Raw genomic sequence first — 72,089 nt, 5'->3', positions numbered from 1 at the left:
CCCTTTTGTTCAATAGATCTTGTTGATCTCTAATTTTGTCTGTCAGCCTTTTAAATTCTGCCTCTATTTGATATCTTTCTTGTTCACCCATAAGAGCAAATTCAGTAGTTTCGCTATCACCTTCATCTCTTCCAAAAGGAAAGATAGCTGGAACATCAGAGGATAATATATTCATACCTGATAATGATTCTGAATCTGAAGAGCTTCTTATACCTAATCCCCAATCGATTCTCCCACTGTCATAGTTCTTCTGAGATGACTTCTTTTTCTTAGATGCTTTCTTCTTAAGCTTCTTTCCCATTGTTCCACAGATCTCCTTCAAGCAATCAAGCTTCTACCAAAGGACCTGCTCTGATACCAATTGTTGGAAATAATACTAAGAGGGGGGGGGGGTGAATCAGTATTATCACATTAATAAAACTTTTTCATTTCCATAATCATATTCATATATGCTACTTCCACAACTTCTTATGATTAAGTTAATTGATCTTCAATGAGTGCATTAGAACATTATCAACCATATTATCAGATAACAGATGCAGTAATAGAGAATAGATCATCAAACATAAGGCACACACATGAACACCATGATATAAGGTGGAAACCCAATGCGGGAGAAAAACCACCTGCTGCAAGTCATCTCAATCTTCTTCTTAATAAGAAAATCCTTTTACAATATTTGTACTGGTGCAGTCTTATACCAGTACAGGAGCTACAACCCCCTTTGCTCTTGTACTAGCCGATCCATTTACTAGTACACAGGCTACTACCTGCTACAATGCTCCAAAGATCTCCCTTAGCTTTTGTACTAGCTTAGATACTAGTACATAGGTGCTGGCCTACAATCTTCTCTCCTCCAGGTACCATGTTTCATCAATTTTCAGATTGGATACACTGAAGCACAACACATAATCTGAAAGGCCACTTTTCATCCAATTTTCATACTGGACCCAACAACAACATTGAAGCTCATAATCAAACAACCTTCTGAATCACCCAATCACCAAATCCATACATATACAATGATATTATGAGAGTTATCAACCAGATCTAGTACATAAAGATAAGTCATTAATCATGTTGTTATCTGAACTCAATATTAGTAACCAAACATCAGTTATGCACCCAAAACCCTGCAGAATAGTCAAAGGCAGTTAAAACAAAATTTAAGTAGTGATCGCAACTTCACTGGTATAGATCTGCGGATATCTGTACTACCTCCGCACCTGCGCCTTCTGTGGCGCCACGACCACCGCACCTGCGCCTTCTGTGGCACCTCCGCACTGCGCCTTCTGTGGCGCCTCTGTGGCGTCTCCGCACTGCGCCTTCTGTGGCGCCTCTGTGGCGTCTCCGCACTACGCCTTCTGTGGCGCCTTTGTGGCGTCTCCGCACTGCGCCTTCTGTGGCGCCTCTGTGGCGTCTCCGCACTGCGCCTTCTGTGGCGCCTCCGCACTGCGCCTTTTGTGGCACCTCTGCACTGCGCCTTCTGTGGCGCCTCTGCACTGCGCCTTCTGTGGCGCCTCCGCACTGCGCCTTCTATGGCGCCTCTGCACTTCACCTTCTGTGGCGCCTCCGCACTGCGCCTTCTGTGGCGCCTCTGCACTGCGCCTTCTGTGGCGCCTCTGCACTGCGCCTTCTGTGGCGCCTCCGCACTGCGCCTTCTGTGGCGCCTCTGCACTTCGCCTTCTATGGCGCCTCCGCACTGCGCCTTCTGTGGCGCCTCCACACTGCGCCTTCTGTGACGCCTCTGTGGCGTCTCCGCACTGCGCCTTCTGTGGCGCCTCTGTGGCGTCTCCGCACTGCGCCTTCTGTGGCACCTCCGCACTGCGCCTTCTGTGGCGCCTCTGTGGCGTCTCCGCACTGCGCCTTCTGTGGCGCCTCCACACTGTGCCTTCTGTGGCGTCTCCGCACTGCGCCTTCTGTGGCGCCTCCGAACTGTGCCTTTTGTGGCGCCTCCGCACTGCGCCTTCTGTGGCGTCTCCGCACTGCGCCTTCTGTGGCGCCTCAGCACTGCGCCTTCTGTGGCGCCTCCGCACTGCGCCTTCTGTGGCGCCTCCACACTTCCGCAGCTGCAGCGCTCGAGAGATCACCCTTCACAGATTCGCTTTCAACTTCCCTTTCATAGATCAAAATTTTAAAACAATAACCCAATATTTCAGATCTTAAGATATTCCATTTGCAAGAATGAATTAGCCAAGTGATCTCCTTTGCTTATATAAGCTTAGGCATTTCACAATACCACGGGCCAAAACCATAGGATCAAAAAAACTGTTGGACTAATACCATGAACCAACCATGAAAGTACCTGAGATCAACACTTTTGACGAAGTACCATGGTCCAAAACCATAGGTTCAAATACCAAGGACTAACTACCATGGACCAAAGGTAAGTTCTCCAACATATACGCGCTTTTCCTCATAGGTTCAAATACCAAGGACTAACTACCATGGACCAAAGGTAAGTTCTCCAACATATACGCGCTTTTCCTCATAGGTTCAAATACCAAGGACTAACTACCATGGACCAAAGGTAAGTTCTCTACACGAAATAAACTTTTCTCTGCATAAAAGTGCGTGAACTTTTCTCTACATGAAATAAACTTTTCTCTGCATAAAATTGCGTGAACTTTTCTCTACATGAAATAAACTTTTCTCTGCATATAAGTGCGTGAAATTTTCTCTACACTATAATTTATTATCTGAGATGAGTGGGTTGCCATCAAGTACAACATATGTATCATAATGCCAACACCACTACCAACACTATTTTACTCAGATTCTCAATGAATTTTTGCTTGGAGAGGGACTTCCTATAGATTTTCAACCTATGCCCATTGACAAGCATGGGGATGGCTTCTTCATCGATGCTCCTGATCAGAACTAAACCATTGTCATTGCACCTTTCTACTTTGTACGGTCCCAGCCATCTTGTCCTCAGTTTTCCCTTGAAATATTTATGCCTTGAATCATACAGCAGCAGCCAATCTCCTTCATGGAATTGTTTCTATTTGAGGTGTCTGTCATGCCATGTTTTTCTTTGAAACTAGACTACCTCTGAGTGGAGAAGGGCCTGCAATCTTTTTTCATCCAATCCATTTAGCTAAAGTAATCTTTCCTTTTGTGCATGGCTGAGATCTAGGTCCAGTTGAGCTGCCATCCTTAGTGTGTTATATTCAAATTCTATTGACAACAAATCCTTCTTCCCCTAGACCAGCTCATAGGGTGTGAACCCTGTGGTGGTCATCTAGGTGGTGTTATAGGCCCAGGTGGCCTCAACCAATCAATCTGCCCAATCTTTTCTGCTGCTGCTCACTACCTTGGTCAAAATCCCTTCCAAAGCTCTGTTAGTGACTTCCACCTATCCATTTGCTTGCAGATGATAAGGGGTGGAAGTTATGTGCTTAATTTTGTAATGTGTGAGCAGGTCTTCAATCAAATTAGAGGTAAACTAACTCCCTTGATCTGTGACTAATTCTCCTTGACATCCAAACTTGTAGAATATATTCTCTCTCAAAAACTCAGCTACTTTTTCTTCTGTTGCTGCCTTGATCACCTTTGTTTCTGCCCATTTTGTCAGATAATCAGTGCACATGATGATGTAAGATTTCTGCTTTGAAGGAGGGTAGACAGGACCCACAAATCACATGCCCCACTTCTCAAATGGCTTGAAAGTCACTTGAGGTTGCAGGGGCATCTCATCCCTTGGAGTAGGATTCCCCGTCCTTTGACGTCAGTCACATTGGCTGATATATCTCCTTACATCTTGATGAAGAGTGGGCCAATAGTAACCTGCTTGCAGGATTTTGAAGGCAATCCGATTTGCTGCAAAATGGTCCCCACAGGGCCCATCATGACAGGTTAGGAGAATGTCAAAAACTTCCTCCTCCTTGACACATCTCCTCAAAACTTGATCTGGGACAAGTTTGAAGAGATTGCCCCCAATCCAGGTGAATGGGGCACTTTTCCTCACGATCTTGCTCTTTTCTTTTGAGGATAGGTGTGGCGAGAACTGTGCAGAAGCTAAGTAATTTGCTATATCACCAAACCATGGAGAGAGTACTGAGATAGAAAATAGGTGTTCATCTAGCATTTGATCATCCACCATTCCTTCATCACCTGCAAGCAGATCTATTCCAGACAAAAAAATCAGCAACAACATTTTCCTTACCTGGCTTATCAACAATGGTTAAATCAAATTGTTGCAATAAAAGAAACCATCTAATAATGCGAGAATTTACATCTGGTTTGTTCATTAAATACCTAATTGCAGCATGATTATTGTGTACAAATGTTTGATAGCCAGTGATCTAGTGTCTGAACCTATTTAGGGAATGGACTACAGCTAGGAGCTCCTTTTCGGTTACAGTGTAGTTTAATTCTGCCTTTGACAAGTTTTTACTTACAAAATATATGGCATAAGGCAACTTCTCATCAACTTGCCCCAGGGATGCTCCTATCGCTTTGCTCGAGGCATCTGTATGGATGTGGAAAGGTAGGGCCCAGTTTGGACCTCTCAAAATTGGGGCAGTCACCAGTTTAGTTTTCAAGGTATCCAGAGCCTCTTGACAGTTGTCATTCCATATGAACTCATCATCTTTTCCCAAAAGACCAAACAATGGAGAGGCTAGCTTACTGAAATCCTTAATGAGTCTTTTATAATACACTTCTAAAGCTAGTAAAATTCGAACATCTCTTACTTTTTGAGGAGGTGGGACCCTTTGGATGATGGAAATACTATTGGGTTCCACTTGTAATCCTTGCTGAGAGATTGCATGACCTAGCAGGGTCCCTTCAGTCATCAAGAATCACATTTTTCAAGACAGAGGGATAGGTTCATTTCAATACACTTGTCCAACACTTTTCCTAGGTTAGACAAAGCTTCCTGGAAGTTGGAACCATAAGGGGTAAAGTCATCCATATAGATTTCGACTGCATCATGAACCAGTTCGGCAAATATACGCAATACTGCTCTCTGGAAAGTGGTGGGAGCATTGCACAATCCAAAAGGAAGGACCTGATATGCAAAGTTACCCCAAGGACAAGTGAAAGTGGTCTTATCTTGGTATTTCGGGCTGATTTGGATGCTGCTTGTACCGGCTAAACCCATCTAGGAAGGAGAAAAACTTCTTCCTTGCCAGGCCATCTAACACTTGATCTATGAAAGGCAAAGGAAAATGGTCCTTCTTGGTGGCCTTGTTTAGTTCTCGATAATCAACACATATTCTCCACTTCCCATTTTTCTTTGGCACTAGCACCAAAGGAGAGACCCATTCACTATCATAGATAGGGTAGATGAATCCTACATCCAGTAACTTTTGCAGTTCTTCTTTGACAATGTCCTTAAGGGCTGGATTCATCCTCCTTTAAGGCTGCCTGACTGGTTTGCAATCTTCCTTAATGTAAATGTGATGAGTACAGACTAAAGGGTGCACTCCCTTCATCTCCTTATAGCTCCAAGCAAAAGCATCCAAGTGGTTTCTTAGTAAGCTACACAGTTCTTTATCCTGAGAGGTGGATAAGGATGAGTTGATCTTCAACGTTCGCCCTGGGTCAAATTCCATATTCTTAACTCAGAGAGAGGTCAGGTCAGCCACACAGAGATCAACTAAAGGATTGGCTTGGGTTTCTTCTAGCAGTGCTTCTAATGGCAACACATTGGGGGGTGGATTCTGAATCAAGTTTTCAACAAGATCATCCTCGGTTTGTGCCCCCCCCCCCCATGGTATCTTCCACTACACATAGTGGTGCGGAATAGACTTCATCCTCATCTTCCTCCTCCAACCAGAGAGGTAAATCATGTTCTAAAAAAGGTTGGGAAAGAGGATATAGGACTAGCTGCTTGGACATATGCCCATTCTTGATTGTCATGTTCCCAGCTCGACAACTAATATAGGCATCTGTAACCAGTGTCTTCCCAGGATGAGAGGATACCCAGTGAGCTTTGCCTTTAGTTGGAGAACCAGGAAATTAGCAGGGTACTCCCAAGAACCTATGGAGACCATTACATCTTCCACAATCCCTTCAGGGGTCACACTGGAGCGGTCTACTAATTGTAGTACTGTTGTGGTCTTTCTCAAGGAGCCCTGAAGGTTGAGCTTGAGCATAGTGTCCTTGGTCATCACATTAATGGCAGCCCCTAGACCAATCAAGGTATGGAGGATTATGGTGCCATTGATGTGGACATTGACTACAAGGCTTCCAAGGTCTAGATATTTCAGACAGATTACCTACCCCAACATTAGGTCAGACAATTGTCCTATGACATTGATAGTTGGAGCATCTCTCTTGAACCTGCCTGGGTGCCTGAAACACTTCTTCTTGATCATCTCGTTATATATAGGCACATCCTTTATGGCTTGGAGAAGTGGTATCTTTGCACATAATTGTTTCAATTCTCCCAGAAGCTCAGTTTCTTCTAGGGTAGGTTATGTTGTTCCAAATAATCTCTCAGGAAAGGGTGGAGTGGCTTTTGGTTCACTTTCCTCTTTTTCTTCCTCATCCTCCTTAGGGGTAGGCTGGTTATCTAGGAGAACCTTCCCAGATCGTATGTTAATCTCCTGAATCTCCACAGCATAGGTCGGGCATGATGTTTCCCCACTATATACCTGCTGGGCCTATCTGTTATTCGGGTTTGGGTTCGATTGAGCAGGTATTTGGGGTTGCCTTGGTGGAGCAGGAGGCAATGGTTGTGGTTGAGCAGGTGATGGAGGCAAAAGAGCAGGAGGAGAGTTGTATTAGGGCCTCCACCCCTGATGAGGTTCATTCCACTGAGGCTGTGGCTAAGCATAAGAGTGAAATGAATGAGCACCTGGTTGAGCATGGTATTGAGATTGATATGACCAAGGAGGGGGGGTGGACCAGGAAGGATGAGCGGGGGGACCCTAAGAAGGCATGGAAGTGGCTTTATTGGGGTTGTAATATGTCTAGGATGTTGCTTGCATTCCCTACTGGTAAGGTCTGGACCCGTGTGGCCTCCTTTGGTTCATGAAATACAGTGGTTCAGTGGCTTCTTCCGGCCCCTGGTATGCAGTTTTAAGTCCGGGCAAGGAAGGGCACTAATTCATAGAATGGCCTTCTTCATAGATTGAACACACTTCTATAGAGTTCAATGGACATTCATTCTTAGGATGCCTTCTGGTGCATCTAGGGCAAAAAATGGTCAAAGCCCTCTCTACTTCCTCTTGTTTTCTTTTGATATGCAAGGTATCCATTTACATGGCAAGAGTCTGCATCATCTTGCTCTTGAAATCTTTCAGCAAATTTCCAAATTCACCTCTAAGGGATGAACTGGATGACGATGTACTGGCTAAGGGTTGACTTCCCCTACCTCTCTTTCTGGCTACCCTAGAATGGTTTCTAAACACAGTCTTTATGTCTTCATAAGGTAGTTGGTAGATGTCCCCTCCAACCAGCAAATGGAGGGTATCTAGAAGGTCTTCCGGGACTCCTCTGAGTAGGACCAACTTCAGAGATTCGGGGTCAAGTGTGCACCTAGCCTTTTATAACTGAGCTGAAACCTCTCTTCATAATCTTCCAAGGATTCATCGCTTCCCATGGTCATTCAGAATATTTCTTCCTTGGTATCCTTTGACCTACAATAGTCCTGGTATTTGTTATTAAAGGCTTGCTGCATATGAGCCCAAGTTATGATGTTGTTGCCAGGTAACCCCATGAACCAGCACAATGCTACATACTTCAGGGTAGAAGGAAACAGTTTCAACTTCTGCTCATCTTCGCTATAGTCATAGGTTCGACAGATAACATAAAATTCAAACAAAAAGGTATCAGGATATTCAGTAGTCAACCCATGGAAGTGAGGTAAGGCTGAAGGACTTATTTTCTTCATTTTAGTGTCCCCATTGGTCTCTCAGATAGGAAAGGTACCCTCTACTCTTTCCCCATTCCCTCTAACGTTTCTGTTTTCAGCCATGGTCTCTAGAGGGATGGTTTCTTGCCCTTCTTCTGCTATAGGATCTTTGTACATATCTGGTGGTTCACCTATAGGTTCTTCTGGATCACTGCCACTGAAGAAGAGAGAAGGGTGACTTTGTGATGTGGTGGGGGTGTTGGGTAGGAATTTCCCTGAATTATCTCTGTTCCTATGAGGCATGAAAGGAAATCTTTTTTTGGGTGATTTTGTTTGTTTGTTTTTTTTTACTTGTACCTACAAAACTGAAATGGATTGAACAACAAATTGCAACTAACTAAAATGAACTTGCTGAAATGAAATGGCAGAATTGAAATGAAAGTAGGAAATGACTAATCTATTTTTGCTGAAATGGAAATTACAGAATTGAAATGAAAGCAGGAAATGCATAATCTAATTTGCTAAAATGGAAATTGCAGAATTGAAATGAAATCAGAAAATGCCTAATCTACTTTTCTGAAATGGAAATGGTAGAATTGAAATGAAACAACTACTCTACTCTTGCTGAAATAAACTACTTAACAGAATGTTGCAGTAGAAAATAGAAGAAAGCAGTAATCACAAAATACTCTGATGCTTCCATGGCAACAACACCAAAAAGTGGTGAGCACCAATATTGCAGCAATAATGCTACAACTCTTGGGGCTTCCTACTTTACTTTTATCAACTTGGTAGTTCGTAACAAACTTGGAAGCGACGGTGTTGTATGCACAAGTACTAGCTCTTATTGCAGGCTGTCACTTGGTCAGTTGGTACAAGATCACTAGGAACTTAATCCAACTTCGATGAGTTTCCAGAAGAAGCTTTTAACTATGATGAAAGAAAGCTAGCTCGACAGAGGCTATTCTATTTGCAGAGAGAAGGAAAACTTAAATGCAACGCAAACACTAGTAAACCCTAGCAAACCCTAATTTACCTATTAACCTTACTCTTGCAGGAAAAGCGATGAAAACTGATGAAATGAGTGCCATTGACTACTGGAAAGGTAAATTGCATTTATTCAAGCTACTTCTGAAAAGAAATGGGAAGAAAACATATTTTTGTGCTTTTAAGTGTTTTTATGTGAAATTATTATGCTTGTGATTTATCTGGTTATGATTGTGCAGAGGTTTGGTGGCGAAGGAAGATGAAGTTGGCTTTTGTAGAGGTGGAGGAACGTGTGGAGAGGTCCTAAGAAGCCCCTAGTACCCTTCTGAAGACTTCCATTGCAATCGGATTTCGAAAAACCACTTACAGGGAATTCTACAGGAGGTTGCAGAGGATCTACAGGAGGAGGCCAAGAGCTATTTTTGGAGTTTTGAAGGTGGAAAATGATGGGATAGGATAACTGAAGGCTAGATGAAGGATGAGGTGTCTGGAGCTTGTCCAGGAAGATCAAAAAAGAACATGATGGTTGGATTTGTTCAAATGACAAGAGGGAAGATTATGGAGAAAAATGCAGAAATTAGGGCAGATTGGTGAAATGTTGCAAATGAATTGGTAAATCTGTGAGAAGTGAGCTGATGCTAGCTGCTTTATGGATGTATGGTGAGCTGAGGTGCCCTGTAAGAGATCTGCACATCTACTTAGGAAAACTGATCAAAGAGAGGACTAATTATACCATGAAAACAAAAATTTCTCTAGCTTGACCTAATTTCTGACCTATGAACAAAAAATGCTGAATAGTAACCTTTGAATAGAAAATCATGCAAATATATCTATTGCAAAAGAACAGGAACTGATCTAGGTAACTGAATCTGAATCAATATATCAATCTTTCCAAACCAAGTCATCACACTAGAAGTTGCATGGAAGAGCAAAACTGTGTTTTTGGTGGCAGCAGTAGTGCCTTGACCTCAAATCATAGTCCCAGAAAGGGAGAAAGGAGATCAGGGTCTGTTGTTGGAATTTTTGAATCTTATTCTATCACTGCATTAACCTATTTGAGCAACTAAAATGAAAATAGCTATGCAAACCATCAAAAGAAACCTAATCTAACAAAGTAAAATGAATCTATGTAACAGAAATTAACTCATGAACTGAAGCAAAAACATATAAGTACAAAGCAAGAGGTGCTAGGCAGCTTGGGTTGGGCCCTAACCCAAGATCTTCAGCCCTCTGAAAGAGATCAGTGTTGGCTCAAAAACTGTTTCATCTCCATTATCAAAAATAACAGTCACATTACATAAATTGTTCTCAAAAAGGAACTCGAAAATGAGCTGAAAAAGTGTTGCACAAAAGTGCGAAAATTCTACTAATGACTGGCTAACCTACTGAGGCTTTAAGCCCCATTATTTATACAAATGGAGTCCTCCAACAGTCCTCCTAAAATCAAGGAGCTCGGCTTCCTAGAACTAGAGATAAACAACAGTCCTTCTTTACTTGCTTGGTTGTCCCTTGGATGCATCAATGTGGACCTTTGTGCTCCGAGTTGCTGATGGAGGATTCGAGGAAAGGGGTCATAAATGAAGGAGACACCCCCCTACAAATCCTCTTCCCTGTTTTCCTCGAGTATTTGCTGCCATTTGCTCATAAATCCCTTGAATTTGTCCAAAATTGACCAAAAAATCTGCATAAAGCACACATTAGACTACATGGCAAAATGACTAACCCAATTCACTCTATTAGCATAAATATATTCAAAAACATGCAATAAACTAATGAGAATGGTGGATTAAGTTGAATTAAGAGGCAAAATGAGCCCATATAATTACCCATTTCTGGGGCTCATCAGGAGGACCATACTTCTATGCTGTTGCAGGTCTATACATGCGACCTTGGGTGATGAACTTTGTTCCCGAGCGAGAAATGTTCACATCAGTCTCGGTATGGATAATATTATACTCCTTACCTTTAGACTACTAGCTAAAGGACTTATTAAAAGCTATAGGTAACAAATTAGTGCATTTCATCAAGATATCAGAGGCGACTCTGCGAGAAAATATACTTCCTTTGCCTGTATATGTGTAGAAATGGACTTATCGGGGGCACTCCCAGATGAAATCATTCTGGAAGTTTATGATGAGGAATGGGTCCAGGCAGTTGACTATGAACACATCCCTTTCAGATGCTGTAAATGTCATGAACATGGGCACCTCTTCAGAGAATGCCCACTCAACAAGAGGGAGGAACTCCCAAAACCCAACAAAGGAAAATACCTCGAGGGTTTTACCAAAGTGGGAGGTAGAGGAAAAGGGGGGGGAGAGTCCCAAAAGAAACCTAGCGAAAGCAAGATACCAAGTCATAACAGATTTAGGATTTTAGAAGAGGAAGGAGGAGAAAATGGGATGCACAAGAACACAAAGGTCTATCATACAAAAATGGAAAAAGAGGACAACATGGAAATCATACAGGAGCAAAATGGACAAAAGGAGGACACATTGAGCATCATGGAACCTGGAAGGGACCAAGAGATGACCCCAAGCAAAGGAGGAATGGAAGACCAAGACCTACAGGAGATCCTTGAGAGGGAGAACCTTGAACTAGAAAAGTTCCTAGAGCAAGGAAATAACATAGGAATAGACTCTCTACCACAAGAGGAGTATGACAGAGTACAACAGTTATTCCTCCGAAGGTCACACACAAAAGCTGCAGGAGTCAAAAGAAACCACGACAGCCAGGAGAACCGAGGAGTTAAATCAAAGGAGAAGATAACAGGACACTCCACCAAGAACCTAGGCAAGAAATGAGGAAGAAAAAGACAGAATGAACTACTAATAGAATGTGGAAAACTCATGATTAACTTAGGTAAGATGAAATATCTCACCAGCTACTCCTTTACTAACCCTTCATTATGAAGCTTACAACCTAGAACATTAGAGGACTAGGAATTAAAAAGAAACAAAGAAATCTCAGTAACAAAAACAAAGAAGAAAACCAGACATGGTGTTTATTTAGGAAACAAAATGTTCAATAGACAAAATTAGAGAAAATCACAGCAAATGGCTCAGTAAATATAAGTACCTAGAAGTCAAAGAAAATAATTCAGTTGGAGGTATTCTCACTCCATGGAACCCTCAGAAGTTTGAAATCTTGGATGCAGAGGCTTCAAGAAACCATCTCTCAATGGTTATCCAACCTTTGGGGAACAAATATTGTTACATGATTACAAATGTCTATGGTCCTTAACTTCTAGATGACAAACTCAGGCTTCTCACCTCACTAGAAGAACTGAGGGAGAGACATCTAGCAGTGCCCTGGATTCTAGGAGGGGACTTCAATATGATCAGATCTCTCACAGAGAAGAAAGGAGGAACCAGAGCACTTGGAATACACTCAATAGCCTTTCACAACTTCCTTAACAATATGAGACTGGTGGATATGGACACAATAAATGGCATCTTCACATGGAACAACAAGAGAGGAGGAACTGCCCAAGTTTCCTCGAGATTAGACAGATTCATAATCTCAGAGGAACTCCTTCTCATAGACAATGGAATTACTGCTTTTATCCTTCCTTTTGGAGGCTCGGACCACTAGCCCATCCAGCTGGAAGCCTCCTTTATTGGAACCCTGAGGAACAAGCCCTTCAAGTTCGAAAATATCTAGCTTACTCACCCAGATTTCATCACTAACATTGGAAATTGGTGGGCTGAAGAAATACCCTACCAAGGCACAAAAATGTTCCTCCTGCATCAGGGACTCAAACACATCAAGGGAATACTCAAAGAGTGGAATAAAAATGAGTTTGGAAACATATTCAAAGCCAAAGGAGTAGTGGAAAAAAAATTATAGGAAATTAATCAAATTCTCATCACATAAGGCTTCACAGAGGAAAGGAAATTGCAAGCAGACTCACTACAACAAGAATTGAACCACAGATGCCAACAAGAGGAAATATTCTGGAAACAGAAATCCAGAGTGCATTGGATAAAGGAAGGGGAAAGAAATACCAGGGTCTTTCACAAGTATACCATGGAACACAGGGCTCATAATAGGATCGCAAAACTCATAGATCCTAGAGGAATAGCACAAAATACCCACAAGGAAATGGAAGATGTTCTGGTTCAACATTTTCAAAGTATAGCAGAGGAGACCATGGAAGACAGGTCTCAATTTACTAAAAGTTTTACTTAGCACATTCCAAAATTAGTAACCAGAGAAGACAATCATAATCTCAACAGGCCAGTAACGGAGGAAGAGGTCAATGAAGTCGTAAAAGAGATGCACAACAGAAAATCTCTAGGCCCAGATGGTTTTAATGTTTACTTCTTCAAAACATGTTGGGAAACAGTCAAACATGACATTCTGGAGGTGGTGGAGGACTCGAGAAAATCAAAATACTTAATGAATCCTTCATCACCTTAATCCCCAAACAGGAAAAATCTTTGACTCCAGACAGATTTAGACCCATTGCTTTATGCAATGTGGTGTACAAAATCATTTCTAAAGTAATTGTTAACAGACTCAAACCCCTCTTACCAACACTGGTGTCAGAAGAGCAGACTGGATATGTGGAAGGTAAACAAATTCTTAATAATATCATCCAAGCACATGAAGTGGTGCATTCCCTCAAGACTAATAAGCAAGCAGGAATGATAATACAACTAGACATAGAGAAAGCTTATGATAAGTTCAGCTGGTCTTACATAGGGGACATTCTTAAAGCTTATGGCTTTGACCATAATTGGATAAGATGGGTTATGGCTCTCATCACCACTGGTAATTGCTCTATTCTTCTTAATGGCTCTCCTTTCAAAACCTTCAAGCCTTCGAGAGGTCTTAGACAAGGAGATCCCCTCTCTCCCTTCCTCTTCATTCTCATGATGGAAGGATTGGGCAGAGTAATCTCATCATCCAAATAGGAAGGTAGAATCCAGGGTCTTAGACTCACTCCGAATGGGGACTCATTGACCCATGCTGCAGGGCACTCCATCAGTCAAAGAAGCCAAAGCTTTCAAACAAATCCTGAAGGAGTTTGCATTGGTCACAAGTACTGAGGTAAGCCTCATAAAATCTAAAGTTTTCTTTTTTAATACTGATATTTCAATACAAAGAAATCTCTCCAAAATTCTAGGATTTCAAAGAGATCATCTTCCTTCGAAATATCTGGGAGTAGCCCTCACGGAAAAATCTCTAAGCAAAGAAGTCTGGGAGACAATTATAAATAAATTGAAGGACAAAGTCAGCAAATGGACAAACAGATCCTTGAATTTAGTGGGGAGGTTAGTTCTCAAAAAGGCAGTCCTACAAACCATTCCAATCTATATGTTATCAACACTTCTGGCACGAAAAGGAGTAACACAACAAATCAAGAATATTTAAAGGGATTTTCTTTGGGGTAAAGGGGAAGAGAAAAAAAATGGGCTCTGGTAGCTTGAGACAAGCTGTTGGGTAGCGGAAGCCCCACACCATGGTTAGAGGGCTCAGAGCCCGCAATTTTGGGTAAAATCAGGGTAAAGACTCCGCAAGATGCACAGAGCGTGACTTGTAATAAGTCAAAGTAAAAAGGGTAGTCCACCCAAAAATAATGTAAGATGAGTCAGCCCGCCCATGGATCGTGGTCCATGGAAAGGTATAAATAGAGCGAGGCTCTATGGATAGAGTAGCTAAGTTTTGTTGGATAATCTGGAGATTTGATATGTAATGGGTTGTTGAGAGAAGCAGTCTGAAAGCATCTGTAAGTCCAAGTCAATGGTTTAGGTAGAGGATAGAGGCTCTGTAGTTGTGTGCGCAGAGGCTTGGAAGAGTCCGCAGCTGTGTGCATGGACCCCTGTAGCTGAGTGCGCAAGCTGTATCTGGTTGTACTGGTGTGAAGTGGAAATAAAGATAAGTTCCTTCTAAAATATATTTTTGATCTCTGAATTATCGCGAATCTGGAAATTTGTATGGTGAATAAAGCTGTTTTGGTCTATGCACATTGATTATTGAATACTTGTGAATCTGGATTTAATCTTAATATGTGAACTGAATAAAAGTGATAAATGTTTGCTTAAAGACCATTTTAAAGTAGATATGAGTTGCAATACTTCATCCTCTAGAGTAAATCTGTAGAAACTGCGTGGACCCTCCAAACCGCATCTAAACATACCAAGGGTGCGAAAACCTTGTTCCAGCACCCTCCCCTGCTACCTCGGGTGAGGCCTCAGTCTGCGCTTCATGTGCTATTGCCGAAAGGGTCGGTAGCTGTGAGATTTGTTTGGCTAAATAATTCTTCTGAACTTGGGTCAGGCCCATATAAGCCAACAAATGGTTCCATTGTCGGGACCGGGATCTGCCTAAGGGGTGTCTGATGTGCGAACACTAGAACCCTACAAAGAATGATATTAAAGGGTGGTGGGATATGAAACTCCACAAGTTCGCAGTTCAGGAAAACAAAAACCTGCGAGTATCAGAAGAAGATTGGCTGGACCGGTATATATTCACAGATATTCAAGAGATCTTCTTTGCATCATTTCTGGTAGATTTGTACAAGTGGATCGCAAGGATGGCTGACAGTGTGGGAAGGTGTAGATTATACCAACCTATTAGGTGGACCCCGGAACTGGTGCGCAGGCTAGAAGCCACCGAGGATAAAATTGTGTGTGTAGTAGATCATTGGATGGATTGGGTAATAGGAAGATTTATCACTGAGTTCGCGATAGATACTACTGTGAGCTATAGTGAAGCAAAAAGGCGATTTCTTTAAGGACCTTGTGGTAGGCATATCAAATCATTGAATACTTGGATTAAGATGATGTTATGTGAAAAACAAATTATGCGCGTTTATTGACGTCTAGAGTAATGTGGAGAGGAAGAGGTTATCGCGGAACAGGAGGAGTAGAAAATAGTCCTTTAGCGTCCATTTCCCGGGAAAGCGAGGAGGAGCTCACAAGGTTCTTGCCAATAAGTGCGGTCCAATTGATCAGGGAGCGCTTCCCACTGATACCACCTCTGTCCACGCAACCACCTGCTTCACCTACTTCGAAGCTGTCCACACCAACTCCGATCCCACCTCCCCCACCACTTCTACCAAAAGTTGGGATGGCGAGTGCAATCAAACTACCAGTATTTAAGGGTGTGGGGAATGAAGAACCAGGACGATTCTAGTTTGTGATACGATCCGTATGGGATGCCCAAGGCATTACAGATGAGAACATCAAGAAGACCACATTAGTTCATGCATTACAGGACCGCGTGCTGACGTGGTACATAAAATACTCAACCGACCATCTGAATGAGGGAATAGTGGCAATCCAAGATGCGCTAAATAAAGAGTTTGGCCGACCAAAGTCTGAAACCCAGTCGGTTATTGGGTTCAAGGAGATCGCAATGTTGCTGGGTGAAACTATGTGGGACCTGGACCAAATGTTAAAAAGTACTATTCGCAAAGCTAACATGAACTTGACAAATGCAGCATTGCGTGTGGTTTGTGGCGTCATTGACACCACATCTGAGGACGGCTCTATCACAACAAAAGATCTCAACCCATGCCGAGGCACTAGAGACAGCAATGAGGTTACACGAGACCCCAATACCGAATCCAGGGTTGGGAGTTCAGCAAATCCACACACAACTTCAAAAATTGAGTTTAGAAATGCAAAAGCTTGCAGCAAGAAAGAGTATCCCGACCAAAGGTATGTACGGAGGTGGGTTGTATTAAATGTAAGAACCAATTGCACGATAAGGACCATTGCCCTGTCTTCGTGAACTATCTGGCGGGGGGAGGCCCGATGCCATTAAAAGTGGAGGTACAAGCAGGACCAAGTTTCACGCTTGCGCTCTGGTGCGCGATTTGTCAGGTGGGTGGGAAACATGCAACAGATAACTACCACCTATTGCAAAATTATACCCAGACCCCGTAGCAGTTATATTGCAACTTTTGTCGATCGGTGGGACATGATGAGCGAACGTGTAGAAGTTATGAATTAATGATGGAAAGAACCCCAGCTTACTGAAAGCAGACTAAAGTGCGGGGAGGATTTCAAGGACATAGCCAAGGAAGAGGAATGGGACCGGGCGGGGCCGCAAACAGCTAATCTATTATAATTGTGGCGGGCTGGGACACTACACTCGCGACTGCACTAACCCAACCAGGACTTCATGCCCGTACTTTGAGCAGTTTGATCATGAAATGGTAGACTGTCCAACCTTAATTGCCAAAATGCACGAAAAGGGAGTACCCCAATCTCCACCAACCCAAAATATCCAAATGATGTGAGCAGAACCTCGCGAAGAGGATCCTAGTATAAATATGGTACTAAGAAGCAGCGCAACTATAGGAGGTAATCCGCAAGAAGAACGTGCTGAAGGTGGAAAGAGGTGCGACACACCTACAAAGGAACATGACTTTGAGCCAGAACAGGGGAGGACGATGCCGAGGGAAGCTCAGCGGAGCTTCGCGGAAGCTTCTACCCTGGGTAGGAGGGATCAAACAGAGTCAGGATTGGACCCCTCCATGATTACTACCTTTCTTGAAACCTGCATGAAACTGTTGCACGATAGTAAGGCCATTCAAGGGTTGCAAGAGCTGATCACTAGGTGCGCCAGATCCAGCGAACCACAGGTAGTCTGGAAAATAGGAAGACATGTGCATAGGACATGAGATGGAACTGGCAGTGCAAATTGGTGAATATGAAATGGATCAGGTCATCCTGGACTTAGGCTCGAATGTGAATGTATTACCTAAACAAACATGGGAGCGCATGGGCAAGCCTGCACTGCAATGGTCCCCAATTCAGTTGCGAATGGCCAACCAACAAAAGATATTACCAATGGGTCGACTGCAAGGAGTGACTGTGGATATCGACAGTGTAAGTACACAGACCGATTTCAAAGTCATAGAAATTATTGATGATAGTAACCCTTACCCTGCATTGCTCAGAATTGATTAGGAAACAGATATGAAAGGGATCATTAACTTGAAAAGGTAGAAGATGACGTTCAAAAATAAGTCACTGAGAGTAGTAGTTCCGTTGGACCCAGCGGAAGGAGAACACTACACCGAACCTGTGCACGACGAGGATAGTGACGATGAACTGGATTACATCTATCAGATAACCACGTAGGACCAAGATCAGGTGCACCCCGCGGATGGTGGGAGAACCTCGTGGGAACGCGATAGCACCTAGACAGTGGATTCCGATGAGGAGACTGAACGATGGCAGAACCGGTTGCAGGAAGTTATGACACTTAACTGCAATATGATGAGTCGGTCATTGCGACATGTAACCACCGAGGAAAGACAACAACCAATAGAGAACGCCACAATAGATGAAGGGCAGCTTGGCCATCTAGGCACTTTCAGCACAGCATGAGAGCAACATAATGTGGTGGGAGACGTGTTACACACACCTGGGGGGGGCGCGAAAGCCAAATTATAGGAAGCGATTTCGAGGACGCATTGAAGGACGTACATGGCCGCCAAGATGGTATAAAATGGTCGTTCCTCAACGAAGATGGGTACAGGTGTACATTAGGTGGCCGTCAACCCAACCGGACCTGCAGAAAAAAGGCTCGATAGGAAAGTCTATCTATGACCGAAAAAACTAGCACAGAGACGGTTCACCCTAGTGAGAACATCCGCAAAAGAATTCAGTAGCTCCGAGTAGCCATTTGGCACAGTAAGGTGCAACTGGGTAAGTTAGAAGAAACAAGGGCCAGACTCTATGCACAGAGTGCGAAGCTAGATAAATCTATTAACAAGTTGCAGTTAGAAGCTGCCTACACGAATTGCACGAAGGAGCTAACGAAGGAAACAGACATGGCTGGCTCCCCTACCCTGCCACAAGCAGTGACCCCACTAGCATGGTTGCGCTTGCACCAGAAAGGACAAGACTGAACTCACCGCAACCCGTTAGCAGAATCAAGGGAATGCAGAAGGTGCTCGCAGCCTGGGCTAGTCGGAAATGGAAGACCCACACGAGGGGTTTGCCCACCTGACTATCCGTAGGAGGACTAGTCCCAGTGCCCCATGTAGTTGAAAGAGGGCGCAAGACTATAAACCAGGCTGTTGCGAAGTTGCACGATATCACCTCAACATATATGCAAAAACCGCACTTGCGATCTTGGGGTTTCGCTGCCGCGAAGGAAAGATGGAAAGCGACCGTTGCAGGTACTATTCATGATATGATGACCCATTTAAAGCACCATGGAGTAGGCAGTGGGCAATTAAGGTAGAAGAATAACCGCCAAAATCGCATTTATGAGCTGCCGCAAGGGCAAGTAACCAATCTTAAATTTCAAATCATATATAATCATAGTAAGGGTCACACCACCATGTCTTACCACCCTACAAGAAAGCTGCCCTGGGTTAGAAACAAGTGCAAGATGAGTGACAAGCAATTCGAAGAAAGTCTGTGGTTTAAGGCCTTGCTGAAGCACTACCAGGAAGAAATCCTCAAAGCACACAACCCTACCATCGCTAACTCGCACCAAGCTTCGCCACAAGCAGTTGAGCTCCCTAAATCACCCCGGACACCAAGGACTAGGAAGGACCCTCAGGTTCCAGAATCAGTAAGAAGGTCGCTGCGACACCTGCACTTTGGCAAATTCACAATGGAGGAAAAGGGTAAAACTGTTACAATTGACAATGACGAGGAAGCAGAAGAGTCTCCCACATATATCGAAGAAGTAAACCCTGAGGAGGATCCCATACAGCCAGTGCGACGACCCAAGTATGTGCCGCCAAGCAAGGGGAAGGCAAAGGTACCTGCAAACCTAGATGAAGTCAACAATGTAATCGTTACCCCGTCTCTACCAAAAGTTGTCCCAGTGGAAAACTTGGTGGTTGGCCGTGTTGTGACAATGAAGTTCGAAGATTGGGACCTCGCAGATATAGTAAAATTCCCCCACCTGGCAATGGATGCACTAATGGAGCGAAATGAAGAAGGGACAGTGACAACACTACAGCCAAAGGAGTGGCTGTGGGATGTGGTCAAAGACAGGTTGCTCTATCTATTGTTGATTCCTCACTTTCTAAGGCCTCCCATCACCATGTTGGTCATAAAGCAGTTGCTCTGTTTAGTTCATGAGGAAATATTATGGGTCGGCAAACCCGTCAGTATCACAACTGAACTTGTTCATCGGGTCTCGCACCTTCCCTACGACGGAAGAGACCCTCGGGAAATTACTGATAGAAGTAACGATGTCGTGATGATAGAGCGACTGAAAAAGAAGTATTAGCTCGCCAAGGGACAGCGAGGGTACATCATTGATAGTATCTCAGACAATGTAGTCCACGTTGCCACTCAGTTGTTAGCAGGAAAAGTAATGAGGAAATGTCGTGGCACTGAGGTTCCCGCCATAGTTATCTCACTTGCTGAGGAATGCACAACGAGAGTATGGTTCAATTGGTCACAGTTCCTTTGTGAAGAGTTTCTGACCAATTGCCGTGAAGTGCAGGAGGAGGGCAAGACTTTCCATTATGCGTGTCTGCTCCTATCCACCATGTTGGTCACCACTGGCATACCTGAAGAAAGCCAATTTTGGGGCTTGGAATCGAAATGGCTGGAAGCCACTCGATATGCTTCCCTCTGGATGACAAGGGACGTGGGACGAATTCGAAATATAAAAATCTTTTAGGTATTGATGGACGCGACTATGCGTTAGTGGATTAATGAGTTACCCCGCCTCTCTGACGGGATCTATGAAAGCGTGAAGCATATTGCGAATTTGAAGTAGACATGCATCATCTCTACATCAGGGTGCATAAGGACCTGGCCTAGGCATGGACCTCACTCTGATTTATTGCTATTGACAATGTTGTTGACGGGATTGTGGATACCTGGCCACCGGCGTGGCACAAACCAGCAGTGGTAGAACCCAACGAGGCCGCTATTTGGCAGAAAAAAGAGGAAGCTAAGCGCGCTGCATAGCAAAACTGCAATGAGTAGCTCGCTGTGGAAGTTCAAGAAGCACGGGAAGTGGCTCTAGTGGTTGCAGGAAAGACACCACTAGGAGGGGTGGCGTCAACAATGGATAAGGGCAGTCATAAGGCACCCCCTAAGACGGCCGCGGATGAACCATCAGTAACAAGCACGGATCCACCTTTGAAGCGGCCAACGACATCAGAGCGGTCGAAGCCATGAAAGAAGGCAAAGGCGTCTAAAACGGACAGTGGAGTGACCATGTTAACCGAAGGAGACCTAACTAACATCGAGAACACCATTTGAGACACCACTCAAGAGGCAGTCGATGAAGCCATGTCGGAGCAGCAGATTGTGTTGGGGGAACTCCGCATGCAGCTACATGAACTGGGAACAAGAATCATGCCATTAGGCACCAGCACTACTCCAGGGGTCTCCAGTATGACAGCTGCAGAACCATTGTTAAAAGCCCAAATGGCTCATTCTATCCCGATTCCAGCAGGAGCGTTGATCACCACATAGGCGGAGGACCGAGCTGTGCTAGAACGACTTACAGGGCTAGGACTAAACGTGGCTGCTCTACCACGCGAAAGTTTGCAACAACTCCACGAAAACACCACAATCGAACTCCGAGCAAGGGCCGACCACATTGATCAAGTACTCCAGGAGCAGACAATTAATATCGAACAGCTGCAGTTCCAACGCGACGAGGCAATCACACAAAAGCAGCAGATGGAGAAGCTAGTAGTGGAAGCCTGTTCGAGTGCCCAGGAGTTAGAAATTGCAGAGGATTTTCCCATTGAGACACAGATCCATAAACTGGCTACTAGGTTCCAAAAGACAAAGGAGGAGGCCGCGCGGATCCAGCTAGAGCTCAGTTCGCAGATCACGGACTTAAAACTGTAGGTTCCACCACCGATGCCACCAAAGATCCTAGAGAAATGCAGGAATATTATTACTATGGGGCGCATGATGCTCACACGTTTAATGGCGGAATGTACCGAGCTGCTAACTCAGTCAATTGTTACGCTCACTGCCCTTTAGGAGGATCCAACACTTCGCCGATTGGAAACCGAGGCCCAGGAGCTCCAGCAAGCTTATGATCAGCATAGAGGAAGCACGCAAACCGTTGATATTACCCAGCGCTTGGCCAAGATGCGGGAGCCGTGGGACTTGAAAACCTAAGACGATGCCGCCAGACAAAGGGAAGCAGTCGTTAAAACCAGTCTCCAGCCATGGCTGGATGAGGCATTTGCAGTTTCAACCACTATAAAGCGTAAGATATCCCACATGCAAGTTGAATATGATACTATGGAGACCGAAGAAACATGGACTGAGGTACAGGCGCCACACGTGGAATGGATGCAGCAAATGACAGAAGAATTTGCGATTAGCACAAGTGATGCACAGAAGATGCTAACCGATCTTCGCTCCAAGTTGGCCGAACCAGCTAAGTGACTCGGGGCGAGTCATGATGATTGTTTTGGGGGACTGTTGGGTAGCGGAAGCCTTGCGCAATGGTTAAAGGGCTCAGAGCCCGTAATTTTGGGTAAAAGCAGGGTAAAGACTCTGCGAGATGCATGGAGCGCGATTTGTAATAAGTCAAAGTCAAAAGGGTATTCCGCCCAAAAATAATGTAAAGAAATGTAAGATGAGTCAACTCGCCCATGGATCGTGGTCCATGGAAAGGTATAAATAGAGCGAGGCTCTTTGGGTAGAGTAGCTAAGTTTTGTTGGATAATCTGGAGATCTGATATGTAATGGGTTGTTGAGAGAAGTAGTCTGAAAGCGTCTGTAAGTCCGAGTCGAGGGTTTGGGTAGAGGATAGAGGCTCTGCAGCTGTGTGCGCAGAGGCCTAGAAGAGTCCACAGCTATGTGCACGGACCCCTACAGCTAAGTGCGCAGGGTGGATCTGGTTGTATTGGTGTGAAGTGGAAATAAAGATAAGTTCCTTCTAAACTATATTTGTGATCTCTGAATTATCGCGAATCTGGAAATTTGTGTGGTGAATAAAGTTGTTTTGGGATATGCGCATTAATTATTGAATACTTGTGAATATGGCTTTAATCTTAATACGTGAACTGAATAAAAGTGATAAATGTTTGCTTAAGGACCATTTTAAAGTAGATCTGAGTTGCAATACTTCATCCTCTAGAGTAAATCTGTAGAAATTGCGCAAGGTATTCAAAATCCACGTGAATACAGTAAAGCGTGAAGCTACAGAGCAGAGCGTGAACCCTCCAAACCACATCCAGACATTCCAAGGGTGCAGAAACCTGGTTCCAACACCCTCCCTTGCTACCTCGGGTGAGACCTCAGTCTGCGCTTCACGGGCTGTTGCCAAAAGGGCTGGTAGCTACAAGAGTTTTTTGGCTAAATAATTCTTCCGAACCTGGGTTAGCCCCATATAAGCCAACATAAGCTCTACAAACCCAAAACCCATGATGGTTTTGGTCTCCATGACCCGGACATTCTAAGAAAAGTCTTGGGGGCAAAGCTTTGGTGGAGATGGCTAATGGGAGTAAGGAACCCCTAGGATAAACTCTGGAAACAAAAATACGCAATGGATTGGTGAGAAACAGACCACATCAGAATGACAGGCCACATTAGAGGTTCCCATATTTGGAACAAGGTGTGGGAGAATAGAGACTTAGTTCAGAAACACAATTTCTGGGAGATCAAAAATGGGAAGACTACATGGTTTTGGAAGGACAACTGGCAACAAGAACAAAACCTCCGTAGAGAAGAACTGGACCTTATAAAAAATGACACCATTAATAAAGGACTGGAAAAAGTAAGCGATTACTGGGATCAGTTAAGGAACACAGGTAAATGGAGAATTTGGAAGATACAAGACTACAATGAAGAGACATCGTTGAAGAACCAAGAAAAATTTCTGGAAGCTATTCTGGAAAAGAGAGAAATTTTGACCTTTACCTCAAATGATCTATTAAGATGGGGGAAAAACAATGAGGGCATCTTCAACCTTAAAGAAGCCAAAAGAATAGCCACAGGACTTAACTACCCAAGTCTTGATAAGACATGGAAAGACCTATGGAACAACCCACACTAGATGAAGATCAAACTATTCAGGTGGTTGGCCCAGCACAGAAAGATTCTAACTTGGGAAAATCTCAGAAAGAGAGGTTTTGTTGGGCCATCAAGATGCCAACTATGCGGTCTGTAGGAAGAAATGATGGATCACCTTCTCAACCTCTGCCCTTTCACCTCCACCTTATGGAATTGGGTAGCATGTATCTTCAAGCAGACAGATAGGAACGAAAATGACATCAATGGTACTCTAAGGAATTGGAGGAATAACTTCTCAGACAATGAGACAGTAAACACAACATGGACTATGATTCCAGGATCCTTGATTTGGGATGTTTGGAAGGAACGAAACAACATGATCTTCAAAGATAAATCAAGCTCAGTTCAAAGTATCATAGACAAAATCTTAAACCAGTTCAAAGAAATAGTCACTGCCCTTCGAAAGCAATCTCCAGAGAAACCCACGGGTCAATGGGATGTTATAATTCTGGGACTATTGGGACTCCAGTCTCATGTCCCTCAAGGAACAATTAGGAAGAAAAATAAAATTTCAGTAGGAAAGGCTTTCTGGCAACCACTTCCCCAAGGCTTTTTAAAATTTAATATAGATGGAGCCTCAAAAGGTAACCCTGGAGATGCTGGTTATGGCGGAGTCATAAGAGATGAAGAGGGAAACATAAAAGTCATCTCGGAAGGGCCACTAACAATATGGTTGAGATAATGGCTATAGAACAATGCTTAGAGATTTTGATAGAGTTAAATTTACATAACACAATTATTGAAGTTGACTCAGAATTAATAGTTAAAGCAATGAAGTGGCTGAGCTCAGGCATTGCATCCGACAAAGTCTCGAAACACTGGAGACTTCTGCAGGTCTATCACCAAATCCAATTGCACCTAAGAATACTAAGAACTCTTAGTTTTGTGCATGTACGCAAATATGCCAACAAAGTAGCGGACTGGCTTGCCAATGAAGGGGTGAGATGCACAAAAGACAACAAGTGTTGTGTGTGGGAAAGGATACCCGTAGGGCAACTGCGGGAGAATTGCCACACTCTAGCCCTAATAGACAAGGAGAAATATCGACACATGATGGGGAATCTGCCAGCCGACCTTTAATACATGGATGTTAAGGATTCAAGTGACAAACAACATGAGCTTTGGCATAGTCGGGGCTCTGCAAGTGGGCAGGCAGGAAGAAATACGGTGATGATCCGCTATAAACTACGAGACATCGGTTCATTTGGGTGGTGCAGCAGAATGGATGGATGCAGTGCAGAGAAACAGAGGTTTCTGGATTATCAGGAGTCAAGTGGTTTCTGGATTATTGGGCGTCCTCAAAACCCGAAGAGGTTTCTAAGCAAAGTCTCCAATGCCACTCAACAAATAACATGTGGCGTATGAAGGAGAGAGAAAACCGCCTTCATTGGGTGGGTATTCCTTTGGCTCCTTCTCCGCCCAATATTACCCTCGACCATCAAATCCAGCAACAGTAAATCAAGGGCTCTGACTCATCAAGCAGGTCAGTGGGTTCGGATTCTCCAAAAGCAGACCCAAAATTCTTATTTTAAGGTCACTATTACCCACATCAGGTCTGCCAAAAGTTGTTTAGGGTTATCAAAATTCAAGCAGTTTCCGGGTTATCAGGCGTCCTTTAAACCTAATATGGTTTTTCAGATTTGTCTCCAATGACATTCAGGGAAAAACACGTGGCTTCCAGAGGAGAGAGAAAACTGCCCTCATCAGGCGGGTATTCCTCAAGCTTCTTCTCCACCTAATATCTCCCTTGGCCATTGGATATAGCGGTTGTAGATCAAGGGCTCTGCCTTGTCGAGCAAGTTTGTGGGTCCGGGAGCTCCATAGTAGACCTGAAGCCTTAATTATGTGGTCTATATTCACCTTTTTGGGTCCGCCCAATGTTTTATTTAAAGGGTTTTTGTGTTTTAGTTCTGTTTAAATATAGCCTCTACGGGCGGAAGTGGTTGTTTGTTTCGGTATCCCTAGGAAATAGGCCCATTTCCCGAGCAGTCAACTCTTCCCACAAGGTCGAAGTGATGGCTAAGTCTGTAGCCCTCTTCCTCTTTGGGAGCAATGTAATTTATGTATTATACTTCAAAGTGACAAGACAATAGAAGGATAGACTCTTTCTTTAGCAAAAAAAAAATATGCATATTATATATCAATTTTATATTAAAAAGTTAAAGACATTATTTATTTTTCAAATACTTTTGAAGTATTTTTAAAATTTCTTAAAAATAATATTTTCACATATAATCTTATATATTTTTGCACAATAAACAAAAAAAACAGGTAATGACGATATATAAAATGAAAAAAACAGTGACATTGTCACTGCGTAACTCTTGTATATATATATATATATATATATAACTTAAAAAAAATATTAAAAATAACCAATATCTGTAACATACCCCAATAGCCTCACATGAAAATGCAGGGAGTTAGAAATTTTTTACACAAATTACCCACTGGTAATTATCCAAACAACTATTCCACATTCCTCATTACATTAAATAGAATGTTCATCAATACATAAAGTAACTTTACTAGAGGAATAGTAAGTTTCATAACCATTAATTACCACTCTTGAAGTATATTAACATAAACTGTATGATGTAATATTGCATCTGTTTCATGATTCCCTTAACCACATTAATTAATCACATACTTGACATTATCAACATCACATTATACAAGGAATCACATCATCAAAGTGACATAATAATCAATCACATCATTGAACACCAATATACCCTGGAAACCACGTAGGGTGAAGACCAGCAAACATTTAATTTTATTATTAAACGCTCGTGAGGGTGTTCACCCCTCACTCAAGGCTTACAAGGGAGTCCATATCTTAACCATTGTCACCTAATATTACAATGAAATATCAATTAACATACAACATACCTAGCTAAAAGTTATTACAATGATCATGAAACCATTTACCCAGAAATGACCACTCTTTATATGCTTGTGGCATGATTGTTCCATCAGTGGACCATCGTGCAGCTTGTACTCATCAGCACGGACCATTAGTTCTTATCTGTCATAATGCTAAACTTAATTTGTCTTTTGCACAAATCACCATCCTATCCTGTCATTGATGTCGTCAACAATATTTGGTAACATGATTTAGATAAAGTATTAATCAATCAATAATCTGTCGTTAAAAGAGATCTTTTAACATCTATTCATGTGCACACATGAGATGTAAAAATAATATCACAAAAATCTTTCTTCTAACAATATTGTGCATGTATAAACAAATAATTATGAAGTATGTCAACATAATTACCATGTTACTATGACCATTCTCACACCAACACGTTCATATCGAAAGGATACCACTGCAACAATTCATTCCATTTAAAGGATACTAGCCACTTATTTTTCTCTTTCATGCATGTAATTAGATAAAAACTTATTCAAAGAGAGCTAACCCCTTAGCTTATTCTTTGTGCATGTAACTAAGTAATCTTTTCAATACAATAGATGTTCCCTTCTAAGAGGGAGCTAACATGATAAACATTATTATCATGCATGCAAATGTAAGTCCCTTTTTGAAAAGCATCTTTTCCAAGATAGAGCTATTTAGAAAATCTATTGTATGCACAAAGACATGCATTGTTCCAAACCAGGACTAATGCGTTAGTCATTCATTATTCCTTGCATGTAGATATATGTCTTTTACAAATGAAATCGAATACATTTACTCCAAGTAACTACTTGTTTTACTTTCCATAATACTTATTCTTTTCTGTACACAAATACATGTTTCTCTTTAAAAGACCTAACACAATAGTTCTATAATTCATGTTTCTCTTGCATTTGTTTCCAAGAAAGTATCATAACAAAGTTCTCATGGATTTGTTTCCAAGAAAGTATCATAATCAACCTTTATTTGGGGCATATGAACTAAGAAAATAATAATGTTACCTTTTATGCATTTAACCATGCAATTAAATCAAACTATCCAATATGCAACACACAAATCATTCACCTTTTTACTCGCCAAAACCGGTAACATTTGCAAACTCTTGCAAAATAATTAACACAATTAACTTATCAAACTATCCAATACGCAACACACAAATCATTTACCTTTTTACTCACCAAAAAGGGTAACGTTTAAAAACTCTTGCAAAGGAATTAACACAATTAACTTATCTTTCACACAGAAGAAAATCATATTCTTTCCAGAGAAGATTCCTATGACTTATAATATCTTTGTGCATTTCATCTATGCATAGATTATTATATTTTCTCACAAATATATATTATTTTTCAAAAGAACTCTCTTACCCATGAGAATATTTCACAAATTATCCTCTTTAATCTATATTCACTTCGAGGAAAATGACTACGAAATCCCTTTTTAAGAAAAGAGAATTCATCATATCTTTTCTTACATAAAAGACATATGCATGTTATATAAATACAAGAAAGGTTACTTATCTTTTAATGTTGCAAATATATATAATAACCATCTTTTTCTATATATAATAATAACAATCTTTATCTAATATATTTTCTTTACATAGAAAAATATATAATCACAATCTTTATCTACATGCAATAATATATTTTATTTACCAAGCAAAATATATTCACAATCTTGATCTATATATATAGAGATATATTTTCTTTACTAAGAAAAATATTGTGAGTTCTCCTTATACACATTCACATATCAGATCATGGTGCATGTATAATATTGAAATGTAAAGAAACATGCAAGTAAAAGTAAAAATCATACTAAAGGCGTACCTAGTTAATAATAGTCAAGAAAGACAAACAAATAACCATCTTACTGAGCTTTACCAAGAACTTGTCCGTGTGGCATAAATATATGTTTCTACCTTTGCAAATGAACCTTTCAACTAAGATCCCATCTTCGGTCACAATCATTTATTCATGGATGAAAGATTTGTCTTCATCTATCAAAACAGGAATGATAACCACTACGGCCTCGCACTGGGCTCTCTTAAGAAAGGAGAATAAGGAGGTATGCGTGAATGATATCTTCTGGAACTGATCTCTTCTTGAATCGATGCTTGAGTAAGGAGAGATTCAAGGAGAATACATGCGTGTCTTGATAAGGTGAAGTTGGATGCATTGATCAAATCTATTAAATTCATTGATGGTTCATTACGTTGAGACTAAAAAAATTGTTAAGATAGTTGAGGCAACAAATTTCTTGGGCAAGATGATAACTATAATATCATTTTTGTTATTTGTCCAACCCGTTCCCAACCAATCCCACCATATTAACCATCGAAAACTAAAGGAAAATATGACAAACTAAATTAGTAATAAACTAATCAAAACGGTTATTGATTTCAACTGATTCTTCATAATATTAAACTTAGTAAATATATGAGTTTTAAATAATAATTTATGGTAGGCATGTTACATACTCCCCCCTTAAAGAAAACACCATCCTCGGTGTTCATCTCTCATTGGAACTTTAGCTTTTACTCCTGATATAACAATACAAACGCCACAAAAGGGATCCTTCCTCTTTAAAATGAAAGATTTCATTCCAATAAATGCCAATAAACAATGAATAGTAATGTTATAACATAAGAAAAATCAATAGTCATAAGCATTCATAACTGCAAAAATATGCAAGTTCTAATTTCCATCACCTAGCCCTTATTCAAATTCATACTATACAAAAACAATGTCTATATCAACCTACCATTACTTACCAATTACTCACTTTCACGTATGCACTTTAATAGTGATTGGACGACCCATCAATATTCCATGGCAAGTAACTTGTAATGTATGACTAACAAATTCAATCACATTAGTCACAACATTTTAATCAAATGAAATAATTTTAACTATCAATTAATTATGCAATGTCAGGTGATATTTAAATCACAATACTTTTACAAGTGCTTAGAGAGCACTAACACTATAATCATCAAAATGATAAATCATTGCACCACATGCACACTGTCTTAGCTCCCACTAAAGACATCCACACAAGTACTTCTAAAAGTACCCAAAGAGCACCTAGCTCTCTAATCATCAAAATAGTCAATAATTGCACCAAGTGAAAATTGTCTTAGCCCCTACTAAGACGTTCACAAGATTGGTAATACAATAAAGGAACTAAAATTCCAATAACTCCTTACTAAGCACTAAGATCCTTTTGTGTTAAAATGTGCATAACATATTTTACACAATTATATATAAAATTCATTTTTAACACAACAAATAAATAATTAATTAATTTGTTCTCCTACGAGAACCATAGTGGCAAAAGAATTCTCCTCCCAACCCATGGGAACTGGTTTCCACAACCAGATCGAGTCATTTTCGCATCCAGACAGTTCTTTAACAGAGACCATACCAGGTCTAGTATGGAATTCCACTGGTCAACTAGCTCAAGAATTCCAATGACCACATATGATCCAATATAAGACTCCTCTTGGCAGCGTCTTGCACCTCATCTACGAGGAATTTTGGGCCTCCTCCAACAAGCTCCAAATCAACAGAGTTGCCTCGGGATTTTTACCATCTTCACCATCTTGCCAAACTCTTTTCCCTTACTAAGATCATTTATCTCTAGGGAGAGGAAATCTGGGCAGGCAAGTTCGATCAACCCCTCCAGGCAGGCAACTTCCACCAACCTAAGGCCTTATAGCCTTTCGCAATTGTCGACAACTATGTGACATGTTAAATTTATCTTTTAGCACTCTTTCCCACAATAATTTACATAATGAACCATATGCACATTAACATTAACAAAAGAAACATTCATGTACACCATGGATTTATACTTAGCCCTCAACATGGGTCCACAATATCTAGATTGACAGGAAACATAAATGTCATACATGTTGTATGCATTTTGATTTTCCAAGTAACGTAATCATGCATATCATATAACATTATTCTTTCTCATTTACGATTGCAATTCACATTGCAACGTTTTACTTTCATAGTTTTTCTTATTTCCATTAAGCTACCCCTGCTTAATCCCATCAGCATTTAGTCATAAATAAGTATTCACTTTCAAAATAATTTTAGTTTCATGTGTACAACATTGTCATGCATAAAAGTATATGAAAATATTCATTAATGTGTAAATGTCAATAATAGTTAAGGTAACAATTCAAACATTTGCAATTTCCCATAGTATATTGTTACCAATAGACCAACACATGAAGTAACTACCATAATCACTTATTCACAACTTGCAATAAGCTTAAATAAAATCCAATTCATGCATACAAGTTTTATTAGTTAGTCATGCAACACTAACCAATCACTGCTACCAACCATCTTAATGTGTAGTGCATTGTAACTTCAGTCATGTTCATTAAATGTATCCTTAATATTTCCATATTTTCAAAAGTTGGTAGTTGATTTTCACTTTCCTTAGTGAGTGTTCAATATTATTCATAAGTGTGACAAAGGTTTTATTGTCTTTTATCCTCATCAAGATTCCAATGTCATGAACATAGTTTTGCAGCATACTTTATTACTTACTACTCAATGCAGTTATAAACATGAATCACACATTTCATGTCAAAAGTAGTCTACTGTATAGATATCAATATGTGGATTCTTAAACTCATACCTGAGCTAATGCCCACTAGTGGCATACCTCAATTTCTTTTCCGCTTACCAATTCCCAAAGGCGTCAGTTCTGCAACCTTTTGCTTTGATACCACTTGTAACATACCTCGATAGCCTCATATGAAAATGCAGGGAGTTAGATTATTTTTACACAAATTACCCACCAATAATTATCCAAACAAGTATTCCACATTCCTCATTATATTAAATAGAATGTTCATTAGTACATAAAGTAACTTTAGTAGAGGAATATTAAGTTTCGTAACCATTAACCACTACTCTTGTAGTATATTAACATAAACTATATGATGTAATATTGCATCCATTTCATGATTCCCTTAACCACCTTAATTACTCACATACTTGACATTATCAACATCACATTATACAAGGAATCACATCATCAATCTACCATAATAAGCAATCACATCATTGAACACTGATATACCCTAGAAACCCCGTAGGGTGAAAACGATCAAACGTTTAATTTTATTATTAAATGCTCGTGAGGGTGTTCACCCCTCACTCAATGGCTTATAAGGGAGTCCGTCCCTTAACCATTGTCACAAAATATTACAATGAAATATCAATTAAAATAAAACATACCTAGCTAAAATCTATTACAATGATGATGAAACCATTTACCCACAAATGACCACTCTTTATATGTTTGTGGCATGATTGTCCCATCAGTGGACCATCCTACATCTCGTACTCATCATCATGGACCATTAGTTCTTATTTGTAACAATGTTAAACTTAATTTGTCTTTTGCACAAATCACCATCATTTCCTGTCATTGATGTTGTCAACAATATTTGGTAACATGATTAGATAAAGTATTAATCAATCAATAATCTATCTTTAAAAGATATTTTTTAACATCTATTCATGTGCACACATGAGATGTAAATATAATATCACAAAATGCTTTCTTCTAACAACATTGTGCATGTATAAACAAATAATTATCAAGTATGTCAAAATAAGTACCATGTTACTATGAACATTCTCACACCAACACGTTCGTATCCAAATGATAGCACTATAACCATTCATTCCATTTAAACGATACTAGCCACTTATCTTTGTTTTTCGTGCATGTAATTAGATAAAAACTTATTTAAAGAGAGCTAACCCCATAGCTTATTCTTTGTGCATGTAACTAAGTAATCTTTTAAATACAATAGATGTTCCCTTCTAAGAGGGAGCTAACATGATAGACATTATTATCATGCATTCAAATGTAAGTCCCTTTTCAAAAAGCATCTTTTCCAAGATAGATCTATTTACAAAATCTATTGTAAGCACAAAGACATGCATTGTTCCAAACCAAAACTAATGTGTTAGTCATTCATTATTTCTTGCATGCGGATATATTTATTTTACAAATGAAAGCCAGTACATTTACTCCAAGTAACGACTTGTTTTACTTTCCATAATACTTATTCTTTTTTGCACACAAATCCATGCTTCTCTTTAAAAGACTTAACGTAATAGTTCTACAATCCATGTTTCTCTTGCATTTGTTTCCAAGAAAGTATGATAACAAATTTCTCATGCATTTGTTTCCAATAAAGTATCATAATCAACCTTTATTTTGGGCATAAGAACTAAGAAAATAATAATGGTAACCTTTTATGCATTAAACCATGCAATTAAATCAAACTATCCAACATGCAATACACAAATCATTTACCTTTCTACTCACCAAAATAGGTAACGTTTGCGAACTCTTGCAAAAGAATTAACACAATTAACTTATCAAACCATACAATATGCAACACGCAAATCATTTTCGTTTTTACTCACCAAAAATGGTAATGTTTGAGAACTCTTGCAAAGGAATTAACACAATTAGCTTATCTTTCACGCACAAGAAAAACATATTCTTTCCAAAAAAAATTCCTATGCCTTATATTATCTATGTGAATTTCATTTATGCATAGGTTATTATATTTTCTCATAACTAGGTATTATTTTTCAAAAGAACTCTCTTAACCATTAGAATATTTCACAAATTACCCTCTTTAATCTATATTCGCTTTCGGGACAACAAAATCCCTTTTTAGGAAAAGAGAATTCATCATATATTTTTTTACATAAAAGACATATGCATGTTATGTAAAGACAAGAAAGGTTACTTATCTTAATGTTGCAGATATATATAATAACCATCTTTTTCTATATATAGTAATAACAATCTTTATCTAATATATTTTCTTTACCTAGAAAAATATATAATCACCATCTTTATCTACATGGAGTAATATATTTTCTTTACCAAGAAAATATATAATCATAATCTTTATCTCCATGCAGTAATATATTTTCTTAACCAAGAAAAATATATAATCACAACTTTTATTTACATGCAGTAATATATTTTCTTTAACAAGAAAATATATAATCACAGTCTTTATCTACATGCAGTAATATATTTTCTTTACCAAGAAAAATATATAATCACAATCTTTATCTACATGCAATAATATATTTTCCTTACCAAGAAAAATATATATAATCACAATCTTGATCTATATGTAGAGATATATTTTCTTTACTAAGAAAAACAGTGTGAGTTCTCCTTATATACATTCGCATATCCGATCATGGTGCATGTATATTCTCGAAATATAAAGAAACATGCAAGTAAAGGTAAAAAGTGTACTAAAAGGCATACCTAATTAATAATAGTCAAGAAAGACAACCAAATAACCATCTTACTGAGATTTACCGAGAACTTATCCGTGTGACATAAAGATGTGTTTCTACCTCTGCAAATCAACCTTGCAACTAAGATCCCATCTTCGGTCAAAGTCATTTATTCCAGGATACAAGATTTGTCTTCATCTGTCAAAACAGGAATGATAACCACTACGACCTCACACTAGGCTCTCTTAAGAAGGAGAATAAGGAGGTATGCGTGAATGATCTCTTCTGGAATTGATGCTTCAGTAAGTAGAGCACGGAGGAGAATACATATGTGTCTTGTGTTAAGTGTGAAGCCAAATTCATGCAGGATTCTAGATCCTTCTACACCGCCATTAGTTTCTAGATCTCCATCTAAATCACATGCAAGATTCTAGATCCTTCATTAGCCTCTATAAATTTGTAATTTCTCTGGCCAAGGAAAGCAAGCCAAGGTCTAGGCCTGTTACGTAATGCTAAGTGATTTATGTTCTCTAGTGATTGTTTTATTTATTCCATTGTTTCTGATTCAGTAATCTTGTTGTTTCTCCATTTTTCTGTCTCTGAAATTATTCTTTGCTATTGTCGTCTGAGTCTCTAAGTAGAAATGTGTTGTGTGTTATGTATGCTCTAAACTATCAACTGGTATCGGAGCCAAGTTCGAATATCCACTGTGCAAGCCGCTTAGTGCCATTGCCTTACTCTGGCAGCGTTCATTAAAACGTTGGATGTTACCTCTGGAGCTATTGAAGGATCTTTCCAGGAAATAGGAAATCCTGCAAAGAAGAGAGTCCAGGAAAAGGATTTGTTCAGGAAATAGCTGAGGAACTAGCTAAGGAACGTTAAGGCAGTTGTTGCAAGAAATAAAAAGGCGTGGGCATATGGTGAAACATGCCATGAAGCCTAAAACGTGGAGTGTGTAAGTGCTTTATGTGGAGTTCACAATTTTTTTTTTACATCAAGCTTGCACGTATACGTCAAGTTGTTTTTCAAACCAACATATGTATGTGTGAAATGTGAAAAGGTTAAAACATTATATATGTTTTTTATATTTATTATGAAATATATATTTATATGTTGGAATTTTGAAAAGCATATTTTAAAAAGGGGCAGGAATTTTGAAAAGGGTATTTTAAAAGGAGGAAGGTCATTATTACTAAATTTTAAAGAGTAATAATTAAAGTTTTATTTTTAAGTGGAGTTTTTGTTTTTGGGCATCAATATATTGAAAATGGAGACAACAGTTACAGATATGGAGAAGTTGAGCGGGGTTAATTTTTCCCTATGGAAATCACAGATGGAGGATATACTGATTTTGAAGGATCAGTATTTGCCAATTGAGGGCACAACAAAGAAACCCTCATTGATGGCAAATTAAGAGTGGAATAATCTAGATAGAAAGGCAATTGCAACATTCCACTAATATCTAGCAAAGAATGTGTATTTCAATGTGTCCGGAGAAAAGACGGCAGAAGGATTATGGAAGAAGCTCCATGATCTATATGAGAAGAACACGGAATCAAACAAAGTGTTCTTGATGAAGAAGATTTATAATCTCAAAATGAAGGAGGTGCTTCAGTCGCTGAGCACTTGAATGCATTTAATATTATTACTAATTAGCTTGCCTCTATTAAAATCATTTTAGATAATGAAATTAGAGCCAGTTTGCTAATGTGTTCTATGCCAGACAACTGGGAAAATTTAATTGTAGCTATGAGCACTTCAGCAACTGTAGGGACCCTATAGTTTGATGATGTCAGTAGTAATTTAATGAATGAGGAGCTGTGACGCAAGTCAATTGTGGAAAACCAGGAAGGAGAAGCTCTAGCTCTAGCTGATCGTGGTAGGAGAATGGATCAAGGCCGGGAAGGGAGATCAAGATTGAGAGGCCGATCAAAATCAAGGAGAGGAAGGATCATCTGCTTTCATTGTGGCAAACTTGGGCACATGAAGAAAGAATTTTGATTTTGGAAGAAAGGACAAAAGGATCAGAGACCATCTAATACAAATCATAAGTCATCCAGCACAAATGAAGGTGAGACTACTGTTGTAGCCACAGATGGTGATGTGTTGTTTACTGTTTCAGTAGAGGATGCATATGTATATACATCTAGTAGTAGCTTTGATTGGATCCTTGACTCTGGGGCATCTCACCATGTAACCCCATGCAAAGATAGTTCTGTTTCATATAATCCTGGTGATTATGGTAGAGTGCATTTGGGGAATAATTATTTTTGCAGTATTTTTGGAGTGGTAGATGTCCAGATCAAGATGAAAGATGGACAAGATATATTGTTGAAACATGTCAGGCATGTACCAGAAATGCACATGAGCTTAATCTCTATGGACGACTAGATGATGAAGGTTATTCCACAAGATTTGGAAAAGGAGGCTGGAAAATTAACAAAGGAGCATTGATCGTGGCCAAAGGACCCAAGACAGGAACATTATACACATTGAAGACACTGATAGGAAAATTAGATTTGGCTACTATCACATAAGAAGGAAATTCAACAGATCTATGGCATAAGCATTTGGGTCACATGAGCGAGAAGGGCTTAAAAATCCTTGTTGGTAAAAAATTATTGTCAGGTTTGAAATCCTACAATCTTGATCTTTGTGAGCATTGTATATAGGGTAGACAAAGAAGGGTTTCATTCCTTAGAGGTGGCCATGACAGAAAGAAAAATGTGTTAGAATTGGTACATTCAGATGCGTTTGGGCATGTTAACATCAAATCATTAGGAGGAGCATCATATTTTGTAACATTTATAGATGATGCATCTAGGAAGGTTTGGGAATATCCTATGAAAAGTAAAAGTGAAGTGTTTGGAATATTTCAAAACTTTCAAGTTGTTGTTGAAAGAGAGATTAACAAATTGCTCAAGTGTTTAAGAACAAATAATGGTGGAGATATTGCTCAAATGCACTTAAGGAATATTGTAACAGGTTTGGCATAAATCATGAGAAGACTGTGCCGGGTACTCCTCAACAGAATGGTGTCGTAGAAAGGATGAATCGCACCATTATGGAAAAGGTGCGAAGTATGTTGTCCAATTCTGGTTTGTAGAAGAATTTTTGGGTTGAAGCAATCAGGACCGCTTCTCCAACTACAACCTTGGATGGCGATATCCCTGAAGAAGTTTGGACTGGTAAGAATTTGAATTATTCTCACTTGAAAATCTTTGGATGTGAAGCATTTGTACATATTCCCAAAGAAAATAGAACTAAGCTAGATGATAAATCTATGAAATGCATTTTTTTGGGATATGTGGATGAAGATTTTGGTTATCGTCTAGGGGATCCAGTCAAACATAAAATTATTAGAAGGAGGGATGTTATATTTAATGAGTCAGAAATGTTCAAGAGGACTGTAGGTGAGTTGGAGCTCAAGAAGGTTATCAACAGGTTTGAAGAGCAGCAGGAAAACATACCACCAATACAAGAAAACGAATAGCAAATTCAAGAGCATGAAGGACAACAAATGGAAAATGATGAACAATAAGAAGAAGGAATCTTCCAGGAACTTTTACAGGAGATTCAACCTGATAATGCACCACCACAGTTGGTTCGCAGATCTTCTAGGCCTCATAAGCCTTCACAAAGATATCCTCCTTCAAACTATATTTTGTTGACTAATGAAGGTGAGCCGAATTGTTTTCAAGAAGCTTGTAAAGTTGAGCACAATGAAGAATGGAAGCAAGCAATGGAAGAAGAAATGAACTCTTTGCTGGAAAATAAAACCTGGGAGTTGGTAAACCTCCCAAAAGGTAGAAAGGCTCTACAAAACAAATGGGTTTACATGATTAAGCATGAAGGTAAAGAAAAGAAGGAGAGGTATAAAGCAAGGCTGGTGGTGAAAGGTTTTGCCCAAAAAGAAGGTATTGACTTCACTAAAATTTTCTCACCTATTGTTAAAATATCATCCATTAGAGTCATTCTTGGTCTAGTTGCTACTTTAGACTTAGAATGTGAACAATTAGAAGTAAAAATTGCTTTCCGTCATGGTGAATTGGAGGAAGAAATTTATATGGAGCAGCCAAAAGGCTTCATTAAAAAAGGCAAAGAAGACCTTGTTTGTAGGTTGAAGAAGAGTCTCTATGGGTTGAAACAAGAACCTCAACAATGGTACAAGAAATTTGATTCATTCATGTTGGAACATGGTTTTCAAAGGCTGGAAGCTGACCATTGTGTCTGTATCAAGAGGTATGATCAAGGAAAGTATATCATATTATTGTTATGTGTGGATGACATGTTGATTGTTGGGAATGATAAGAATAAGATCAATAGGTTGAAGAAATATTTGGGTAGAAAATTTGCAATGAAGGATTTGGGACCAGGACAACAGATATTGGGCATGCAAATTATGCGTGACAGGAAAAACAAAAGGTTGTGGCTATCACAAGAAAAATATATCAAGAAGGTGCTTGACAGGTTTAATATGAAGGATGCCAAGCTAGTTGGTACACCCCTTACAGCCCACTTCAAGCTGATTACTGAATTATGTCCTAGTGATGACAAGGAGAAAGAAGAGATGAGCAAGATTCCGTATGCTTTAGCAGTTGGCAGCTTGATGTATGCCATGGTATGCACACGACCAGACATTGCATATTCAGTGGAAGTAGGGAGTAGGTTCCTTGCCAATGTAGGCAAACAACATTGGCAAGCAGTAAAGTGAATTTTGAGGTATCTCAAAGGTACTAGTCATTATTTTTTATGTTTTGGTCATGATCAGACTATGCTTGAAGGATTTATAGATGCGTATATGGCTGGACATATGGACACCAGAAAGTCCACTACGGGTTATTTGTATACATTTGCTGGTGCAGCAGTATCTTGGGTGTCAAGGCTACAAAGAATAGTAGCCCTCTCTACAGCAGAAGAAGAGTACATAGCTGCAACAAAATCTTGTAAAGAGATGTTGTGGATGTAGCAATTCCTAGGAGAGATAGGAATAAAGCAGGACAAGTATGTGTTATATTTTGATAGTCAGAGTGCCATTCACTTGGCGAAAAACCTAGCATTTCATTCAAAAACCAAGCACATTGACTTAAGGTACCATTGGATCCGGCATGTGTTGGAGGAAGAACAGTTATCCTTGGAAAATATTCATACAGATAGGAACCCTGTTGATATGCTCACTAAGATTCTACCATGAAATAAACATGAGTTAGAGGCATGGTAGGACTCGGTGTGACTTGATTCATGACTCTTATTTGGCTTCAAGTGGGAGAATGTTAAGTGTGAAGCCAAATTCATGCAGGATTCTAAATTCTTCTACACCGCCATTAGTTTCTAAATCTCCATCTAAATCAAACGCAAGATTCTAGATACTTCTACACTGCCATTAATTTCTAGATCTCCATCTAAATCACATGCAGGATTCTAGATCCTTCATCAGCCTCTATAAATTTGTAATTTCTTTGGCCAAGGAAAGCAAGCCAAGGTCCAGGCCTGTTACGTAATGTTAAGTGATTTCTGTTCTCCAATGATTGTTTTATCTATTCCGCTATTTTTGATTGAGTAATCTTGTTATTTCTCCATTTGTCTGTCTCTGAAATTATTCTTTGCTATTGTCATCTAAGTCTCTAAGTAGAAATATGTTTGTGTTATGTATGCTCTGAACTATCATCTTGATAAGGTGAAGTTGGATGCATTGATCAAATCTATTAAATTCATTAATGGTTCATTATGTTGAGAGTAAAAAAATTGTTAAGATAGTTGAGACACTGAATTTTTTGAGCAAGATGATAACTATAATCTCATTTTTGGTTATTTGTCTAACCTATCCCCAACCAATCCCACCATATTAACCATAAAAAACTTAAAGCAAATATAACAAACTAAATTAGTAATAAACTAATCAAAATTGTTATTGATTTCAAGTGACTCTTCATAATATTAAACCTAATAAATATATGGGTTTTAAATAAAAATATATGATAGGGATGTTACAATATCTATTTTAATTTTTTCCTTAATCTTAAAAAAATATAACCTATTTAATATTAAAAAAAATGCATCCAAATCAAATCAATCAAGTTTAAGTTAACTCATAAAATGATATCTCTCCACAGCTGATTTTCACTTCCATCATCAATAGACACTTCGTATGAATAGGGACAAGTGTTATAAAGAGTCGGTTATCTCTCAACCTCTCATTTGCAGCTGAATTTCAATTCATGAAATGATTTCCATTATCTATAGACATCCACAACGGTTATAAAGAGATACTTAATATAAATAGTGGCAAGAGAATCCTATTATGATTTTTATGTACCAGGATTTCCCAATTACTTGGCCCAAAATAAAATCAAAATCATACAACCAAAATTCTTACATATAGATAAAAACATTAAAGAAAAAGAACAACAGTCGGTGAATATATTAATCAACTGTACTTAGGTGCACATATTAATCAACTATTCTTAGAGCCAAGTGCAAAACTATGATGATTCTGACATATCAGAATTTCCCAGCACAAAATGAAATCAAAAGCATACAACCAAAATCTCACATATGACCAAAAACATTAAAGAAAAAAAAACAACGGTGGGTGAATATACTAATCAACGCCCAAAATGAAACCAGAAGCATGTAACCAAAATTCTTACATACAACCAAAAGCATTAAATTAAAAAAATCAACGGTTGGTGCATAAACTAATCAACTATATAGTGACAATAAAAAATGCAAATCAAATGCAAGTCTTGACAAAAATAATACAAAGGACATTAAAAAACAAATTTGTAGAACTTTGTGGATAAAGGGGCCAGAGATCAAACGAGAATTGTTGTGACTTTAGCAAAGTGCTATGTCGCAATTATGTCTGGTGTGAATGGTAGAGAATTGTTGTGACTTTAACAAAGTGCGACGGTGCAATCATAGCTGGTGTGAATGGTAGATGACTAAAATTTAAAGAATGTATAACATGAAGTAATTGGTTTGGCTGTATTTTAATTAAGTTACAATTTCGCTGAAAAAGAATAGAAATTTTAATCAAATTTTGAAAAAATATGAGAATGTTTGTGAAATTTTAATTATAAAAGATTTTTGATGATATTAAATCTATTTTTATTATAAAAAAATAATATAAATATTTTTAAGATTAAATTTCTTAAAAAAAATTATACTAAATTTCAATTTAAATTTTACTCTCCAAATAAAATTATAACCTCATTAAACATGACCATTAGTTTACATATTCATAATAAAAATACCACACACTATAAAAATGTGACATGCAAGAGAAGTCATTATGAACATGCCTGCTAAGGAAATTGATGGAATTAGTACATTGTTGGAAGTCATACATGGTGGTGACATTTCTCTCAGACTTTACATTTAAAACGAGAAGGTTATAAAATGAAATTATTGAATAAATGGTAAAATTAATTAGGTAATTTTTTTAAAAGGATAGATAATGCATATATCATATAATAATGTGGTATAGATTTAAATATATATAATTGAATTTGATGTGTGTTAGATTTAATGATGTATATTAAAATTTATGCAATAGATAAATTTTTATTTTATAATGCGTTGAAAATTTTGGCTATACATTTTCTTAATATTATTTTATATGGACAAAGTACCTAATCTATTTTTTTGCTACATTTTTTTTTTTAATTTTTGGGAGAATGCATCCCTTCTTTGGTTGTCATCACGTAATTCTTAACAAAATAAGCATATAAATAATTATTATTTTTAGTTATATATATATATATATATATATATATATATTTCATATTTTTTTAGTAAGTTAAAATCGTATTATGTATTTATATTATGTTTTTTAATAAATTAAATGACTATATTTTATGAAAAGTATGGCCCTTTTTTTTCTTATTAAGTAATAATAAAACAAATAACAAAGTAACTATACACCATATTCATAACATGGTATTATTGTGTTTTTATATCAAAGGAAGTATTTCTCTCAAATATAATTTCCAAGATATGAAAAATAGGGTTTTCTAGTCAACGAATGTTTATATATATATATACATAGTTTGCACAACTTTTGGGACTTCCCATCCACATGGGCTCTTTTACTTCATAGAGTTCTTAATGATTATCGTGGAATCTTTCCTTTCTTGACTTGGAAAATCTTTTTCATCCTTTTCATCTTCATTAGCTACTCCTTTGGTTACAGACCATGAATAGACCTTCTAAATAGGCATCACTCAATCCTCTAACTAATAATCTTAACTCTATCCTACAATTCACTTTATCAATCATACGGAAAATTTTAAGCATAAGAATTTATTTGAAAGTTCAGAAACCTTGGTGAATATTACTTGTCTATAATATGCAAATTATAAAATACTTGGTGATATGTTCAAGAAGAGAAAGAACACATTGAGCATCAAGAAATGAATCCAACCATATCTTGTAATGCATTGGAAGAAATTACGACTCCTCAAACTCTCAATATAGAAGGACATATCAAGAAGAAAAAGATTCAAGCAATGAAAGATCATATCGAGCATCAACAACAAGTTCTCCAACTTTTAGAGGATAACGCCACTTTGGTGTAGAATCGAATGAAACAAGAGGCAGATCAACATCGCAGTGAAAGAAGTTTTAATGTAGGTGATTGGGTATTTTTATGGCTACACCTCAAGCAAGCTATTTATGAGAAGGAAATGTTGGCAATACTACTTGCATTTAAGAAATGGTGACCTTACCTAATGAGGGGACACTTCAATGTAAAAATGGATCATGATAGTCTGAAATACTTTTTAGATCAAAGATTATCTTTAGAAGAACATAAAAAAATGGGTCACAAATATGTTTGGTTATGACTTTGAAATCATCTACAAGAAAGGGAAGAAAAATGTTGTTGCGGATGCACTCTCAAGAAAGGATGAGGATGTGGAAACATTGTTTTGTACTATTTCTATTATCCAACCAGATTGGATAAACGAAGCAATAGATTAATGGAAGAAGGACAAAGAAGTGTGGCAAATCAGTCAAAAGTTGCAAAAGGTCCCAGTTCAAACAATATTTCCAAAACTTGATAAGGAAGGAAAAATCATATTGGAACCTGAAGCAGTCACATAAACAAGAACCCGACAACTATGAAATCGATCAATTTCAGAGTATCTCATCAAGTGGAAGAACTTACCCACTAAATATTCCACATGGGAGGACAATAATTTTATACAGAAGCATCAAGAACTACTCAAGCGTTGAGGACAACACTTTTTGAAGGAGAGTGGCATGTTAGATCCCTATACTACTTGTGTAACCCCTTATTGTTATTAGTACAACCCCCGTATTATATTGTTGTGCCCATGTTGTCTCCATATTATTATTATTGTGCCCTTACATTATTATTGCTATGTCGGCTCTGATTATATTGTGACCCCTTAGAATCCTATATATAGAAAGGAGGTCTTTTCATTTGTATCATCTAAGAATTGTTCATTTGTGTAATGTAAAGGAGGTTGCCCCCTCGAAGAGGCTTATTTCTAAGGCATTGATCTATCTTTTCTATCTTTTGTGAGTTTGTTTCATAACATAAACCAATTAACTGCAACAAGACTTTTTATGTCATGTGCATAAAATTTATCATGCTTGTTGCCTGAAATTTAATAAGGGCTTAGTTTCTACTAGCCTATTTCTATTGCCATTAGAGGCTCCCATAGAAACGTACTTCTTCTCAAAACAATTTAACCATGCATTCTAATTCAAGCGACATCCCATTTTATTAAAAAGGAACTTTCTTGCCAACAAGTTTGTTTTCAAGCAGATTCCTACACAATTGCGCCAACAAGCTGGTTTTCACAGTCATGTGTTATTATTTTTTAAATTATTCTAGGAAAACTTTGACCACTTTGTATGACCCCAACCAATGTGTATGAAACTTCCCCTTAAAACGTTTAAACTTTGAATCATAGAGGAGCACCCAATTACCTAACTGGAGATTTTTTTTCTTAATTAACTTGTCATTCCATTTACTCCATTGTTATTACGTCAAGGTAGTTTGTTGAACAACATCCCTTCTCATCTCATCAATTTCATTCAACTGCAAAAGGAATTGCTACCGTGATTTTGAGAGATCCAATCCCAAATGGACTCTAGTTCTAAAGGTCTTAATCTGGAATTCGATTGGCAAAAATATTTTTTTCCCATACACCAATTCATAAGGTCTATGACTTGTGTTATTCCTCTAGTTAGATATGTAAGCCCATAATGCCTCTGATACTCTATTTTCCCAATCCTTGTTATGAATATTTATTGTTCTTGTAAGCATGGACTCGATCACCTTGATTGTAGATTCTACTTGGCCATTCTCATGTAGGTGGTACGGTGTAGACTTCCTTTGTCGAGTCCTATATTGATTTACAATTCCTTTTACCAGATTAGAAAAGAACTAAGGTCCATTGTCTGTAAAAAATTCTTGTCGAACACCAAATTGAGTAAACAAATCATTAAATAATAAATCAACAACAACTCTTTCAGTAGCATAAGAAATAATTCTAGCTTTTGCCCATTTTGTTACAAAATTTGTACAAACCAAGATATGTTTTTTATTTAAATATGTTGGGGCTATAGGTCCCACAAAGTCAATGGCCCATTTTTCAAAGGGCTATAACATGACTTGAGGGCATAAAGGCATCTCATAAACTTTACCAAGTTGGCCCATTCATTGAAAACTATCACAGCTTAACATATTGTTTAGCATACTTAAACAAGGAATGCCAAAAGTAGTGAGCATGAAAAATTTTATATGTTGTTCTATTGTCATTAAAATGCCCCCCACAAGGCTCATAATGGGCATATCTCAAGATATCAAACACTTCCTCTTCTCTTACACATATATGGATAATAAGGTCAAGTCCAGTGTAGAATAGGTCTCCTTAGATCCAGGAGTATGAAGCACTTTTTTGAATGATCCTCTACCTTTCTCTAGCAGATAGGTGTGGTGGTATTTTTCCCATGATAATGTAATTAGCTATATCAAAAAACCAAGGAGAGTTTATTGAAACAAAAAAAGATACTCATCAGGAAATGAATCATCTACAGGAATCACTTGACCAATATTTCTCAATCTAGAGAGATAATCAAATACTACATTTGATTTAATTGGCCTATCAATTATAGTAACATTGAATTCCTCTAGTAAACGCAATCACCTAGTTATCCTACCACTAGTTAAATGTTTATTCATTAAATATTTTATGGCAGAGTGATCTGTATGTATAAATACATCATAACCTGTAACATAGTGTTTGAATTTATTGATAGCAAAAACCATAGCTAGAAAGTCTTTCTTTGTTATTGTATAGTTAAGTTCAGTAGATGACAAGTTTTTACTAACAAAGTAAATAACATAGGGTTGATGATTTTCTTCTTGTCCCAATGATGCACCAATGGCATTATCTGATCCATCTGAAGAGATATGGAATGGAAGGGACCAATTAGGTCCCCTCGGGATTGGTGCCTATACTAATTTCTCCTTCTGGCTTTCAAAAGCTCGTTGGCAATCCTCAGTCTAAGAGAAATCAATTTTCTTAGTTAATAATTGAAAAAGAGGGGAAGTTATCCTAGAAAAATTCTCAATGAATCTTCAATAGTAAACCGCATGACCCAGGAATCCTCTCACTTCCCTTTTTGTTTTTGGTGCAGGAAGGTGTAGAATAACATTTACTTTAGCTGAATCTAATTGGATATCTTTATCAGAAATAAGATGGCAAAGGACCACCCATGTTTTGCACATCAATGTACATTTCTTGTCACTTAAAGCAAGGCAAGCCTCTTGGAACCTATTTAGTACTTTCTATAAATTTTGAAGGGATTCCTGAAAAGAATCACTCAATATTGAAAATTCATCCATATAAACCTCTACACACTCGAGGCCAACAAAGATAGCCAAGACTGCCCTTTGAAAAGTAGCAGGAGCATTACAAAGTCCAAAGGGAAGCACTCGGTAAGCGAATGTCCACTAAGGATAAGTAAAGGTAGTATGGTCCTAACCCTTAGGTGATATTTGTATTTGGTCATACTCACTAAAGCCATCAAAAAATGAGAAGTACTTTTTACCTACAAGGGTATCTAGCACCTAATCAATGAAGGGAAGGGGAAATTAATCCTTGAGAGTGGCCTTATTTAGTTCTCTATAATGAATACAAAGCACACCATCTCCCATCATGTTTTGAGACTACTACCAGTGGAGAGACACACTGGCTATCAGATATAGGATAGATAAAACCAACATCTAAGAGTTTTTAAAGTTATTCTTTAACAACATTTCTTAGTGAAAGTTTTATTCACCTTTAAGGGTTGTCAGAAAAGTAGGGTTCCCTCGTGAATATAAATATGATGAGTGCAGGTTTCAGAAGAGATACCTCTTATGTCCTTGTAACTCCAAGCAAAGGCATCAAGATGATATCGAACAAAATCCCAAGTTTCTCCTATGGGGATGGGTCTAGGTATAAAACAATGTGTAAAGTTTTTCCTAGACTTATCTCAATAAGAGTAATTTCATGCTCATGAACACCTGTGGTGGCTACCAAACTCTATAATGATGATGATGAGGATTGGGGATCACATTTTTCTTAGAAACTTGCACTGAAATTTTGATGAAGTCATTCAAAATTTTGTAGCGTATGAGTTATCTAGAAAATATCAGATCACACTCTCCTCAGTCGACTCAGTATATTGATGAATCATAGAAATGGACTAAGTCTCATCGTCACTACTATCATAATCCAACCACAAGGTACCACGAAGCTAATTGATAGATCTGGTAGGTGGGTGTAAGGTGACCTTCTTCCTAGCATCCCGATGGGAAATATACCTGTCGTCAAGGCGACAACCTATATAGGCATATTTTAAAGCAAGCCATGGTCATCCCAAGATCACAGGGTGTCCCAAGAGGATTGTTTGGTTGTAAAAAAATTAAATCTATGGGGCATTCCCATGAATCAATTGAGACAATGACATCATCTAACACACCCTCTCATTTGTTTTTAGGTCTATCAATAAGTTCAAGCTTTGTGGTGGTAGGACATATGTGAGTTAACTGAAGTTGATCCATGTTTTTCTTAGTCGTGACATTAATATTCATTCCAAGATCTATTAACACATTAGGAATGAGCTTTTCACCTATTTGAATAGAGACAACTGGGTTTCCAGGATCAATATATTTTTCAACTTGAACACATCCTGTCATCAACTCAGTTTCTCTCCAAAAAAATTGGATAGTGCAGGGCTCAATTCTCTTCCTTTATTGGATTTTTATGACATATTTCCCTAACATTTTGGTACAAATAGGAATATATTTTATAGCGTGTAGTAGAGGAACCTTTATACAAAGATTCTTCAACGCAGAAGCCAGGTCATACTCAGGGTTGGGTCAACTTTCTCCACAGCCAATCTCTCTGGAAAGAGGGGCTAGTTCGAAGAAGAAGGTAAGGAATATGAGTGTATGGGAATAGGCTGAGAGACAACATCATTGCTTGAAAGATTATGATTTTCCTCCTCAATATTCTCCTCAATGATTATTGTCAGTTGTTTTTGCTTCTGTCTTTGTTTTTATGAATTTATTACCCTTCTCGATCTTAGCTGGAGGTCACTAACCCCAACTGGCATGGTCTGATAAATAGGGAAATGGATTCCAATGATGTGAATCATTTGTAGCACTTTATTATTTGGGTTTGGTAATGGTTTTCTTGGCAATTGAGGTAGTCGGAATGGAGGTGGCAATGGCAGTGGTAGTGACGTAGGTTGGGTCTACAGGGGCAATGCAACTCGTAGTGTAGGTTGTGAGATGGGATAAGGTGCATATGATGTAAAATATGGATATGTACCCATGGGATAAGAATAATGAGAGTGTGACGGTCCCCTCCATCTTTTTTTCAAGGGGTAAGAGGAGACTACCCATACTGAGAATGATACACACGCTGCCAAGACTGAGGATAATTCATGTTTTGATAAGATTATTGTGGTTCATTATAACCAGGAAAATATGATGCAGGTTCAAAAAGCATACTTGTACTTGTAGAAATTTATCTATCGATTGCTAGCATGTAGAAAATATGTTATAGGTTAACTCGATAATGCAATATAAATCAAAGCAAAATACTATAACCTACTTCTACTATCAAAGTTTGCGGAAACTTAAAGATCAAGTTGAACACATACAACCAAAAGAAGAAGAATCAAGCGCAAAATACACATGAAAATACTTCAGGGAAAGCCTGAACTAAAATCCCCACTATCTGTATTATCATATAAGGTGGAAATACATAATAACTATACAAAGCTTTAGCTCTCATAGCTAGCCAACTCTCAATACAATCCTCACAGATGCTTACACGCAATATAGGTTTCTCTCAAGCCTTCCTCTCTTCCCTCCAAGCTCTTATTTCCTTGCGCTATTCCTCTGGGATGATCTTCCTTCAACCAAGTGGAACACTGCTCTCAGACACTGCCAGAACTGCACAATCCTCAAGGAACTATATCCTTCTGCATGCATGAGTTTTATTTATAGGTAAACACATGCAACTGATAGTACATTGTCCTTGACTTTAATCTCAACTGGGACTTTCTCAGAATAGATATGCATGAGTTTCTAATGAGGGGATCTTCAGTTACCTGGAGTACACTTGTTGAGTGCATGCATGCACCAACTGACTGATAACTCACAATTAGTTCCTCAAACAGTTTGGAACTAATTTAACTGGACTTAACTTAGTAAACTAAGCTAACTAATTACAACTCAAATATAACTCAACCTTATCTCCTTAATTCAAGGGATAACTCTTGCATGATTTCAGAAAGACTTCTAACTTGAATTTCTCCAACAAATTAATCCAAAATGAATTAATTAAGTAATTCCAAGTATATGGTAAGACTAAATTCGATTTAATTCACAATTTTAATTAAAGGAAAAATTAAAATTGGAATATTCTTGTTGCCACATTTCAACACTCCCTCTCAACAAGAAAGGGATTATCTACCACCCCAATCGTATCTCTATGGAACTTGAATTTACACTTTGACAATGCCTTTATCAAAATGTCAGCATCTTGCTCCTCTGTCGAAATATACTACAGCAACATGATCATCCTGGCTACATCAGCAGCTTGCTTTACCTTGTAAAGCCAACAGTAACTCACAACTATCTTGTTCTCTAGTCTCAAAACCATGTCCCAAACATTGTTACGAACTATGGAGTCATACTCCTCCACCATAGAATCAACCCAAATTGGTTGTTGAACTGGTTCCTCAAAGGAATATGGCTTGTTCTCAACACATCCCCCACCAAGGGCCATGTATCTAGTGTACCTCTCAGGTGACCTCGTCTGTCTACACTGAGAAGATGGTGCTCCCACGTTCTCTCTTGCATCCTCCAACAATCTGTCAGCTTCTCTTGTGCGCTTTTGTCCATCTCTGGAAGACTCTGCTTGAGTGGATGTCTCCACTCCTAGAACCTTTGCATGAGGATGCTCCACATCAATCTGAGGCTCCTCCTCCTTAGGAACCAACCTTTCCTCCACAACCTTTAGTTGGAGCTCCCTCTCAAGGGAAAATAGCATGGCCTTTTGCTCATCAAACTTGAGATCTCTGCGAACCACTGTCTTCTGACTAGTAGGCAAGTACACTTGATAGTTGTGAGGTATATCAGTGTACCCCACAAGTATCCCCAACTCTGTTGTCAGCTCAAGATTCTTCCATGCATCCTTGGTCACATGGAAATATACCGATGATCTAAAGATCCTGAAGGGACCCACATCTGGTCTCTTATCAGAGAAAGCTTCCTCTGGTGTCTTCATCCCAAGTATGTGATGTGGGCTTCTATTCTGCAAATAGACCACTGTGTTGCATGCCTCAGCCCATAAGTGAAGTGATATGACTTGGTCATGCAGCATTGCCCTTGTTGCCCCTACAATAGTTTTGTTCTTCCTCTCGACCACCCCATTTTGTTATGGGTTATGATGTGCAATCAACTCTCCTTTAATTCCTTCCATTGCACAAAAGTCCTTAAACTCTTGAGAGACATATTCTCCACCGTGTCGCTTCTCAAGGCCTTGATCTTCTTCCCAGACTATTTCTAGACCAAAGCTTTTAACTCACAAAACTTTGAAGGTTTGGTCCTTCTTCTGCATGAAATAAATCCAACATTTATGAGAATAATCATCAATGAAAATCAAATAATACCTTTGTTTCGTTGTGGATTCCGTCGAGAATGGTCCACACACATCAATATGAACTCACTCTAAGATAGGCTCTGCTTGACTGTCTCGATCATGAAAGGAATACTTGGTGTACTTTCCCGAGGTACAACCTTTGCATGTGTCAACTTATTGAAGTTTACCTTTTAGGGAAGTCCTGTCGACATCTGCTGCATTATCTTCAAAGCCCCATGATGCAAATGGCCCAACCGCCTGCACCACAACTCGCTAATGTCTTGGCTTTGCACCAATTCTTCTTTCGTACTCAATGCTGCACAATCATCTACCTCTAGGTTATAGGGATTCTTCACCCAAATCACTATCCTCTTGGTCTGACCTGTGGCTATGTTTCTTAGGAACACCTTTCCTTTACTAAAGACAACATCGTAGCCTTTGTCCTCCAACATCGTGACCGATACCAAATTATTCTTCAATCCACTGACATACTTCACATCTGTTAAGGTGATAAGAGCTCCATGCTCCCTCTGAAAAGAAATCATACCCACTCCTGAAACATTATACTTTCCATCATCCCCCATCTCTATGTGCATCTTGAGGTCTTTCTCCTCCAAGGCATTAAATAAAATTTTATCACGGTCATGTGGAATGATGCTCCACTATCAAGATACCAAACACAACCCATCATCGATGACACCATGCATGCGAAGGGTAAAGTCCATTTCGAACTGAGAGGCTAATGCCTCACCTTCCGATCCTTCCAAGGATCCCTTCTTGGACTTCTTCGATGGGCATTTAGACGCATAATTTCCATCTCGTGACAATTAAAGCATCTCACTTTAGACATGTCACCCTTCTTCCTTCCATGAGAAGAATTCAATTTGGAATGGGAGCCTTCCCCTTCCCTTTCCTTGCCTTACTTTCTAAGGCCAGATTTTCGTCATCATCATCCTTGGATGAAGAACCATCTTGTGTGCTCCTCCTGCATAAGATCTGACCACAATTTCTCCCTTCCATTCACAGAGTCCTGGTGGCTATTCCAACCCTTTGGAAGGCCAAGGAGAGTGAGGCTCACCATATCATCATCGGCAGTAGTTATTCTCACACTACCAAGCTCATCTCTGCAACTGGTGAGCTTGTTGAGATATGTGGAAATAGTATCGCCCTTCTCCATCTTAATCCTTCAAAGCTTATCCTTGAGCACCAATTTCCTCTGGTCTATATTTTTCTGGTAGAGGTCCTTCAATGTCTTCCACATTGAAAATGGAGTATCCTTCCCATGGAGACTCGAGATAATATGGTCTCGAACTCCCTCAAGGATGATCTGTCTCACCTTCGCAACACACTTCTTCCACTAAGCCAACTCTTGTGCATTAGTTGAAGCTGGCTTTGGGATTTCTTGATCAATGAAATCCTTCAAGCCATTTTCTTCTAATACAACCTCCATTCTATCTTTATGTGCTATGTAATTCGAGCTACCTTCTGAGTCATACTCGAGTCTCAAGCCATAGAACGCCATTGGCCAAACCTAGATCTATGATATGAATTCGATTTGCACCTGTAACCTCGATCTTCAAACTTTGATTTCTCTTCTTATTATACTGCTCACAGATCTGATACCATGTAGAAATTTCTCTACCGATCTAGCTCTCTGTTAGCATGTAAAAAATCTATTGTAGATTAACCTGATAATACAATATAAATTAAAGCAGAATACTATAACCTACTTCTACTATCAAAGTTTGTGGAAGCTTAAAGATCAAGCTGAACACATATAACCAGAAGAAGAGGAATTAATTGTGTAATACACATGAAAAAACTTCGGGAAAAGCCTCAGCTAAAAACCCCACCATCTGTATTATCATACAAGGTTGAAATACATAGGAATTATACAAAGCCTTAGCTCTCACGACTAGCCAACGCTTAGTACAATCCTCACAGATTCTCACGGGCAATCAAAACTTCTCTCAAGCCTTCCTCTCTGCCCTCCAAGCTGCTATTTCCTTGTGTTGTTCCTCTGGGATGATCTTCCTTCAACCAAGTGGAACACTGCTCTCACACATTGTCAGAACTACGCAATCCTCAAGGAATTATATCATTTTTCATGCATGAGTTTTCTTTATAAGTAAACACATGCAACTGAGAGTACACTTTCCTTGACTTTAATCTCAACTGGGACATTCTCAGAATAGACATGCATGAGTTTCTGATGAGGGGATCTTCAGTTATCTGGAGTACACTTGTTGAGTGCATGCATGCATCAACTGATTGATAACTCACAATTAGTTCCTCAAACAGTTTGGAACTAATTTAACTGGACTTAGCTCAGTAAACTGATCTAACTAATTACAACTCAAATATAACTCAACTCCTTAATTCAAGGGATAACTCCTGCATGATTTCAAAAAGACTTCTAACTTGAATTTCTCCAACTAATTAATCCAAAATGAATTAATTAATTAATTCTAAGTATCTGGTAAGACTAAATTCGATTTTAATTCAAGGAAAAATTAAAATTAGAATATTCTTGTTGCTACATTTCAACAGTACTTGCTTGTGGTCATGACTCTCATGCCCCCATAGCATGCAATGGCTCAAGTATTGAATGATTTTCCTCATATGTTGCCTTTAATCCTGGTATGGATGGGCATTCCTCAATGGGATTCTTTCCTGAACATATCACATAACTATTATCACTTTTAACATTTGCAGGACACTAACATAAAATATGTTTTTTTATACATTTTGGACAATAAATGGGTAGCGTTTCTTACTCTTCTACTAATTTCGGCTGAAATTTTAAAGAATCTATTTGCTTACTAACAGTGTTCATAATTTCATTTTTCATGTTATCCATTTTATTTTCCAAACCAATAATCATAGCATCCATCGATCCAAATCTTCTATTCCTAGAATTACTTCTAATTCCCTTACCAGATCTAGATTGATTTCATGAAAATTTCCTACACAGTTGACAAATATGATCAAAAGAATTATGAACAATGTACCCATGCCCTAATACGTTCAAAATATTCTTAGAACCATAAAAAATCCCATGTAGAAATAAGTTTCTAACAATGCTTGTATCAAACTTATGCTTTAACCTTTGAAGGATGTATATAAATATCTCTAAATAATCCTCCAAAGTTTCATCATCACCCTGCGCAATGGTAAAGATTCCATCCTACATTTCTCATGTTTTGTAATATTCTTGATATTTAGTCAAGAAAACCGCCTTCATTAGTTCCCAAGAAGTAATAGTGATTCCTCCCAACCCCATGAACCAGTGTAATATTGAGTGCTTAAGGGTTACAGGGAATAGCTTTAGCTTTAGCTTCTGGGCATCCAAAGAATAGTCATAACTTCTACAAAGTCTATAAAACTCAAAAAGAAACAAATCCAGGATCTTCATGCACCTTACCGTGAAACTGTGGAAGAACGGAAGGTGGAAAATTTTTCATTTGAATAATTGTATTTGGGTCTACAATTGGAAACCCAAAAGTATATTATTCTTATAGTATCCCTTCACCATTCACTTCTTCATTATTTGCTAACTTTCGTCTGCTAAAAATACAACTTCCTGCAAACTGTGAGGGTTGACTGATTTTATGATTTAGCTTCTCAATCCAAACAATCTCCTTCTTCCCTTCAAATGGCTGTCAGATTCTTGAACTACTGTCTCTAGAGTTCAAGTAAAGGGTACAACGTGATTGGTATGTGTTTGCTTGGAATTATTGCCTGCATCATAAGGCCCACCATGAGAAAAACATTACGATTTATAAATATTTCCTTGGTCCTTCTTGGACTTCAGTCCCCTATCTCTCCCCGTCATTCATTTTTAAAGAGAACAAACTAGAATAATAAAAAAACTATAAAACTTCTTGCTGGAACAAATCAATTCGAAATAAAATGTTGCAGCTAATTCAAAAATATGTCTACAACACAGAATTATTGCAAAATAAATTCCTTCAGGAAATAGAAGTCTAAAAAAATAAGCAAACTTACCTCTACTGCAGAAAAGAAAAAATTAGAACTTTACCAAAATTCCTTTCAATGCCTTCCCGACTACGATGCGAAAATGTTGGTGGATGGAATTGTAAATTCAATTGACAACATTTACTTGTCAAACTAGGGCCTCATAGACTTTGAAGCGTAGCATAATTTATGCCAAACGTTCTAGAAAACATCTGTAAATCCTATCTCTATCCCAAGAATTAAATGAATCAAATTTTAACAGACTTCAAATAAAATACTTGTCTTCTATTATCACACTGCTTACACAGTAACACCAGAACCACTCCCGGAAACTGGATCTTCACAAAAGAAAAATTAGAGATTTTTCAAAAACATTTCACATCAAACCAAAAGAACTCAGGATTTTAATGGCATAATCAATCAAATACAAACTCTATTCCAGTACTAGGAAACCATTTGAAATAATTTATTCTTGTACTTAAAACAAACCTTGTTCTTGCACTTCCAAACAATGGTAGCAAGTTGGGGATTTAGCGTTGTTATTCTTCATTAGTTTGTTGAGGATGCTCCATTTATGTGTATTTTCTTTTAATGTCTTTTTCTAGAAATTCGTAGAAAATCGTTTTTGGGAATACTTGGGAGAGATTAAATTCGTAGAAAATCATTGTTGGGAATACTTGGAAGAGACTTGAATGAAGTTAAATCTCGTGAGAAGTGTATAGATTAGGGGTATTTTGGTGTGTTATAAAAGGCAGACGTCTCTTTGCTTGATTTATATGCATTATCCTTCAAAATATTACAGAGGATGCTACTTCAATTGTGTGTTGGTTCTTGAGGATTTTCTTGGAGGACTTAATCACGAATTTTAGAGCCTCGAACAAAGGTGGAGGAGAAGTTAAGAGACTCAGAGTTCAATTCTTGTGTAGACACGAGAATCATAAAAAACTACTGCTAAATTGGACCATCAATTTTCACAATGTTTTCGATTAAATCGAGCGAGAGAGTGATCTTTACATTATTTTAATTGTCTTTCTCAGTTGAATATTGTTGAGATACCTACAACATCTAACAATCTCAATAGATACGAATACATTACAATGGAGACAAGTAGAGTCAATGTACCTCCTCCTAAGAATACTTTTGTTGAAATTGATTTGGAGAGTCTAATATTGTTTATTGTGTATTGAGAAACCAATTATATTACACATATAAGTATGAAATAGAGTCAAATGGTTAGAGTTATGTGGAAAAAATGTATACTGTGCATTAGTTTTCGAGGATGGAATTAATAGTTTTCTAGTTTTTTTTTGTAGCAATGTTGGTAAAAAATGAACCATATTTATTTAACATTTTGAAATTAAATTTTAATCCTTAAGGCGTTGATATTTTGCATCGGTTTGATTGTTCTACATTTTTTGTGTTAAATTGCAAATACATGAAGATGCTAGAAAGTTTTCGTATCTAACTAGCATTAAGGTAGTGGTTTCGTGTGGAAGGGCGCCTATTACTACACACGTTTTTGAATTTCATTTTAATTGGCTACTCAATGCTTGCATTCCTATATTATGCTTTTTCTTTTGATATTTAATGTTGTTTGTTTGTTCTCATATGATCTTATCTTTTTGAAAAAATATATGGAAAGAAAAAATTGTTAGTCTATAAAGAGAAGTGTGTTTGTGATATGAAACTTGAGCTAAAGAGAAGTGTGTTTGTGATATGAAACTTGAGCAAAATATCACTATTTTCAGATTTGTTTATTTTGAAATGATATGATGTAAATTGATACAAAGTATTTTTAATGGATGATATTATGCTTTGGTGTAATATTTCAGCTCTCTTTTCATTAATAGAATAATAATTATAGATTATTAGAAATTTGAATATTTAGTTTAGTCAATGTCTATTAGGAAAAGCTCGAGTTTACAAATTGTTTCATTCAAAAAAATGAAACATTGATTATATTTATATATATATATATATATATATATATATATTATATATATATATATATATATAATATATATATATATTCAAATTTTGATAAGAAAATGGTTTTGCTCATACATTTTAGTGTTTTTGTTTTATATTTTGACATTTTAAAATAGAAATGAGGGCACTCCTTATCCTAATTGAGTTCCATTTTTAGAGACTTTTCTAAGGATATGAGGATAAGGTTTTTGAGAAGGATTTTATAATTTCAAAATTATTTGGTTATTAGATTAATTTTCTTTTTTTTTCATTATTAACAAAATTATTAATTAGGATGGTCTTGTCTTTTAAATTAATCTTTTCAAATTAAAATTATTTATTTTATTTAAGATAACTTTTTTTTTTTTTTCTTTTTTTTTTTTCTTTTTTCCGAAGGTGGTAAAACCTATCAACTCAGGTGTCAATCCAACAGTGAGGACAGCCATCTATGGCTGCTATCCGCGAATGCTGGGTTGACTCATCACTGTTAAATAGAAAAACCACGCCACCTGGCATAACCCTACTGTGGTCCGTAATCGGGAGCAGGCTCTCACTCCTGCCAGATGCCTCTGGTCTTGGTTATTTAAGATAACTTATTTGTTAAAATAGATTTATTAATTTTATTTAAAATAATTTGTTAATATAAGTAAAATGAACATTTTATTTATATAAGTAAAAAAAATAAAGAAAATGATATTTATATATCTTATTAAATATCAAACACTTGTAAAATGGTATTTATATGTTAGTTGATGTGCTTGTCATAGAAATTGAATTTCTATTATTATGTGTAATTGCTTTCATCCTATATCACAACCTTATTTTTTTTTTTTGTAATTAATTAAATTGATTGCTTTATATCTTTCCTTCTAACATATTATATTAATTGTTTTTATATTTGTATTAAACTTGTTATAATAATATAAATCTCTCTTAAAAAAAAATAATTTTCAAATTTTTATAATAAATACAAAATTAAAATTAATTTATATTAATTTTAATATGCATATTGTATATCAATTTTATATTAAAAAGTTAAAGACATTATTTATTTTTCAAATACTTTTGAAATATTTTTAAAAATTTTTAAAAATAATATTTTCACATATAATCTTATATGTTTTTGCACAATAGACAAAAAAAACATGGAATGACAATATATAAAAAGAAAAAAACAGTGACATTGTCACTATATATATATCTATATATATATATATATATCTATATATATATATATATATATTATATATATTAAAAGAAAACAATATATGTAACATACCCCAATAGCCTCACATGAAAATGCAGGGAGTTAGAAATTGTTTTACACAAATTACCCACTGGTAATTATCCAAACAACTATTCCACATTCCTTATTACATTAAATAGAATGTTCATCAATACATAAAGTAAATTTAGTAGAGGAATAGTAAGTTTCATAACCATTAACCACCACTCTTATAGTATATTAACATAAACTATATGATGTAATATTGCATCCATTTCATGATTCCCTTAACCACTCTTAAACACACACATGGCAGAAAGAGTATGAAAGATAAAACATGAGAGTGCATTTTCTATTAATAGATGATATACATTTATAGTATATGGTTTGACCATTTTGTTCCACATCCCAAGGTCTCTTGGACTTCCTTAGTCTATTCCGCTTCCACACTAACCCATAGACGATTAGGTGTCCAACATTCCCCCCCCTTAATCCGAAGGGTTATGTATGAGTCCAAGAAGAGAGCTGTAATACAAAATGTGAAAAAATGCATGGTAGCACTAGGTTGAATGTGCTTTATGAAATGTTGGTATAAAGGGTGGTGGTTTAAGGATGACCACCAACACTGAAATGCTTAGTGCAGTTCCCGGAACTCTTCCAGTTCTGGCATGAAGCTCAAGTCTTCTGCCAGAGGAAGTGTTCCTGATGTTTTGAAGAGGGAAACCTTCAACCATGAAAGGGAGGTCTCACCCCGCATAAAGGGAGAATCTCAACCTGAGAAGGGAGGTCTCAACCTGTGATGGTTTAAAGATGACCAACAACTCTGCAATGCTTAATGCAATTCCTGGAACTCTTCCAAGTCTGGCGAGAAGATGAAGTCTTCTGCTATAGGAAGTGTCCCCAACTCTATTCCAAGAATATTTCCCAAACTGGCAAGAAGCTGAAGTCTTCTGCTAGAGGAAGTGTCCCAGACTCTTTGAAGAAGCATTACCAATTGAAGGCATGCTCAAGGGCATCTTTGTCTCTGGCTACAACTTTGAAATTGGTGTGGAAGGTTGTGGCTCAAGCTCGCCTGATGTGACTTTGAAGCTTGTAGATGACCATCATTTCCCCCCCGTCAGATACAAGGTGAGATGATGGAGAAAACTCAACTGCAACACTGTTCAATACTCTAGAGCAAGTTCTAACATGTGACTGTAATATCTTCTTGGCTGTTGATGCCCATTGCCAAGAAGCGATCCATCCAAGATGAATCTTTGTTCTTGCAGGAGGTTTGTTTTTGAAGCATCTGTTTAAAGAATGATTGGTTTTATGATAGTGCTTGCATAAATGAAGATCAAAATAGTGATCTTTTAGATGGCCAACTCGGTCACAATGTTGGCATTTAACAATCTGTTGTTATTGTTGTTGTTGTGGAAGAGGGGCAGAATCTAGAACAGCGGGAGGTGAACTGTCATGAGGAGCAGGTGAAGATGAACCGTCCTGAAGAAATCCAACACTTTGAAATTGGATTGGTTTGGAGTAGTCTGGAATATGAAAGGACACGTCATTGTCATATCCATGACCAATTATGTGCTTGTTATGGACAAGCTCTTCCCAAGGTCTAATGACTGGCTTGGGAAGTGTAGGCTGGAATTCTAAATCTATATTCACATTTGCTCTTGAATCAGCCTCAACTTTACTGTCTTGATTATTTTCTGCATGTTGATGGGAGTCAATTTCATATTCAAAAGGAGAATTGTTCTAAACAAGTTCAGAATCATGACGATACTTCTGTAACTCCTCTTGTTGTAGTTGTGATTCTTGCTGATCCAGGTGGATATTGGTGGCCACCTGCCAAGTCCACCTGGAACCCCACCATTGTCTTTCTCAGCATTTTCAGTTTCCTTAATTGTAGCACAACTTACTATTTTTAGCAGTTTTTCGGGTCCTGAACTTCCGGAGCCGTTTTGAGGCCCTAAACGACGTTTTTTGGGGAATCCGGGGGCAACATGAGTCCATGGAATGGACCATGTTGCCTATTCCAACAATGATAGTGCTCGGATAGATCTTTCTAATGAGCTATTGTACACGTCAAACGGAGATCATATGCCAAAGTTACGACCCCGGGAAGTTGATGTACCAATTTACCCCAAACGGGGCCCACAGTTTGGCATTTCATCTCCTAGGGTTAGGTTTTGGAATGTTAAGGGTTTTTCCATTGTTTCTCAACAATAAATAGGCCTTCGAGCCTCATTGTAACACAGTTCAGAGGCATGTAGCCATCACATCTCTTCTCAGAGATAAGCTACCATCGCCCTAGCTGGTTTATTTCCATTTCTGGATGTAAGCATATTTCAGTATTTTCCATTAATGAAATGAAGTATTATTTCCGCTGCATCTTTGTGTATATGGTTATCTCTGTAATTTGTTGCATTCCTGTTTAAATCTGGATCAGTGGTATCAGAGCGGTCTGCTTTTTCTCTGTTTTTCTTTGCATGTCCCCAACAAGGTCGGGATATAAGGAGTTAGGGCTTGAACTGGTTGAACCTTTGCAAGACCAGCCTCGCAAATCCCGACGGCCTCCCATGGCGGACGAGAAGAAAGACGAGGGGGCAGGAGATCCCATCAAAATCTTGCTCGAAGAAGCCCTCGAGCGACAACGGAACGCGATGATGTACAGCTTTGCCCAGATCCTTCAGCGGCTACCCAGAACCGGCGCATCGGCTTCCAGCAGCTCCTCTGGAAACGCCACACCCTTTAAGGTACAAGTTAATTTTGACATCCCCATATTCGAGGGTCAGATAGACGCCGATGCCGTAGATAAATGGTTAAATCTGCTAGAGGGTTATTTTTCTGTTCATGAATTTTCGAGTCGGGAAAAGATTGTTTTTGCTCTTCTCAAAGCAGCCCCCCACGTCAAGGACTGGTGGGAAACCTACTGCGAGCAGAAGGATGAAAGTACTGGCTCACTATTTTCAGCCGCACCCACCTGGGATTCGTTCCGGGATGCCATCAAGGAGCAGTACTACCCTGTCGGAAGCTATGAGGATGAATACATAAAGTGGACCACGCTGCGGCAGGGAAGGGACCAAGACGTGCCGGAGTTCACCAATCTTTTCCATACCCTTCACACAAAGTTGGGTATCAAGGATTCGGAGCAACATTTGATACTCAAATATCGTGGCTGCCTGCACAAGTACATCCAGGAAGAAATACAATTCCTAAACATCCCCTCGCTCGGCGCAGCATACCGATATGCCGTCAAGGTCAAACAGAAGTTTAAACAAAAGAAGCGAGACTTTGGATCTGCAAATCCAAAGCAGGGGAAAGGTGCCCCTAAACCACAGAACAAAGGACAGAGCTAAGGCGGGACAGCCCAAGACAACCAGCCGAAGCTGCAAGCAAAGAACAACGTCGCGAAGCCGAGAAAGGACATTGGAAAATGGTGCGAGTTCCATAAGAGCTCCACTCATAACACAAGTGAGTGTCGGGCCAAGAAGTCACTGGTGGCTGAGCTAAAGGTTTCAGAATCAGATGCATGTTCCGACTCTGAGTCAGAACCCGATAAGGGGTATGAAAAAGGGAAGCAGATCATTGATGCAGATCCCAGCGCCACTGTTGCTACCGCAAAGATCCAGAAAAATGAACCCGAAGATCCAGAGGAGGAGGAGCGTCTCTTCCACTCCCAGATGTGGGTAAAGGGCTCCCCGATACAGTTCATTGTGGTTAGGGAGTCAAAAGAACCTCATTTCGGCAGAGGTCGTGAAGCGGTTGGGCTTACCGACCACAGCACATCCCCAACCATACACCATTGGGTGGCTTCACCAAGGGCGAGATCTTCGCGTGAGTCAGTAGTGTCGCCTTCCATACAACATCAAGCCCTTCACGGATGAGGTATTGTGTGACATTGCTCCCCTTGAAGTTTGTGATGTATTACTAGGACAACCATACTTGTGGAAGCGACATGCTGTGTATGAATCAAGGCCCCGTGCTGTTATTATTACATTGGGAAATAAGTTGTTCAGCATACCAGAGGTAGCACCACCTGCCGCCATCTCTTTGATTACTGCAAAACAATGCAGTAAGATCATTTCCAAAACCAGGAAATTTGTTTTCCTGATGATACGCCCTCAAGGGAAGAAGAAGACAGTGGCCGCGGCCTCCAAACGGGGTCCCTCTGCACGACAGCTACAGATGGACAAGATTGTGGAGGAGTACGAAGACATCTTCACCTCCCCGGCAGGGGTTCCTCTGCACTGTCAAGTCAAGCACTCCATCGATCTGACCCAGGTGCGCCGCTACCCAATGGACCAATTTATCGGCGCTCCGTTCTGGAGAACAATGAAATCAAGAGGCAGATTCAGGAGCTCCTGCAGAAAGGTCACATCCGTCCGAGTTCATCGCCCTATGGGAGCCCGATCGTGTTGGTACAGAAGGAGGATGGGACGTGGAGACTCTGTATTGACTATCGGGCGCTGAACAAGATCACTGTCCGTAATAGGTACCCGATCTCACGAATTGATGACCTCCTAGACCAACTAAAGGGGGCGAAATATTTCAGCAAGATCGATCTGAAGTCAGGATATCACCAGGTACCAATCGAACCCTCAGATGTGTGGAAGACTGCCTTCAAATCCAAGGAGGGCCTCTTCGAATGGTTGGTCATGCCTTTCGGATTGACGAATGCTCCTGCAACCTTTATGAGGCTAATGGATGACATCTTGCGGCCATTCACCAACTCCTTTGTAGTAGTATACTTGGATGACATTCTGATCTTCAGCCAGAGTTGGGAAGAGCACCTCCACCACATCCGACAGGTTCTCCAAACACTGCGGCAACACAAGCTATGTGCCAATTTGGAGAAATGCACTTTTGGCATGACCCAGGTTCAGTATCTGGGATACATCATTGATGAACAGGGGGTGCATGTCGATCCAGCCAAGGTCCAAGTCATTCGGGATTGGCCCTCTCCAACCACTCTAACAGAGCTCCGCAGCTTTCTAGGTCTTGCCAACTTCTACCGTAGGTTTGTGTTGGGGTTTTCTCATGTTTCTTGGCCCTTGAGTCAAGTCACCAAGGGAGGGGCGAAAGCAAAATTCTTTTGGTCTGAATCTCAACAGAAGGCATTCAGGGAGTTGAAGGATCGCCTCTGCACGGCAGGCACCAGTGCTCGCATTACCAGATTTACAACAACCATTTGAGGTCGAGACAGATGCCTCTGACTATGCTATTGGGGCATTCCTTACTCAACAAGGACATCCAGTGGCATATCACAGTGAAACGCTTTCAGACACAGTCCGGAAGTACCCCACTTATGATAAAGAGATGTATTCCATTGTACAGGCCTGCCGACAATGGAAGCATTACATTTTGGGGAAGGAAACGGTCATCCACACAGACCACCGACCCCTGCAGTTCATACAGACCCAAGGGAAATTGCAGAATGATCGCCATCAGAAGTGGTCTACATACCTGCAACAGTTTCACTTGAATATCAAGTATAAAAAGGGCAGCACCAATAATGTTGCAGATTGCCTCAGTCGACCACCGATCATGGCGCTGACCACCGTGCTCAACTCTTGTGGGCACGAGACTTCTGATTGGCCACTTCTCTACAAAAGCGACCCAGAATTCGGCCACACATACCAGACACTCTTGGAGGGTCGGCATGTTGCAGATTTTCACCTCCAGGATGCCCTATTATGCCACCTCGGTCACCTTTGTGTTCCTTCAAGCGAGCGTGCCAAGATGATTTGGGAAGCACACTACAGTCGGGCTGCTGGGCATTTCGAGGTCGAGAAAATAGTGGCAGTACTGCAAAATTATTTCTATTGGCCGAATCTTCGACAGGATGTTGGGAAGTACATCCGATCATGTACTGCCTGTGCCATTGCCAAACCGACCATTAAGAAGCACGACCTCTATACCCCGTTGCCTACCCCTAGTCGACCTTGGGAATCCATCTCCATGGATTACATGTCAGGCCTTCCTTCCACTAAGCATGGAAATGACTGTGTTTTTGTGGTCGTCGACAGGTTCTCGAAGATGGCCATTATGGTGGCCTGCAAGAAGAATATCACAACAGAAGCCACTGCTAAACTCTTCTTTGAACGAGTGTGGGTGCACTTTGGGATCCCACAGTCTATCATCTCAGATCGGGACAGTCGGTTTCTCAGCACATTTTGGTCCAGTCTCTGGTCAATGCTGGACACCAAACTCATGAAGTCGACAGCCTTCCATCCTCAAACTGATGGCCAGACAGAGGTTGTCAATAGGATGATTGTGCACATTCTGCGCATGTATAACTCAAAGCATCCACGCACATGGGACGAGAGCCTCCCCTATGTTCAGCACAGCTACAACCGAGCGCTTCACAGCTCCACTGGCCATAGCCCTTTTCAGGTGGGTTTGGGATTCCAGCCACTATGCCCCATTGATGTGGCCATGCCACTTGCGGCTACTCACATGAATTCAGCTCATGTCCAGTCCGAAACAGATAAGGCCACCAGCTTCATTGAGCGCATCCAACATATTCGCCAGCAGGTCCATGACATTCTTGAGAAATCAAATGCCAAGTACAAGCAGCGACATGATCAACATCGGGTGCCACACAAGTTTCAGGTGGGCGACAAAGTCTGGTTGCATTTGCAAAAGGAACGCCTTACTGGAGCCTATCGGAAATTGAGACCACTCCGATATGGTCCTTACACCATTACTAAGGCTATGGGAGACAATGCATTTGAGCTCAACATTCCCCCATTCCTTGGCCTGCACCCAGTGTTCAATGTGGACCGCCTTCGGCCATACTTTCCACCATTGCTAGACACATCCGACATTGCAGAACAGCTCCAACCCACAGAATTAAATCCAGATTGCATGGAACAAGCTGCAACTGATCGAATCATGGACACACAGATCAAGAACACTCGCCAACGAATATCCAACTGTATCGAGGTGTCAAAGCAGGCCAACTCCTTCAGCAGGGCAAGTGGCTCACCAGGGAACAAGTTCAGCAGAAGTTTCCTCATCTCATGGAGGAGCTCAATGCAATGGGGACCATTGCTTCCTAAGGGGGTAGGAATGATCCAGGTGGATATTGGTGGCCACCTGCCAAGTCCACCTGGACCCCCACCATTGTCTTTCTCAGCATTTTTAGTTTCCTTAATTGTAGCACAACTTACTATTTTTAGCAGTTTTTCGGGTCCTGAACTTCCGGAGCCGTTTTGAGGCCCTAAACGACGGTTTTTGGGGATAGTGCTCGGATAGATCTTTCTAATGAGCTATTGTACGCGTCAAACGGAGATCATATGCCAAAGTTACGACCCCGGGAAGTTGATGTACCAATTTACCCCAAACGGGGCCCACAGTTTGGCGTTTCATCTCCTAGGGTTAGGTTTTGGAATGTTAAGGGTTTTTCCATTGTTTCTCAACAATAAATAGGCCTTCGAGCCTCATTGTAACACAGTTCAGAGGCATGTAGCCATCACATCTCTTCTCAGAGATAAGCTACCATCGCCCTAGCTGGTTTATTTCCATTTCTGGTTGTAAGCATATTTCAGTATTTTCCATTAATGAAATGAAGTATTATTTCCGCTGCATCTTTGTGTATATGGTTATCTCTGTAATTTGTTGCGTTCCTGTTTAAATCCGGATCACTTGCTGCAGAAACTCTATCTTTTCATGTGCATTTTGCATACAGGTTTGAATGTCCGAAAGAGAGGCTTTGCTAATTTTGACTGTGCTGTCAGTAGTGGAGCTGATTATAGTTTTCAGTAACTCTAATAAGCCATGAATTTTCACCATTATTGAACCAAACAAATGGGAAAAGTGTTAAGAAATCAAATGCACAGTGTTGTTGCAAATCTGCACCAGAACAATATGGCAATCAACAATAGTAACCACCAATTGTTGTAGTACAAAATGATAATGCTCAGAGAAATAAAATAGGAAATTGGTGACGAATGTTTTAAGGATTGTTCTTCAATAATAGACTCAATCTACAAAAGGTCTTATCAGATTGATAGTTTTAATAGGAAATACTATCTCCAAAGATATGGGTGTCCTTCACCTATAAGCAACTCAACTATGAATATGATGTCAAGGACAACTTTAGCATGCTCTTCTACCAAGGATTGCTAGGGCCTTTTCTCCACTCGAATAACCTTTCCCTCTAAGTTCATTAGACACTGCAACTCTTATGCATGTTGGCAACTCCATTGTTTGACCCAGCTTAATGAACCATCAAGTGTTCTTGTCAGATTATTATACAACGCAAGATATTTTGACATGAACTAAGTTATACCAATATAATGCAGTGAATACACAACATATAATGGATTCAAACAAGACCAATTCCAGGCATACGAACAAGTTCCATTGCAGTGGAAAATAAAACTCAAAGTAGACACTATGGAAACTGCATAGAGGATATTCAACTGTCCCTAATCAATCTTGAACAACAAGATTATTTTACCAGTAATATAACTTAAGTCGATCATTCAAGGCACATTGAGGATGTGAGGAACACTAATTGATCGTTATGGATTTTGCCAAAATGATATCATCTCTTGGTCGATTAAGATGAGGTTTATAATGTGAAGCTCACTAGCGAAAACGTCCAAAAAATCAGCTCGGACTCAAAATTCCGAGAACGAGTAACCAAAACACTATTATACATGGCATGCAGATGGCAACTTCGTTATCAGATACATTTGACTTGAAAAGGCTGCCAAAAGACCACCTCGATAAGTAATAAATAAGAGTCTGGGCCAATTTGTAATTATTGTTTATGTACATAGCTTGCCTACATAAAATAACTAAGTGCCTTTTTCCGCCTTGAACCTCCTTCACCATACAGATCATTCCACTGAAGTAGCTCTGTCATATTTGCTGACTGTGAAGAAACACTAGCACATACCTGTTCATGGGCATATCGCATGTCAGTCATATTCAAACGATGAACATCATCGCAATTTAGAGAACATCGTGGTGTGGTTCCGTAACCACAACCATGGAGAGTGGAACCTTTCTCACACATAGGCCACGAGCGTATCAACTAAGGACTCTTTTACCACAAGTTTCATCACCACCATAGGAATTGACTTTAAGATCAGGATATTTGAGCTTGATGGGAAGCGGATTAAATTACAGATCTGGGACACTACTGGTCAAGAGTGTTTCAAGGGAATTGCTAGTCAAGAGCGTTTCCCGGACGATTACAACAGCATACTATCGGAATGCTATGGGTATTCTTCTGGTGTATGATGTCACGGATGAATCATCATTTAACAACATTTAGAACTAGATAAAGAATATTGAGCAGCATGCCTCTGATAATGTGAACAAAATACTGGTTGGCAACAAGGTTGATATGGATCAGAGTAAGAGAGTTGTCTCAACTGAACGCGGTCAAGCACTTGCAGATGAGTATGGCATTTTTTTTTTTTTTGAAACCAGTGCCAAAACAAACATTAATGTGGAGCAGGCCTTCTTTTCAATTGCAAAAGATATTAGGAAGAGATCCCATTCGCCCGCCAAGTGCCGCAGTTCCCTGTGGTGAAAAAACGGAAACTTTTTCCTACCTTTCTGCAGATGAAGGAAACCCTAGCTCATCAACACATTCCTCCATGGCTGCCCACGTTCCCAGATTCGCACACTTATAAGAGCACTCCTGTGTGGAACGAGCAGAAAACAGATCCCCAGGTGGCCAAGGTCGAGCAGGCCAGGCAACGGCGGAAGGCCGAGCGGTCGCTGGTGAGTCTGCAGTAGAATAAGAAATACAAGCCAGACAGAGCGAAAGAGGTCATCGGTTTCCCATCAACAACTTCAAAATATGGAGCAGAGTAATCAATATCTGATGATGAACCTGGGCATTGTCTGGATACCACAAGAGGTGAGGAGCATTATGGCAGGGTAGGAGTTACAACGTTGATCATAATATTTCTTCAGAAACGGGTGCCATTTCTACATCAAACACTCAAAGCTCATCAGAATCTTTGACAAAACCAACCACTGGCACAAATGCCATGAATAGCCCTTATAATGCCCTAGAAATGGGTAAAGTATCAAGATCGAATTCGTCTAAGGTGGTATAATGTGTGGTGGTATCAGGTATTGGATTGGAGCTGCAGAGCATGACAGTCAGGGGGCAGAGTGATATTAAATAACCTGGAGCCAATGGTGGTATGGACAATCGCGCCACCAGAAAACGCATGTAACAAAACTGTCAGGCATATCATTATATGGCAGAGAGGAGCAACAATTCGGTGAACTGATACCATAGAGAATAGAAGTGTTTTTGCATGGCATAATATATAGAGCACATGACTCACAGCGCTCAAGGCAACCTAAATGATAGGCCAGTATTCGCAGGAAAATAATGGCTCAAAATGGAGCAGGACCAGCAATCACCTGCTTTGATACCATGTTAAACACACACATGGCAGAAAGAGTATGAAAGATAAAACATAAGAGTACATTTTTTATTAACAGATGATATACATTTATAGTACATGGTTTGACCGTTGGGTTCCACATCCCAAGGTCTCTTGGACTTCCTTATTCTATTCCACTTCCACACTAACCCATAGAGGATTAGGTGTCCAACAACCACATTAATTAATCACATACTTGACATTATCAACATCACATTATACAAGGAATCACATCATTGAACACCGATATACCCTCGAAACCACGTAGGGTGAAAACTAGCAAACATTTAATTTTATTATTAGATGCTCGTGAGGGTGTTCACCCCTTGCTCAATGGCTTATAAGGGAGTCCATCCCTTAACCATTGTCACAAAATATTGCAACGAAATATCAATTAAAATACAACATACCTAGTTAAAAGCTCGTAAAATGATCATGAAACCATTTACCTACAAATGACCACTCTTTATATGCTTGGGGTATGATTGTCCCATCAGTGGACCATCCTGCAGCTCATACTCATCAGCACGGACCATTAGTTCTTATCTGTCACAATGCTAAACTGAATTTGTCTTTTTCACAAATCACCATTCTTTCTTGTCATTGATGTCGTCAACAATCTTTTGTAACATGATTAGATAAAGTGTTAATCAATCAATAATCTGTCTTTAAAAGTAACCTTTTAACATCTATTCATGTGCACACATGAGATGTAAATATAATACTTTCTTCTAACAATATTGTGCATGTATAAAAAAATAATTATCAATTATGTCAAAATAATTACCACGTTACTATGATCATTCTCTCACTGACACATTGATATCGAAAGGATACCACTATAACCATTCATTCCATTTAAATGATACTAGCCACTTATCTTTGTTTTTCATGCATGTAATTAGATAAAAATTATTCAAAGAGAGCTAACCCTTTAGCTTATTCTTTGTGCATGTAACTAAGTAATCTTTTCCATATAGTAGATGTTCCCTTTTAAGAGGGAGCTAACATGATAGACATTATTATCATGCATGAAAATGTAAGTCCATTTTTGAAAAGCATCTTTTCCAAGATAGAGCTATTTACAAAATCTATTGTATGCACAAAGACATGCATTTTTCCAAACCAGAACTAATGTGTTAGTCATTCCTTATTTCTTGCATGTAGAAATATGTATTTTACAAATGAAAGCCAATACATTTACTCCAAGTAACTACTTGTTTTACTTTCCATAATACTTATTCTTTTCTCTACACAAATCCATGTTTCTCTTTAAAAGACCTAGCACAATAGTTCTACAATCCATGTTTCTCTTGCATTTGTTTCCAAGAATGTATCATAACAAAGTTATCATGGATTTGTTTCCAAGAAAGTATCATAATCAACCTATATTTTGGGAATAAGAACTAAGAAAATAATAATGGTAACCTTTTATGCATTAAACCATGCAACTAAATCAAACTATCCAATATGCAACACACAAATCATTTACCTTTTTACTCACCAAAACAAGTAATGTTTGCAAACTCTTGCAAAAGAAATAACACAATTAACTTATCAAAATATCCAATATGTAAAACACAAATCATTTACCTTTTTACTCACCAAAAAAGGTAACGTTTGCAAACTCTTGCAAAGGAATTAACACAATTAATTAATCTTTCACGCGCAAGAAAAATGTATTCTTTCCAAAAAAGATTCCTATGACTTAATTAACACAATTAGGGCTTGAGATGTAGCCATAAAAATACCCAATTGCCTACATCAAAACTTCTTTCACTGCAATGTTGATCTGCCTCTTGTTTCATTCGATTCTGCACCAAAGTGGCGTTATCCTTTAAAAGTTGGAGAACTTGTTGTTGATGCTCGATGTGATCTTTCATTGCTTGAATCTTTTTCTTCTTGATATGTCCTTCTATCTTGAGAGTTTGAGGAGTCGTAATTTCTTCCAATGCATTACAAGATATGGTTGGATTCATTTCTTGATGCTTGATGTGATCTTTCTCTTTTTGAACATTTTTCTTCTTGATATGTCCTTCTATCTTGATAGTCTAAGGAGTGGTAATTCTGGCCAATCCATTACAAGATATGGTCAGATTCATTTCTTCTTTCTCGATGTGATATTTCACTTCTTGAACCTTTTTCTTCTTGATATGTCCTTCCATCTTGTGAGTTTGAGGAGTGGTAATTCTTGCAAATGCTTTACAAGATATGGTCGGATTCATTTCTTCTTTCTCTGTGGTTGGTTCCTAGTGTATATCCTCTTCTTTTGATGTTTCTTAAACCTTTTCTTCCTCCTCTTCATAATTTATGTAAAATAATTTCTTCTCAGCACACTTATGACCTTTGGTGTATTTGATATCACAACTGTAAGAGGAGTTTTGATCACTCATGGTAGTATGAAAATACTGGCACTAACAGAAACTATATAAAATCATTATAAATTTGAATATTTTTACCAAAAATATTACCAAGTATTTTATAATTTGCATATAACAAGTAATATTCACCAAGGTTTCTGAACTTTCAAATAAATTATTATGCTTAAAATTTTCCCTATGACCGATAAGGTAAATTGTAGGATAGAGTTAAGATTATTAGTTAGAATATTGAGTGATGCCTATTTATAAGGTCTATTCATGGGTTGTAACCAAAGAAGTAGCTAATGTAGATGAAAAGGATGAAAAAGATTTTCCAAGTCAAGAAAGGAAAGAATCCACGATAATCATTAAGAACTCTAAGAAGTAAAAGAGCCCATGTGGATGTGAAGTCCCAAAAGTTGTGCAAACTATATATATATAAACATTTGTTGACTAGAAAACCCTATTTTTCATATCTTGGAAATTATATCTAAGAGAAATACTTCCTTTGATATAAAAACACAATAATACCATGTTATGAATATGGTGTATAGTTACTTTGTTATTTGTTTTATTATTACTTAATAAGAAAAGAAAAAGGCCATAATTTTCATAAAATATGGTCATTTAATTTATTAAAAAGACATAATATAAATACATAATATGATTTTAACTTACTAAAAATATATATATATATATATATTATATATATATATATATATATATATATATAAATTTATTACCAAAAATAATAATTATTTATATGATTATTTTGTTAAGAATTACGTGATGACAACCAAGGAAGGGATGCATTCTCCCAAGAATTTTATCAAAAAAATATAGGAAAAAATAGATTGAATTAAAAAAAAAAATATGGCAAAAAAATAGATTATGTGCTTTGCCCATATAAAATAATATTAAGAAAATGTATCGCTAAAATTTTCAACACATTATAAAATAAATTTCTATCTATTCCATAAATTTAAATATATACTACATTATTATATGATATATGCATTATCTATCCTTTAAAAAAATACCTAATTAATTTTACCATTTATTCAATAATTTCATTTTATAAACTTCCTGTTTTAAATGTAAAGTATGAGAGAAATGTCACCACCATGTATGACTTCCAACAATCTCCTTAGCACGCATGTTCATAATGACTTCTCTTGCATGTCACATTTTTGTAGTGTGTGGTATTTTTATTATGAATATGTAAATTAATGGTCAATGTTATAATTTTATAATTTTATTTAGAGAGTAAAATTTAAATCAAAATTTAGTATAATTTTTTTAAGAAATTTAATTTTAAAAATATTTATATTATTTTTTTATAATAAAAATAGATTCAATATTATCAAAAAAAAATTATAACTAAAATTTTATAAACATTCTCAATTTTTTTCAAAATCTTACTAAAATTTCCATTTTTTTCAACGAAATTATAACCTAATTAGAATACAGCCAAACCAATTACTTCATGTTATACACTCTTTGAATTTTAGTCATCTACCATTCACACCAGCTATGACTGCACCATGGCACTTTGTTAAAGTCACAACGATTCTCTACCATTCACACTAGACATAATTGCAACATAGCACTTTGTTAAAGTCACAACGAAAAGAGAAAAAACCATAATTTTCATAAGACATGGTCATTTAATTTATTCAAAAAATATAGTATAAATACATAATACAATTCTAACTTACTAAAAAAAATATGAAAAACATATATTTTTTAATTTATTATTAAAAATAATAATTATTTATATGCTTATTTTGTTAAGAACTACGTGGTAACCACCAAAGAAGGGATGAATTCTCTCAATAATTTCTACCAAAAAAAATGATAAAATAGATTAAATTTCAAAAAAAATATAACAAAAAAATAAAGTGTGTACTTTGTACATATAAAATAATATTAATAAAATGTATGG

At 38.4% G+C, this 72,089-nt stretch overlaps 1 pseudogene; it reads left to right on the top strand.

Annotated features, from left to right (window-relative positions):
- The first annotated feature begins 24,864 nt into the window (after positions 1–24,864).
- Positions 24,865–66,910, top strand: LOC149242528 (ras-related protein RAB1BV pseudogene; annotated as a pseudogene).
- The last annotated feature ends 5,179 nt before the right edge of the window (positions 66,911–72,089 follow it).

This window comes from Pinus tabuliformis, chromosome 8 (assembly GCF_031772625.1).
Source record: "Pinus tabuliformis cultivar Carrire ecotype Pingquan chromosome 8, CPIR1, whole genome shotgun sequence".
Classification (NCBI taxonomy): Eukaryota; Viridiplantae; Streptophyta; class Pinopsida; order Pinales; family Pinaceae; genus Pinus; species Pinus tabuliformis.
Note: the sequence above shows the minus strand (reverse complement) of the source record. Positions and strands in the feature narration are given on the sequence as shown.